We start from the raw sequence: 70193 nt of genomic DNA on the forward strand, positions 1-70193 counted from the left end.
GTTGTCGGAGTTTAACATGGATCTCGAATATATTGACAATACTTTAGACCACGGAGATCTATTATAATAGTTTTTATTCCTTTTTTCTTAAGTGCGGGACATAAATTTATCTTGCATTTGCACAACTTGGGCTGTGAATGTTTTTAGCTAAAATTTGGTTAAAGATTTACTATTGTACCTCTGATTTTTATTTATCTTAACGAGGGAAAAAATGTTTGAATAGATATCCCGCAGTGAGGTTCCATGGACAATAATCGATAATAATCGATTTTCGTGGTCAAAATTGTTGCCAATATAATCAATTGTATTTCACTTTGGGACCACACAATCGATTAAAATATATTATAATTCACTTTGTTCAATAAATTAAATCGATTATATTACATTTAAAATCGATTTGATGGATTATATTGGTTCAATGGTTTGTAGTCTTTCAATAAATGTTGAACAATTAGCAGTTTTTTCTGCATTACACACAACATTCACTTATGATGGATTAAAGTGATTTCCGTTCTGTTTGTTTTATTATTGATTAGTAATCCATTATGATCAATTATTTTAGAATTTCTTTCATGGAACTTTACTGCAGGATATTATCTAACTGCTGGTGTGTGATATGTGTCTCTCTTATCGTGTTTTTCAAATTCTTTCACAGCTGTACTTAGATTTGCTAATTTCTCAATTTGTTTTGAAACTAAAATTAAATCGTCAAATTTTTCAAAAAATCTCAACTCCAGAATTGAGTTACGAACTGATGGTTTTTAGTTATTTCTTCGTCGCAATTCCTCATTTGAAAGCTCATCAAAATCTATCTATACATTTTAATATTTTCTAAAACTTGTTTAATTTTCAAGTAAAATCTTCAAGTAAACGCTTCAAGGTTGTTTGCCATTTATTTGTTTCCAAGTTTTTTTTGAGTTTTCTTAAGGATATGTACCGATCTTCAAGATTATTGGCACGATTTTGTTAAGTTTTAAAAAACATTTTTTCAAGATTTTCAAAGATTCAGAATTTTTAAAAATTTGCAAATATTGGTCGATTTGAGCTGAATTGAAACAGAACGCTCGTGTATCGAGATTAAACTAACAGAATCAAATTTTATCTACTCTTTCAAAATTTAATCAAGGAAACAGTTTAATATTTCCCTATGGAAAAACCAAACTGATGTATTTTGGGTCTAATAATACAATAATTCAAAATTTGGCTGGGAAAGTTAGGGTAAATTGGTTTAAATTCTGTGCGAAATCAAGTCTCCGCTTTTGTGCTCATAATTGTTGTTTTTATTTTCCAAGAAACAACAAAGTGTTGGGCTAGGTTGTGTTTGACGGTGCTTTTGCAGCCTCTTATAGGTATTGATGTCTTGAGCTCAAAATAAAAAAAAATTATATGTGTGAATTTTTGCGAAGATGTAGGGGTTTGAAAATTGTCAATTTGGCCAACTTAGGATAACTAATAGATTCTATAATTCCCAAATTATGCAATTTATTCAAATTATGCAAATAAAATAGCCGATCAGAAAATTGAACAATAAATCTATTAACATGGCTGAATCATTTTAATAAGAGACCTTTCATTAGGTCATCTTGTCCCGTTTTGCAACAAAAAATGCAAATTTGGTTAAATGATCTATGTAAAATTTTTAAACATCCTCCGTTGGGTACGGTTATGCTTTAAACCACAACCCATGAACGGTGAGACAAGGTTTTATTTTCTTAGCAATTGAGTAGTAAACTTTTTTCTATTTAAAATTATTATTTTTTTGATTTTCATTACGAGGTAGTTTAGAAATAAACATTATCTGGAGAAAAAACAGAAGTCAGTTCACTGCTCAACAAGACAAACATGCTTTGAGTATACGCAACAGCCATTGCAATGCACTACAACGCAAAATAACACCCGTTAGAATAAGTTATATTGCTAAAACTATTCGAAAGTTTCAAGTCATGTGGTCTAGTAGTTAGCACAACAGTCTACACAATGGCACATCGATGGTTTGAGACCCAACAAAAGAGTTTGTTCTAGCTGTAAGAAGCCTAGATTCAGCTAATTTTTAATCAGAAACATGATGACAAATGAAAAACTTTAAGAAAATTTCTGCTTTATTTCAACATTTCATGAAGAATTTCTGACCCGAAGTTTAGATTAGATATAAAGTGTTTCAGGTCAGAAATAAAGATTTTTTTCGGTACGGGTAAGACGAGTTAGTCATGAAATTACCTAGAACACCATTTTTGATCACTTTTCTGATCCCGCTTTGATGGTAAGGTAACTAAAGCAAGTTTTTCAAGCAATTACTATTGACAATAAAATCGGATCTTTCTACAGTCACAGGACAAGGAAGTTTTAAAATGAACGAACTTTTTCTTACGCTTCGTTCGTTTTCTCTGCAAATATTTATGATACAGGTTTCAAAATTTGCCAAAAAACTGATGTAATTATTTGAAAGGGCCTAACTAGGCCAAACTTTGAAAAATCTTGTTTTGAAGGCTTAAATTAACCATCATCCCAACTAGTTTTAGAGGTGCTCTTGCTGACAAACAATAAAACAAAATGTAAATTTAAGGGCTCAAATGAGTTCTTTAGTAAGCTGACGAGCTTGAATTACTCATTATATTAGTTAAAATTGACAAATAACAAATTTAACAAAGTTACTTGGTCCTGAAACTCTGTCCTGAAACACTGGAGCTAGTTATGATATGCTGGCTAATATACGCCTTCAAAACAAGATATCTCAACTTTTGGCCCGGTTAAGCCCTTTCAAATTATTTCATATACTTTTTGTAAAAATTTGAACCCTGTATCTTAAATAGTTCCAGAGAAAACGAACAAAACGTGAAAAAAGTTCGTTCATTTTCTCGATGAAGTCAAAAAGTTGCCAGTTCTATGTCCGGTGACTGTAATTAAACATTTCAATATATCTTAGCTTTACGACTCCCAGACCTGCCTTTTTAAACATAATTTCCCATTTTAGACTTGGTTACTGTTTCAATCAATAACGTATGGCTCTTTTTGAAGTCATCAATCATTTTCATGTGACGTTTTCAGGTGTCGCTTAACTTCTGAATTTGAAGCGATTTCAAGGCTCAAGATTCAAAAGTGACTGAAAAGGCTTGAAATTTATCTCAAGGGCCATTTTGTAGTTATTAGGGGCATAATTCAATTGCATCGATTTTATCAAAATTGACAAAAAAAGGTTTCAAAATGTTGAATTGGTGCTGAAAGTATATCTTTGATATCAAAAAACCGGCTCCTTTCCACTCCCCCCCCCCAACATTTGAGTTTCCAGTTTGAAAAACTGTTTGAATGGTGTCATAAAGTAATAAAATTCAGCATGGTGAACAAACTAACTATTTTAAACCTTTTCATGCTTAAGTTTGTATCATCACGCATTTAGTCATAATGACACGTAGGACAATTAAGAAAACTAAAAATTTGAAATGTGGGAGGGAAAGTTGGAAAGAGCTTAGAAACTTTCAGCGCGATAACCATCGGGCGTTTTTATAAACAGTTCGTAAAGTCTGTAACACGGTAGCGGCAAGCTCGCAACCCGAATCAGCCCGATTGTGGGTATTGCCTACCGAATTAATCGAAAAATAAACTGATGAATTGTTTTGAAAACGGGACAAAACATGCTGGTATATCAAAATAAATTGGTCTATTATCTTACCAAATCTGTCTATTTTCAGTATGTTGCGTTGGTTTGATCACAAGCACAAGAAAGAGTTTCTAGCATGATGAAATCGATTTAACCCATTTCATGTTCGTCGTTATAATTTTAGAACCGCGTGAAATTATCGATTTTTTTCTTGAGATTCAGTATTCAGAGATGCGTATCTCGATCAGCTAATTGAAAAAATATTGAATTCAAGAGACAAATATTGTAACCACTTAAAACATAAAAGACACCGCAAAAAATAAGAATTACATTTAAAATGCACCACGGACAGATTGTCTCAATCAATCAATTTTTTAGTTCATTGAACTTCCTTAATGTCTCGACGCAAAATGATTCGGCGAATGCGAATCAATCATAACGCCAGAGTCTTCGTTTTCCTTTTTGCATGTCGTATTCTGAAGACGCAGCTCGTCATTTTTTACACTAGCCGACGTCTCCGAGTTGTCGGATCCGTCATTCTTACAGCTTCTCGGAGAAATCAAATCTCCCAGTTTGATCGAGGGTTCAGTTACAAATGAATTGTTTCGTTTCTCGGCCTCTCGTTTCCGGGTCGTACGTCGATGTCGCCGGCCACGGTGTTCGTATTTTGCTCGGTAGTAGCTGAAAACCGAGTCGTCCGAAGACATGACTTGGATCCGAGCCATCGCTCGAGTATTCATCGGTGTGTTGACTACCGCAAATGCGTCAGCTCGGCTCTCGTTGTCTCCAGCGACTCGTCCTCGACACAGTACGTTATAAATTTCGTCCGAAGTCGTGAGTCTTGATGGCGAGTAGTTAATCATGTTTTTTCGTCTTTGTCGTCGCGCTTGTTTATTATACTGATGGTGAAAATAATTATGATAACTGTACTCAACTTTGGCGTGGTTACTGCTGCTAGTTAAATAACTAGGGCTTCTTGCGTAATTTCCCACCCAGTTTTTTGGTCTTTTTACTCGTCGAGAATCTTTGTTGTCGAAATCTTTAGCCCAGTGGGGGGTATTAATCGGGCATTTTACAATACTTCCCGAACCGAGCGTCATGTCTTCGGGTAAGTATGCGACAAACTTAGTAGAACAGCCGCTATTATAACTACTACTAACTAACGTTTCTGGTTTACCCGAATATGATGAACGATTCAAAGAACTCGGTCGCAAAAATTTTGAACCTTCTTTGGTTGTTCTTGTGTCTGAAGTACAGCATTTATTTGCGTCAGCAATTTTCGTCCGACGAAATTGTCGGACGATTGAGCAAAGTTCTTTGTTGCCGCAATTTTCAGAACAGCGAGATTTAAATTGGCACTGCTGAAAACCTTGAGAAAACTTCGAGGGCGTTATTTGAACAGGTGAATTGTCACTTGCTTGGATATTTGAACCATCTTCTGGCGGAAACTGGGCATTGAAAGAGACCAAATTTTGATTTTTCTTGGTATAAATACTGCTCGAGTTATGCTTGTACCTCGAAATAAGTTTGCTGAAAGTTTGGACACAATTTTTAGGAGAATCACTTTCGCTATTCAAGTCTAAATTAGTTGTTGGATTAGTGTAGTTTGTTACAAAATTGAACGGTGAATTTTCAGTTGATCCACTTTTGCTCATACTTTGAACTGGTTTTTGAGGTGGCTTTGAAGGACTTTTTGAAGGACTTTCGCGAGGCGGGTCTGATGGTGTGAAAAATTTCTTTTCGTTTTCACTATCGTGGTTGAAAAAAAGTTGGTTGTTTTCTTTCGTAACTCCAGCATGTTGGTTCACAAACGAGAGTGGTCGATTGTTGTTGTTGTGACAAGAGCTAAACGCAAAAGAGATATTACTAGAACAATGGTCAAAAGATTAACGTCTAACCCGAACAGGAGGAAGGTAGCGGTTCGAGTCCCGCAATTACCAGCGGGAGGTGACTCAATTCTTAGTGACTCAAGTGACTCAATTTTCAGCATAGAAAATAGTAAAGAAAGTTCATATATGTTTTTAGGTCGAATAAATTAACTTTCCAGCTTTCTCAAAACACTATAAAGACCCTATTTTGCCGAATTATTCTGCGCTGCAGGCGATTTTTTGAACAAAAAAGTAGGCCAAACGTGCCGTTTTGGGGCACTTAATGAGCTGTTTTGGCCAAAAAATTGCGTTTGTTCGGCGCGCGATTCTCAAACGTGGTATGTATTGAAGCCGAATGAATTTTTAGAAATTTTAAAACGTCAACCATCAAAAATGCATGTGTTAAAATAGTAGGGGCGTTCTATGGTTCGAATCTCTGAGAGGAACATCCCCCTTCCTTACCTAGTGCATTCTTGAAAAGCATTAAAAAATTCTGTGCCATTGACATTTTAATTCAAACAATTCCTCTTAATTAAAAAAAGATTTGTGTCAAAAACACGGAAGTTTTAACAATTACGGGGCTTGAGGAATTCTTAGGGCTTTGTGAATGGTAAAAATTAGGCTTAGTGTTTACCATCAAAAAGACGACCTATTTGATTGAAAACCCCTCATTGTTGGATAAACACCGAATGTTTGAGTGATGCCATCATCCTTCAAAAAGTCAGAGGCATTGTTTATACTGGAGTCACAATTTCCATTAAAGGGAAGTCTTTTTGTTTACAAATGCCCTTTTCATTAGCTAGGGGGATAAAAAGGGCGGAAATCGATTATATGGCAGCATCAAAAAACTAATTTATTGATCAAAACATCAAAACATCGCCAACAGACACTTGGAAAAGAGTCAGTGAACGCAAGTAACCACCAAAAAAAATTTCGAATTTCCACAGAAAAAAATGGATGGCCTGAAAGTTCTTGGATTTTCTAGAACAATTTAAAATTGATGAGACTTTTAAAATAAAATTAACCCAAGTTGAAAAAAGTGGATCAATCAGTAGATATAGTTTTTATTTTGCTCGAAAATCTTATAAAAAATCCTTTTTTGAAGCTAGAAGTCGATCGCGTTTTTCTGGACTTTTACACTTTTTCTGTTCGAAAGTGGCGTTTGCCTTCCTTTTAACAAAGTAAAAGAAGCAATCTAAAAAAAATCAAAACTCAAAACGCGAAAAAGTACATTTGAATGACAAAACCAAAAAAAAAAATCATCGCAATCTATATACGAGCCTATAGATTCAACGCGTCTTAGCCAAGCTTATTAAGAAAAAAGAAAAATTCTTAGCCAAAACTGAAAATTCCAGCGTTGATTACTGAACAAAACAAAAACGGTTTCAAACAAAGATTTTAAATTTTTTTCTGGAGTTTACTGCGTATTAAAAAATCAATTTTGATCCTTGATATATTTCTAACGACAAAATTGCAATAGTAAGTTTTTATGTAAGGTTGATACTAGGCCAATTGGGTGTTCATGATAAAATAGGGTTTTCATACTTTTCATACAGTTTTGATCATACAATCTATGAAAAAATACGTATCATAAAACTTTCATACACTTTTTTATATACTTCGAACTAACTATTTTTTCATTCCATAGAGTTGTATGATATGTTTTTCGCTCAATTTCTGTATTTTTAAAGAAAATTTGAGTGTCACAGAACCGAATACTTTGATATTCTAAAGGTATTTTACCAAAGTTTAAATATTGGCTGCGGTTAATTTGTGACGTGCTTTATTTATCATATCTAGTTTTCCGGCAAAAAAATTCAAGTTATAATTTTTGGATCGTGCCATAATTTCTATTATCAATCTCGCAAAACGTTAAGCGAGCTGCGTTGGACACTATTTTGCTTCTTAAGATCACTATTTTAACAATTGTTCATAATCTGCACCAAGTTACTCGCAGTTGTTTTTAAAACTTATAAAATTGAACGGAATCTTTTGAGAAGTTGCCTATGCAGTGCTTTAGCAAATGCTATTCACTTTTTCAGTAAACAGAGTTAAAATACAAGTTAAACAAGACTGCTCGTATATCAGTGCAAAGCCCTGAATGTTCCGACTGTCTCTTAAGTCATATCGAATGATTTTTGGTAAAATAAAAAAATAAAATCTATAAATTTTGGACAAAGTTTGAAATGTTGAGTCGTACGAAGTTAAGACTACCAATCCAATTAGCTAGCCTCAATTCAGTTTAGAACGATTTTTTTGTGCGGGATAATTCGCAACGCATAAATAATTCGCGTTACAATCTCAGCATTATGCAGTTTGGCAATTTTCAAACCTTCAGAACTTTACAAAAAATAGTCGGAGATGAAAATTTTTTTTCGACATTTGAACTTAGGAAGTCGATACCTCCAATGAATAATAAAAAAGTTATGCTGAAATTTATTATTTAGATCGGTGAAAATTGACTGAATCAAAAAACCACATAGATCATAATTATTCCGTTTTTTTTTTCGAAAGTCGGAACAAAAATTTGAATAGATGCAACTCCAGAGCAATTCACTGAAAACAAATTCAGATATGTCGCGATCTTCCCAGAACCAAAACAGGAACTTTCTGAGAAAACCTCTCACTGTTTTTTGGCGCGATGACCACTAAAATTTTCATTGCGTTTTGTCAACTTTGTTGTAGGTTTTCTGCTAAAAGCATTCGGTGACAATTCGTTTTTATGGTTTTCTATGATCTTTTTGGTTGAAAGTTTTCCATCATTTTGCCAAAATTACAAAAAACTAAATTGATTTTAAAAAAGTTTATTAGCCTTTTCCATTCATCAACCATTGTAGAAAAAATTGCATTGAAGAAAATCTCGAAAAAGTGTTTAATTGGGATGGCTTTTGTTCATAATTAAAAATGCAAGGGCCTGATTGTCTGGTATGAATGAATGCAACCAAAAACAAGCAAACCCAATTTTATTTTAACCAAACGCTGAACTGATTGTTACATGAAATAATCGTTTTTCCCATTTTTGTTCTTTAATTTCGAACTTTTAAAAAATATATCTGAAATTTCATCTCAGGGAAAATTTTATCTTCGAAAACCTTCCAAAGGCACCACTACAACTGGTTTGACCAAGTTTCGATGTTCTATCAAAAAAAAAGTAGACGGAGATTTCCTAAATTCTGAAAAATTGTTATGCCGTGAGTTTAAAATTCAAAATGGTTTTCATAATCATAATAAAGTGTTTTCATATCAGAGATTATTCCACAGACATTTGTGATTTTACATAATTCTGATATGCAAGGACATCAAAAGGCCCAATATGTTTAGTCATGTGATGCCCTTACTAAGCAGTACACTTTGTGAAGAAGTACTAAGAAGTACCACGAAGTTTCTACTGTAAACAATTATCAGTTGTCCAAACCCTACAACACCTTCTTTTAGAAATAAAGATCTATCGTTTCTTTTTTAATTGTGATGTAAAAATTGCGAAATTATGAAAAAATTGTCGTATTGACTATTATTAAGATTGCTGACTGTATCAGCAAAATCTTCAAAAAAAAAATTTGGAAAAAAATTGTATAGTTTTCTTATCCTTACACCTATTATTTTTGGATTTTTACCAGTGAAATTATTCGTTGGTTTGGTTTTTCTAACACTTTTATGTTTCAATATCTCAATCTCCGAGTCCAAAATTGAGTTTTTTAGGAATTCAGATTTTAAGTCCTTCCGTAAAAGCTTAACTAAAGTTTTGAAAATCTCGTATATGTGAAATTACTTCAATGAGCATATCTTGGTTTAATTTCATTTCAAGTTTTTGCAGAGATCTTTTATTAGCTGAGCTGTAGTACACTATAAGCCCGTATTGCCGTACTGGCTGAATATGACTGAAATAGGTTTTAATTAGTTGTGCTGTCCTTAGTACGTCACGTAATCTGTAGAGCAACCCACAAAAATTATTCGTTTTTTTTTGACGAGAAAGTTAATATGAAAATTGAAATCTTATTTTGAGTCTATGTGATTGCCCAAATATATAGTATAGAGGACTTTTGAACGGTTATTTATCATCGGTTCTTACTTTTAAATTGTCTATTCCAATGATTATTTCCCTTGAGTTACCTTATGCGCAGTTTGTTCTTTCTTTTGACTTTTAAGCTGGGATTTAACGCGGATCTGATGTTTTCGTCAAACTGAACTGAGCTATTTCTTGTATCTTATTATGTATTTGTTAGTCGTTAAAATCATAATTTTGTATTGAATACAGCGTGTAAGGAATATTTTTTAAAATCACGACAAAAAATGGCAAAAAATTAAAAGTTGTTCCTTTTTTACTTTTGTTTGCAATTTTTACTATCCAAAATCATTTCGCAGAGGTCAATTTCATTGGAAAAAAGCAATGTTTCTTGCTGATACAATCAGTTTTGTTTCTTTCAAGCTGTTCTGCCACATTTTGTTTTCTTTGGTTTTTATTCAAATGAGATCTTGTGATACAAAACGTACTTTAGCTTATATGAACAATCTCCCCCCATAAATAGACCAAGTGAACAGCCTGTCCCATGAAACAAAACAAAAAATTGAAGCAGTAAGCCTGCAGGTACTATGCTCAAACCTGGTTGGCTAAAATTAAGAATTTGATTTAAGGGAGCGATTGTTCACATGCTATCGAACTTTTTCGTTAACAGTTTTCTAGAAACGGGATGCAAATCCTCCTACCGCCTGTTTCCAGGGATGTTAACGAGTTTTAAATCTACTTTTTCTTGTAGAATCGAGAGTGCAGTGCCTTGACCTTCTAAATTAAAAAAGAAACTATTTTATCTATTTCACTTGGCTAAAAAGGGGCTCAATAAAGTTATCTTTTGAAGCAAATCAAACAGCCTGTGAAGTTTATTCAGGTCACTTTTTTGATCGAAACTGGATCAATTTCTGTTTTTGCAATTTTTCTGACATTTATACAACCGGTAGTATGCAAATGGCATTCATTCAGAAGGGGAAAAATAAAAGGGCGATTTTGATAAATGGATACTAGGCTGAAGGTACTTCCAGACGCTTAAGCCATGTCAGTTGCACTTGTTAGCGCCGCTTTACTGAGACAGATAAAAAGCACTTTGATTAGGCTAGCATTTGTTGTAAACCCTACATTTAACTGCTTAAACACAGGTTAATAATCAAGCAGATTTTCAGACTGCAAGGGGAAAATTAAAACTGACAGCGGTAATCTCAGATCAACAGGGGTTTCTTCAGCCTACGAGGGAACTTAGAGGGAATTAAATCTTGGCTGAAATCGACAGAACGCTTTCCTGTCACCCCTTTGCCAGAATGGAATCACCCTCAACTTAAAACCCCTTTAAAAGGCCTTCCAGGAAAAGTTCTTCCCCTGCGACTTCAAGTTCTCTTCAAGTTCAGATAAAACCTCAGATTAGATTTTAAAAACATTCAAAATTGAAGCTCCAATTTGGAAAAACAATTGTTCCACGAACAATCAATTCAGCTTGTGATCAGTCTGAATTGGGATTTTTTGTCTTCAGTTGTAGTTGTGCATACCAGACAATCAGACAATTGCTACTTCATTATGAACAAAAGCAGTCGGCTGACTTATACATCTTTTCAAGATTTTATCACCAGTAACTTTAATTGCATGGAAACATTTCGAAATTATTTCTCCGTCGGCAAAAAAATTTGGAAAATTTTCTTCCAAATTGTTTTGGTCGTCATAGGCCGCACTCGCAAATCAAGTTTGTTTTTCTTACGAAAAATTATTATAAATAAGTTAAGTAGGAGAGCTTATGTCTTTCCAAAGACCTGAATCCTTAAATTTCTCAGTGAACTGTCAAAAAAATTTGAACTTTTGTCTAAAAATCAAGTATTTTCAGAGATAATTTGCGTCAAGATATCAAAAATATACAAAACGCATATGTTAATTGGTGGCTATTCTCAAGGTCGAGGGACCAAATGATGGACAACTCTCAACCAATCAGATCATAGAAAATCTCAAGAAATTCTTTTTTTTCCGAACGCTTCGTGCAAATCGACTTTTTAATTTTTAAAACAATTTTTGGGAGGAGAATTGGTATCCCAAAGTGGCTTCCGCATCCCAAATTAGCGGAACTTGCCATTTTACAGCACCGTAAATTTAAAAAAATTGATAGAAGGTGGAAAAACTTTTTCAATTTTGACCTCAACTCAAACACATCAAAATCTTTCAGACTGTAGTAAAAAAATATCCGGTAAGCAATTGCTTGTTGAAAAACTAAAACGGTCCGAAGAAAACAAAGCTGCGCTGAGAACAATATTTCACCACATAATTCGAAATTTGGAACAATGGCTAGAAAAACTATATATTAACAGAACCAAAGCAACTACAAAAATGTTTTTTTTTTCATAGCTTTATAATCAAGCAAGATTCAAATCAAGCAATTTACTAGATAATTTTTGAGCTATTTTGCTCTATTCACCAAATTAAACAGTATTTCGAACAAATTTTCAAACTGATAATTACGTTTTTTTTTAAATAATTTTATGCTAGTTATATCCTTAAATTATCATGTGAACGCTCGCCACTCCGCCAAACTTGAAAAAAAAACTTAAGCAGCGAAGCCAATATGCAAACTCTTAAATTCTGATTGGGTAAAAAACTTTATTTGTAACCAAGTGGGTAATCTCCTCCCTTAATTGATTTAAGGGAACATTTTACTTAGCTTCCTATGTTTTAATTGCTAAGAATTTGCATTTTTTTTATTGTTGCGCTTTGTGATTTTTGAAAATCATGGTTTCTTATTGCTAGTTTAAGATCTACACTTTGTAAGCCAACTTTTCTGAAAGACCTCTTTCATTTATTTGGAGTTTTTTTAGTTCTTTGAAAGTAGCGTGATAAGTTTTCTTATAAAATGTAAGTTTCAGATAAGTATTATAAATTTCAAATAAAATTTTAAAAATTGTAAACAAAATGACAGTTCTAATCTGGTAAAAATTATTTATTTTAAATTTTTTTTTAATTAGTGCAAAATACCAGCTTAAAAATTTGTTGGTTTTCTGATATTTTAATATGCTTTTTGAAACTTGCAATTGGTAATTAGGTCAGGGTAAAAGTAAAATGCTATGTGATCTGATTCTGTTTTTTTTTTCACTTTACATACCACGTAGACATGTTTCTTAAGGTTTCTTTTTGTATAACTTAATTAGTATCCTTTTTTGAATAATTTTATTAAATTTGGTAGACTAATAGGAGTTTCTTTAGTTTTCCCCCCTATGGTAGTTAGTTAAGAAAAACCACTGTTAAAAAAATTAGTCAATGGTTGAGCAGATGCGGATTTTGTACCTCTTTAAAAACTCCGCCACCATTTTTGCATAAACATCACTAAGAGCTGAGCAGTTTCTATGAGTCTGTGTCTTAGAAATCGTTCCAAATTGGTTGAAGGAAGCTTTTTTGCCATTATTTGTAGCTGATTATTTATAGTTGATTTGTTACTAGGAGCAAAATTTATCACTTTGTACTTCAAATGGCGTGTGGGCGGATGATTTTCAGAATTTTTTTTTTTAAATATTTCCTTTTTCCATGTTATTACTGCTCCATAGATGACCTTAAAAGGTACTCGGAACATTTAGGGCTTCGCCCTGATACAAGCAGTTTTGTTCAAATTAGTTTTCTAAAACTCGTTTTAGCTAAATTTAATCCGTTAAACTATTGCAAAAAAAACTTTTGGATAGCAAAGAAAGGTCAAATAAGTATATTTTGCCAAAGTTTAAAGCCAATTTTTTCTAAAGTTAACCGAAGTATGGTTTTTTTTTCTGGTCAAGAGACTGTGTCTTTGTATAGAAAAATTCACAAACTCTCTTGAATCAGCAAAAGGGTCAGACTTTTTATAGAAACTTAAAAAAAACGACAATGAAATGATTACTACCAATTTTTAAAAAAATTACCATGAAACAAGTAAAAAAACACATACTATTTTTTTGTTCCGACTTTTATACTTTTCTTCAGACAAATTACGACTTTTTATTTAGCTATTTTTTATGGAATTTTTTAATATCATTCGAAAGCTATCGTTTTCCTGAGCTTAAATTTGAGAAGATATTTCACCTGTGATCATTTTCTGTAAAATTATGAGGGTTTAAAGATTGCCATTTTGGCCAATTTGGGAGAGTTAACTCTCGATCTGATTCGCGCTATTAACGCGTAAGCGGAGATTTAAACCGTCTTAGAAATTGTTCCAATTTGGTTGAAGGAAGTTGTTTGCCATTATTGATTTGTTAATAGCAGCAAAATCTATCACTTTGTATTTAACATGACGTGTGGGGGATTCTTTTACAAAAATCTCAAATTTTTCTTTAAAAAAGTTTAAATTTATTTTATTACATTTAAATTTTTCATGTTATTACTGCTCCATAGACCTTAAAAAGCAGTCGGAACATTCAGGGCTTCGCTTTGAGACGAGCAGTCTTGTCTTCGATTTGCAAATGATTAATTCAAGCGAAGCTCAGCACATTTGTGTTAAGTTGCAAATCAAACCTTATTTGAAATTTTACCGTTAACTTACACATGAAAAACGATAAACTTTCTTCTAAATACGGTAATTGCGGGCTCGTGTTTCGATTTATATTTGACATTTTACTTCCTAGTAAAAGTATATTTTCTTGTTTCTTTTGAACCCAAATTGAAAATGAATCCCATTAATGCCCCGGAGTAATATAAAGCTAATTAGAACCCATCAAAGCGACTCAATAATGTTATTTAAGATTGTATCAATATCAAAATGAAAATATCTCATTTACCGAGGGCGGTCCGTCGTTTTATGATTCAAAAATTCAACACCAAAATAAGGCAAATTTCGGCGTCTTCAAATGTTACGAATTTCAAACATGCTTTAATATTTTCAAGCTTTGAATCTACAAAATAATCCTCAAATAACACAAAACTGGTATTAGGAAAAAATTAAAGACGTCTGGGATATAAAAAGGCAAGTGTAGCTCCGACGAAGTCTTATCTGAGTTAATCTTAGGAAAATCTTGACAAAATCCCAACCCACTGTTTGAGACTTTTCGGGGTTAAAAATGACAGTTTTAATTAGCGCGAAGTCTTTTTTTCCCATCATGCGAGATGTTTTTTTCCTATCGATATCCGGTCAATAATCTCAGATCTCTTTTTGCGCATATGAAAACAATTTCAAAAAAACTTATCCGGTACGTCTGATATTCCTTTTTTCTGCTAATACCGTGCTGATTTAAATTATTTGGACAAAATGAACAAAAATTGATTGGGTTAAGATTAAACAAAAAGTGAAGAGAACAAAAGTTGCTCAGAATTTTATCAGAATTCCTATGGTGTAATTTTTTCTCCAAAATTCTCAACAAAAACTTTTACCCCAAAAATGGGTCATTTTGGCTTTTTTCATTTAATCAACTACTTTGTTAATTGCTGGAACTACTTTGTTAATTGATGAGGAATATATATCACAAGAAGCCTCTTACACAGTCTAACAAAATTTTAGAAGAGTTAAGTATCCAAAAAAATGGATAGAAGAAATTATTTTTGCTTGATAGTCAAGAAAATGATTTTTACTGTTTAAAACCCAAAATCTTTGCTTGAAAACAAATTTTAAACAATTTACTCAAATTTTTAGAGAATTAGCCCTCCTAAAAATTTGTTGGGCTGTGTAAGAGGCTTTTTGTGATATATGTTCCTCATCAACTAACAAAGTAGTTTCAGCGTAATTTTTGATTAATTGAAAAAAGTCAAAATGACCCATTTTTGGGGTAAAGTTGTTGTCGAGAATTTCGGAGAAAAATTACCACATTTTAATTCTTATGAAATTCTAAGCAACTTTTGTTCTCATCACTTTTTGTCTTAGTTTAACCCAATTTGAGAACAACGAGATAAAAATTCAAGTTTCTTTAGTTTTGTCCGGATAATTTAAGCAGAACTGTACTTTTTCAATACTTTATTAAGTTCAAACTCTGCTAACTTATCAGATTTGAAAGGAGATTCCTATCAGTGAATAAGTAACAAGTTTGTCGGCGTAATGGCGTATACTTTTTTCGGATCTTTACTTTTTGTCAATTGATTTGTACTGATCTCTAAGCACAGTTTAAAATCTTGAGAATAAGTAGTTTTATAAAGATTTTAAAAAACCGCTGCTAGCATTAACAGGAAAATGCCAACTAATTTTCTTCGGTAATACTTAATGATTTTTTGCCATAGTTTTTGCTGCATTACTGGTTTTGTTTTGGTAAAAGTCTGGTACAATAACTAATTAACAATAGTCAATTAACAAATATCAAAATCAGTTGAAAATGAGAGACGCTAGGAGCAGCTAACTGCTACTATTATCAAAGAATAGCAGGTGGCACAAAAAAATTCGAACTATTAGCAAAAAGTAAATCTTGTTTTCCTAAAAAAAAATTTTGATGAAGTTAGAAAACATTCTATTGCCGAGGAAGCGCTGTGTGAAGTTTCTGAAACTAAATTTTTTGGAGTAAGATAGAAATCTCTTGAAAAGATTATTTGTCTATTATACCCGACCATTCTTTTATGTTCTTGATTTGATTTAGAGTTTTTTACATGCTATTTCAATTTGAAATGTAAACTAGAACAATAAATTTAAACTTGTTCAAAAAACGTCAGAACCAGTATTGTGTCAATCAACCCGATCTACATTAGACCCGAACGGCCAAGTTGAGGTAAAATACAGTTTTTTAAACGTAGGAAAAAAGTTTCTCAAACAAGAGTAATGGAACATGTAATTTTTTATTGTTCTTGGTATATATATTTAAAAATGAAAAATTTGTGATGGTGAGGGAACTGGCCATCTCGTCTAGTAGTCTGTCATTGACTTTTTCGTTCTCAACGCTGATTGAGTTTGCCAAGGTATTTTTCAGAATTCAAATCACGACTGAAAAAAGTTTATTTTGAGATCTCAGCTGGTTTTCAACGATTTTTGGTTCTTAAACTTTCATCCGATCTACGCTATAAAATTTATCCGCAAAACATCTAGCAGAAGCCGAAATTTGAGCCTCATATATACCCAGATTTTTCAAAAATGATTTTTTCTGTTATCCGGTCCAAAATTAGGAAAAGGTTGCTAAGAACGGTTTTTCTCGTGGTTTGATTAATTTGAACCAATCAAACTCGAACAAATTAGTCAAAATTTAAGATTATCAGAAACACCAGATTTGAGACATTTAACAGAAAAGACCCCTAAATTTCATCAATGAGAAAAACGCAAGAAAATGAAATGTTTCGAAAATAACAATGAAGTTTTTTTTTGTCAAAACAATGGCTTCGGAAATCATGCTCGACCAAAAAAAATTGCAGACAAAAACAAAACAACAGCTTGTGTTTTCATATCGATGAAAAGTATTTGCCCAAATGATAAACTTGAACCGTTTGTTATGATGTTTGATATTAACCGAAAAGTTTTTTTATGATGAATCATGACATTTCAAATACCTTTTTGAGTTTCTGTGGTCTGCTAAGTTGGTGTTACTTAGTATGCAATAGATCGGCGCCGACTGCGTAGAAACTGTAGTTGTCTGCAACTTCTTGTTCTTCGCCAATCCTTCCAGCGCTGACAATATCTGATCATCCGAAAATTTTGAGCCAAAATTTTGCTGACGTCCTTTGCAGGCTTGCAGGATATTTGTCTATATTATATGCACAGTTCAAGCAATAAGAAGATTTAAATAATGCCATGTTATTGACAAATTTTTTCATGGCTTGAATTTTATATTAAGGACATGATTCAAACTAAAATTTCACGAATCAAGTTTTCGGAACTACACTCTGTTTTTCTACAAGTTAGAAAAAAAATCGAGTTATAAAACTAAAATTTAAAAATCACAGATCTGTTTACCTGATCTGGCTGTCTGTTTTGATCTGTCATGTCGACGATTGAAGAGCAAATCAAATCTGTCAACATCTGGTGATTGTTGTGTGGGTGGTAATTGTCGTGTTGTTTGAACCCATTTAGAGTAGGCGAGCATCTTTCTAGCACCGAAATGTCGAAGCATCCAACTTCACCTAAAATTCATTTCTCGGTTGAAAGACCTTTGAGAGGGGGGGATAAAGACCCCCACCACTTAATTTTTTTGCTTCTAACTTTTCTTTCATGCATTTTTTATTCACGCGGTCTCAAAAATTACAAACACATTTTGTCCCCATATGGAACTTCGTAAAATCATTGGTTTTACTCTGTAAAATTGATGTTGTCATGCAGTTAAGAGTAGGGGTGGGGGGGGGGGCGTTTGAAGAACCACACATTGGAGTTTCACTACTAGATCTTTAGCCTTACCAATCTGGTCGATCTTGAAGTTCTTCGGGGGCCGAATGACTCCTCTAGTCCAGCAGTCTTTGAGCACCTGCAAAAATATCAGTATTTTTGCTATTTTATTCAAAAGGCAAACAAAAGCCGCCACAGACATCATGTATGGTCATGTTTTCATTAAATGTGTCATAAGATTAACAGATTTCCCATGAAAAAAGCCTACTTGTCATAAGATTTGATGCCGAAAGTTGGCTCTTCGAAAAGGCAATATAAACTCCCCGCCCCCACCCCCACCTTCCCCCAAAAAAATTAGAAAATTTCATACGTTTAATTTTCGTTAGGTTTTTTTTCAATGTTCATAAGAAATGGCGTGTGGCGCTTAACCGAATAACATTTACTCTTTATACTCATACAAAAGTTCGATAAATTCAATAATAATAACATAGAAGAGCCCAGATATTCTGGTGAGGGGAACGATAAAAGAACCCAAAAATCGACAGAAGCGCGAATAACCGAACAATGAGATCTGTAAGTGATAAATGCTACCGCGACAACTCGCAACTTTTAAGAAAAATGACAATTCGCAAAAATTGGAAAATTATTTTCAAGTCAAGAACTTCGGTTTAAGGTTGCAGCAGGTGGTAAGTGAGATTTGAGCTCATTGTTTTGAACTTTTAACTCGAACTTGACCTTGACCTTGAGAGAGTGAATGTCTCTTTTGCAGGTGATGAGTAGCACCAAAGAGAAGTGGGCGTGTATGAGGTGTCCCAGCAGTTGCATGTCTCCCAGGGCAGTCTGCAGATCCAGGCACCATCTGCACTTCCGATTCGAGGCCACAAATTCCTCAAATACTTCCTGAAACATCTTTATGCGGTTCTCTCTGTCCACTTACTTAAGCAAGGGCGGATCTCTAGGATCTTCTCGAGGGGGGGCTTAAAAAATCGAGGAATAAAAATTAGGTATTTTTTGGAAAATTTGGACCAAAAAGTAAACTTTTTGCATTCTCTCCCCCCCTCCCCTCAAAGTAAGTATATGTTGTTGCTAAAAGGCGCCTCTGAAAAGATTTATTGTCGATCAGCCGAAAATGGATGTTCTAAAATAGTATCATTTGGGTCGGCAGTGGAACGTATCCCTTAGGGGGCGGGGCGCCCTTTCTAAATCCGCCCCTTCACATAAGTATCAATTTTACCGTGTAAAGAGTGGTCTTAGAAGGTGAGAAATGCATACCAAATTAAATTGGAGAAGCCTTATTTTTCCCTAGGCCGTAATAACAGTCTAAAGAAGCCTATCTAAAGGGACACAGACGCTGAAATTTTTTGTTTTCAGCCGAGCCGATGAATAAATATTTTCACTACGTTTTTTTCCTTTTCTCTTTACCTACTACGATACAGGGTTAAAAAAGTTTGACATACGGTCGATAAAAGTATTGGAAGGGATTTAATTGAAAATCAGTTTTCCTCCGTAAAAATGAAAACAACAAAACAATTGAAAACGATACTAGGTGTGACGCCAAAAAACCAGCTGATTTGTTTTTTTTTTGAATATTACTGCGCTAGTGATCTGTGGTACCGCAACTGCTACTGCCATTGCAGTAACTATGCAGTCCTCATTTATTGGCCTTGATAGTGCTACTTACATCTGCCACTGCTATCGCAGTAATCAGATAGTCATCACATATTGACCTTGATAGTGCTATACATATTGTTATCTGTAAATTATATAATTCTATTATAAAAACCAAGGTCAAAGAATACGTGACCTTTTACAAATCCAAGAGAGTCAATCTCTCAGGCCTGTGGCTAAGAACACAGTCAGTAAGAAACTAACAACAGAAAAGAAACGGTTTCATTATGGTTAATTAAACTCTTCGAAACCACTTCAGTTTTCACTATACAACCTCAGAGGTATTGTTAGTTACCACATGGCGCAGTCAGCAGGATCGGGTTTCACTGCTCAGGATAATAGGACTGATCTAGGAATCCCAGTATTTTGGGCATCCGCAAATTCAGACCCACCTTGGAGTTTTGAAACGTGGCTTGACCAGTTCCTATTAGCTGTTACAGTTAAAGAGAATGTGGATCCAGAAATAATGTTACAAGAACCCAAACCGGTATTAGAAGAACCTTTACCAACTCCTGAAACACCAGTACAAAACGAGGATGAGATTGCGACAGCAGAAAGAGAAGCTCGGAACAGATTGGCTCGAGATAGAGTGGTTCAAGAAAATGAAGAACGGACACTAAGAGGACCTAGAGTGGGACACAATGTATTCTATCACGAAGTGGGCAAACGGCTAACATCGAGATTATTCCTCGCTTTAGGAGCAGAAGGGAAGAAAAAATTTATACAAAAGAACCCTCACACAGAAATATCCAAACTAGGGTTTCGCGATATAATTCGATTAGCAAAACTCTCATTTGAGAAAACGAAATGTATTACCTATGAGAGATACAAACTGTTCACACGATCCCACGAATCAAATGAAACGTTGGAATCTTTTCATGCCGCACTGACTGCACAAGCAGCAAAGGCTGAATTGGGAGCGTTGGAAGAAGAATTGGTACGAGATTTATTCATCTCAAGAATGAAAAATGCTGTCCTCCAAGACACATTGACTTTCGAAACATTCTCTCCAGAAGAAGTGTTAAAACGTGCACTAAAGTTTGAATATAGCAAACAAACAACTCAAGCATTCCAAAAATCTTCAAACACAAACAGCTCAGGACTGTTTACAACTCCACAGATGAAGATTAAACAAGAACCAATTATGGCAATCGGAAACAAAGGGTATAACCCTAGACGTCAAAATCAAAACAGAAGAAAACAGTACGAAAATAAACCTCCAAAAGGTAAAGGAGATCAAAAACAATGTACGAGATGCGGTAGAGCATTTGTAGAGAATCATTTAAAAAATTGTCCGGCAATGGGCAAAACATGTAAAAATTGTAACAAACCTAATCACTTCGCTAAAATGTGTAGGTCTCAACAAATTAACGAAATTGCAAATGAAGATTCGAGTTCGGGGGAAGAGTGCAATCTTATACAAACATTCGATTCATGTGATGATTTTGAAATCATGTCAGTAGAGGAAGAGTGCACTTCCATCATGGACATAGAAAATTACATCACAAAAAGGATTTCGGAAAATGCGTACAATAACGAAAGAAGTCAGAATAGAGCATTGACGGAGAAGTCGGGTAAAATTGAAAAGATCGAAATTCGCAGAAATCCCAAATCGCATCAAATTAAAGCACTTAAAGCTTTGGTTAAGATTGATAGTCATATTTTGAATATGACTATAGATACTGGCAGTCCAGTATCACTCCTGAATTGGGCAACAACGAAACAAATTCTGGAAGGACCTTCGAATTCAAAATTTATTCCGGCAGAAAAGCTGAACCTGTCCGCGCAGTTTGTGGATTATAATAAACGACCTATTCTAATATTAGGAGCGTTAAAGGCCAATCTACGTTCGGCAGGTTGGGAAGTGTTGGGAGCGATGTTACTGGTCACAGAGAGACGTATGCGGTGCATATTAGGTTTAGATCTTCAGAGTAAACTAGGAATTCAAACCACGCAAAAATCGGCTCCAATACGAAGGTCCAGGTTTGATGTGTTACTGTGCGAACAGTCAGATAGTTGGAAGATTTACTTTTATAAGAAGTTCAAAGATCTATTCGATAGACAAGGGGAATCAAAAAATCACATGGTGAGTACAAAATTTAAATATCCTCTGTGCCCTATTCAAGAGAAAGGTAGGAGAATTCCTATACACATTCAGGATAAAGTTCAAACAGAACTAGACAAGCTGCTCACAGAGGGACACATTGCGAAATTAGACAAATGCACAAGCGATTGTTTTATTGCCCCAATTGTTATCACAGTAAAAAAAGACGATTCTATTAAATTAGCCTTGGACGCCAAACCCATTAATAGACAGTTGTACAAAAATAAATACCAGATGCCTAATGTGGACGAACTGATTGATGGGGTTAGCCAGATCATCACATCAGCATCAGAAGGCTCTCTCTTTTTCACCGTGTTAGACCTGAAATATGCTTATAGCCAGATAAAACTAACTGCTGAAACAGCAAAACAATGCAATTTCAATATAATAGGGGGTAATGCAACGGGTACATACAGATTTCTGACAGGTTTCTACGGGTTGGCAGATATGCCAGCCGAATTCCAAAAAGCGATGGATAGAACACTAAACCACGCAAAGAATACCTTTTGTTTCTTGGATGATATTCTAATTGTTTCAAAGGGGGAAGCTAAAGAGCACGCGAAATTAGTACACAATGTGTTGCAAAAGTTGGACGACGAAAATCTCGCATTAAAAATTTCGAAATGCGAATTCTTGCAGCCCGCAGTGAACTGGTTAGGTCATAATTTGTCAATACAGGGTATAATTCCAAAAGTTACTAAAACGGAGGCAATTGCAAACCTTCAACCCCCCAAATCATTAAAGCAACTCAGATCGTTCATGGGTAGCATCAACCACTTAGCGAAATTTATCCCAAATGCGGCTAGTTTAACTGAAAAACTTAGACCACTACTGAAAGAAGAAAATGAAAAAAAGAAGATGAAAAATGTCCGGTTACCAGTTAAAAAATTTGAGTGGAACGATCAACACTCAGTAATCTTTGAGGACATAAAAAGGGCAGTTGCTAATATAGCCTTGTTAAACTATTACGATCCAGCAAAGCAATCTAGAGTAAAATGCGATGCAAGTCATAGTGGGCTCGGAGCTACTTTAGAACAATGGTCTCATCAGAGCGATTGGATACCGATCGCATTCGCTTCCCGGTATTTAAATGCTCAAGAAAAAAAATATTCTACCAATGAACTTGAGCTATTAGCAGTAGTTTGGGCGGTAGATTGTTTCAAACATTATCTACTAGGGAGAGAATTTGTCATAGCAACTGACCACAAGGCATTGACATCAGCTTTGGGAGAACATAGATCAAATAAAACGTATCAATCTCGTTTGACTAGGTGGGTTGACCGATTATTGCTCTTCCAATTTAAAATTACTCATATTCCCGGAAGGGATATGGGTATCGTTGACTACTTGTCAAGAGAACCTAATGGAGAACCGTGGCCAGAATCGGAACTGGATGAGAGATTCGTAGTAACGTCTATAGAAAGTTTCCATAAAGCACTCGACTGTTTAAACAGTCGGTCTAGTGAAACAAACCAAAGTAGCACTATGAACATTCCAGAACATTCTAGAACATCAAGAGAAATTAACTACTGTAAAGACAGCTCATCACGCGGTTGCTATGACAACCAGTTTGTTCAAAACCGGACAAAGCTCGACCGGAACGAAAACGGTCAAAACTCAAGTTTTCAAACAGTTGAGAAGCACAAAAACACATTGGACAGAATAGCTCGTGAGAAACAGTTGGTCGATATTTCAAAACTCAAAAATAAATTAAACTCCAAACAATTAGAACCCAAGGAAACGGCGTCATCGAACGAAATGGAAAGAAGTGAAACAGGAAAATCAAAGAAGATGAAAAATAAACAGAACGGAAATCAGAGGGAGGGTGATCAACTAACAGAACAAGTAACAGAAACCACCTTCTCTCGAACACGGATGGTAAAGAGAGGAGCTGCATGCAGTCGACAGGAGTCAGACGATTCTGATTCAGATATACCGCAAGTTGAGTGGAGACCAGTGAGAAAGACGATAAAGCCTAGAGGACTTAAAGAAATACAATCTGGAAAGGCGCCAGGAACTAGTGGAACAACCCTGATGTCATTTTGGGACCTCATAGGGGCAGAAAGACCAGACAATCCAACAAGTCTACTTGAATTAGAGGCACAGACAAGTCTACTTGAATTAGAGGCACAGACAGCCTTGGCAGATTGTAATAGAGGTGACCAGTCATCACAATTGAATACCCAAAGTGAAATCCCCCAAATTATTGAAGTGGACTTAACAGCCGAGAGCCCTTCGGAAAGCCCAGAAGTCAGCTTAATTAAAAAGGAAAAGACATGTCACGCTTCCAGGAAAGGCAAACCAGATCAAAATAACGTGCGTACAGATATCAGTCTGGACAACCTCAACAAACTATTTGATAGAAGCCTATTAGCGGAGCTGATATCAGAAGACGCCTGGATGGACAGGCTGCGGCGGGTCATTGAGAGGAACGATCGACACAGCTTCGAGCTGATGGGTCCATATACCAACCCTCTCTGGCACCAACTCTCAGTTGTGGACGACTGCATCCTGGTTGACAACAGATTAGCTGTCCCGGAACAATTGCGTTTGGCAGTCCTAAAGAGAATTCACCGCGGTCACCCAGGCCAGGAAGCGATGCTAGATGTGTCAAGGTACCTGTGGTGGCCGCACATGCACAAGGATATCGTCAACCTTGCAGAGGAATGCAGAAGTTGCACCCGCTATGGTAAGAATGCAAAATACATCATACCAAAAAATGCTACGAAGCCTCTGCCGCTGCTCACGCAGCCAGGTCAAGAAATCCAATTAGACTATGCTGGCCCGCTTGAAGATTTCAAAGGAAAAAAAATTTATCTGTTGATAGCAATAGATAGGTATTCTAAATTTCCTTCAGTAAAAATCACTAAATCAACAGGGGGCAAGTCGTCAATAAAATTTCTTCGCTCATATATTGATATACATGGAATACCTGAATCAATTAGAACGGATCAATTTTCCGGGTTCAAGGGCAAAGCAATGAAAAAATTTTGCTCCGACAATAACATCGAACAAAAATTTTGTCCAGTTGGCGACCATCGCGGATGCGGCTTAGTAGAACGCACTATACAAACCATCAAGAGAAGGTTGGGAGTAATGTTACTCGATGAAAATGTAACGTCGATAAAATTGTGCTTGAGTACGATACTTCGCGACCTTCGTTGGAGCAAACAGAAGACAATTCAAATGTCGCCATTTGAAGCGCACTTTGGGCGATTGCCAAAAACAGAATTTAAAATTCTCAGTGATAGGTTCTTACAAAACTCTGATCGTTTAGATAAGGAACATCTGGAGCGCTCCGCCTTGACGGCTTCGCAACTCAAAAAGAGAATCGACCAATCTCGTGACAACTTAAAGATTGTCCGGAAGGGACAAAACAGCCGAGATGTGAGTCCATTATTCAAAGAGCAAGTCGTCTCGGCAAAGGATCGAGAAAGAGCGCGGGCCCTAAAAGAGCTTCTGGAGGCCAATGCAAGATGGAACCAGACTCGACGTGATACTTCGGCCAACGACCTAAAGCGTACAGTGGATGAGACGAGTACCATTAATCCCGAGCTACGCAAAGAAATGCTATACTCGTGGGAGCGGGGGTTCGTTGAAGATAAGCCGGAGGCCATTTCACAGCAACGTCAGTCGTCACCAATCCTGATACGAAAAGACGAGGGGAGGAAGAGCGGTAAGGCCCTCACGAAACCTCTGAAGGGAAGGGTCGTGGCCGAAACGCCTTCCACAATTAAGACGGCTGCAGGGTCCATTTACCGGAAAAGCGATATTGCGAAGGTTAAGGTTGCGGTGCACGATAAGGAGAAAAACAACAATAGACGATCCCCATCGGGAGAAGAGCCTAAGAAAAAACAACAGAGGCAATCGAGGCGACAATCAGACGAACAAGATGAGGCTGAATTGAGTCAGTCGGATGAAGACTTATTGCTAGAACAGCCAGGTGCAGCTAAGGAAAAATTTCAGGATAGCCCAACGGTGATCACTTCAAAAGACACTCTACAAGGCGGTGGACTGAATTTGGCGGTACGAAGAGCGAAGCCAAACTTGGCTGGACCATTCTCGAAATCAACTAAGGCTAAAGTGGGCCCAATCTCGACGAAAGACGCACAACAAGTCATATTACAGAATAAAAGTGCTGCGTTAGCAGCAGAAGTAAACGAACCGCAGGCGCCAGACCACGCATGTTCGTCGAACACTATCAAGAACAAGAAAGAAATTACACGCACTACATCTCCTGAAACAATCCTCGACACTTTCAATAGTAAGGACTTATCGGCGAATGACTGGAATCGATTAGCGGATCAAGTACTTGAACGAGGAGTTCAGCGCGCGGCGGCAGAGATACTGCATTCGAGAGAGGATGCAAGAGACGACGAGGAATTGATGAATCCTCCGGGGTTTTCTGACGAATCCGAACTTGAGGAAACATCAGTGCGGAAAAGCGGGAGATCGAAAAAGGGACCATCCAGATACGGAAACCCGATTAAGCATTCGGTGAAATCAATCTCGTTCCAGAATAACTTATTAGACTTGAACCAAGCCGCGCTCGAAGCATATAGAATCAAGCTTGCAAATTTTAAACCCGGTGCTTCTAATTCGGTGGAGACAAAATTTGGTCTGCTGGAGAAACATCTATTTAGGAGAAAGTTTGGCAGCGAAGCTCTAGATATAACCCGTTCATGGAACGCCGAGTGGAGAATCCCGTTACAGTTGGAAGAGGAACATGAAGAGAGAGATGGAAAATGAGTTATCTAATACACAAAGCCAAAACTTCTTAAACTGAGTTCTAAAACTCCTATTCATTATTATTTAAAATTTTAATAACATATTATAAAAATTTTCTTGATCGAGGGGGTATGTGGTACCGCAACTGCTACTGCCATTGCAGTAACTATGCAGTCCTCATTTATTGGCCTTGATAGTGCTACTTACATCTGCCACTGCTATCGCAGTAATCAGATAGTCATCACATATTGACCTTGATAGTGCTATACATATTGTTATCTGTAAATTATATAATTCTATTATAAAAACCAAGGTCAAAGAATACGTGACCTTTTACAAATCCAAGAGAGTCAATCTCTCAGGCCTGTGGCTAAGAACACAGTCAGTAAGAAACTAACAACAGAAAAGAAACGGTTTCATTATGGTTAATTAAACTCTTCGAAACCACTTCAGTTTTCACTATACAACCTCAGAGGTATTGTTAGTTACCACATGATCAAATCCGATCAATCGCAAAGCTAGTCTGGGAAACTTGTTTAGAGTATCCTGGCCGATGCAAAAAGTTATATTTATTTAAAAAAAGCTGATTCAAAAGGTTTCCATCGATTGTGCTGGAATCTGCTGAGTCAAAAAAATGAATGAAATTGTCAAAATTAGTTTTTCTTTTTGTAGTTTTCTATAATTGTTTTGACGCTGGGCCTCGTAATTTAATTTAATTTTGTGCAACAGAAAAAAAAAACCTTTATCAGCACCAAAAAAAACTAATTTCTCCAAAAGAAGAAAACCTCTTTAACCAGTTATAATTGTCTGGCAAATGAACCCCTTCAAAACAAAAATCGTCAATTTTTAAATAAATCAAACTTTATAGTTACTTGAATTTACAATATGTCGAAACTTCAACCCTGCATCTTACGTAACAGCCGATAAAATGACAAAAACGTCAGAAAAATGTTACTGTATTTGCTTGGCTGAACACAAAAATCTATGGCTTCTTCGAACAATAACAATAGCTCAAAATCTATAAAAAGCAGGTATTCAAAAAACAACTTGCAGATCAAGAAAAGCCAGACGTTTGATAAGTAGCTTAGAGTGATTCGTCTATAGTCGAGGGGAGCGTAGAGCAAAGGAGCTGAAAATATTTCAAATGCTGTAATACATAATATTCAAGAGTTTTTCAGCAAAAAAATTTAAAAGCCACAACAATGTAAAAATAAACAAAAAGTGAGAAAAAAAAGGAAAGACTCAAACTGTTAGCATCTACTGAGTACCGATTTTTAATGGCTGATAATAATGAACTGTAAGTTTTGATTGTCAATTTGAATTAAAAAAGGTGCAAAAATTATGTCAAAAAAACTTAACTTTTAAACTTACTTTCTCTGGTTTTGCTTTAACCGCACTTTGATTCTTATATTAAATGAGAAATAGTTCAGAACAAACTTTTGAACCTAATAATAAAATGTTTTTTTTTCTTTTGTTGTAGTTAAATTCAGTCCTCGATTAAACGCAAAAATGAGAATGCTTCGGTATGCGCTTTAAGCTTTCGTTAAATGAGTAAGTTTTTAAGATGATCTTTTTCTTGATTAAAAAAGATGTGAAAAAATCAACATAAATTTCACCGTTGAATCGCTTAAACAGTTTTCAATCTGCTCCGAAACAAAACTTTGAAAAAAGTGATAAAAAGTATGTTTTTTTGCTAGATTGGTTTTGATGATCAAATTAAAGAAAAAGGTTTTTGAATGGACAAACTAATACGAGCACAAAATCGAGCAAAACTGAAACATAGCAAGCAGTTTGGCTCATGATTCATCGCTTTACTCATCATATTGTAAGAGAATAAAGCAAATTAAGTACATTGTTGATTTAAATCAATTAAACAACAAGCTAAATTTGAAGTTTCAATGGCTTTTTCTCAAATTTGGTATAGATTAGAAAAAATGAAGCCATCAAAAAACGCATTGATTTTCACAAAAATTATTATCGTGCAATTTCTTTGCCAAAATTCTCAAACAAAGTTTTCCCCCAAAAATGGGTCATTTTGTTTTTTTAGATACTCAAGAATTATGCAGAAACTACGAAGGTAATTGATGAGACATTTTTACTGAAAAAAAAGTATTACGCAGCCCTACAAAAATCTAAAAGGATAAAATCTAAGAAGTTTGCGCAATATGTTTGAAATTTGTTTTTAAATAAAAGAGTTTTGATTTTTATAGAGTAAATTGACGTCTTTTTGGCTATCAACGAAAAAAAAAATGTTCTCTTAAACAAAACGTTTGGAGAATTTACCCTTCTAGAACATTGTTGAACTGTGAGTATAACTTTTTTTGGTATAACTTTCTCTTGGGGGGGGGGGTTTAGCTGTGAATTTTGAAAAATAAATTGCATAAGAAAGCAGCTAAGCAATTTTATTTTATTAATTTAAAAAAATCGGTTTAGATTAGCGACAAATACCCTGTTGGGCAGTAAACAGTGCCGAAGTACAGCAGTGCTGAAAAAAAGTGTTTAACAGTGCCGAAAATTGATGCTTATCAGCACTGTTGAACAACACATTTAGTTTCCGCAACGTTGTACTTCGGCACTGTTAAACGCCCCTCTAAGGGCAGTAGGCCCATCTAAGTTTTCAACAATGCCAACAGTGCCAAAAAGATGTACAATAGTGCCAAAAAGAAAATTGTTATTCAACAGTGACAAAAATTGTCAACTTTCGGCACTGTTGAACACTTTTTTTTCCGGCACTATTGTTCTTCGGTGCAGGCTATCCTCTGATTCTCACAAAGTGTACTTTAGCGGAGCGTTGGAAATTGTAGCTACTTGTTTCTTTCATTAAGTTGTATATTTCTTTCGTTTCAATTAGTTTAGAAGCCAATGATGTAAGTGAATTAATTTCAAACCTTACAAGATGTAACTTTCCTTAAATTTTGTGAGTTGTCTCTTTCTACGAGTTGTTTTTCCTACGAGTTGTTTTTATTTGGATTTGTGTGTGGGTGGGGGGGGGAGGGGCTGAAAAGAATGTTTAGATAGATTTGTCAAAAAAAAAACATATAATAAGAAAACGATTCATTTAGTGTTTCGCTTTTCTTTCAGCAGTCTGAAGCTTTTTAGTTTTCAAAGGCCAAAATTCATCAGGGCAAAATGAATCACTGTTGAAAATTCGGAAAATTTTCCAATTAACCACTACAAATTAACTGCGTCCTAATTTGTGTGTTATAAGAGTTCAATGCACAGACAACTGTGGATTAAAAATGGAACTTAAAATCTATCAAAAAAGACAGCCGAAAAAAGCTCATAAATGTTTTCTTTTCACTTAAATGTTACTTCTTCGTAATATCTTATGAGTAAAACTAATTCAACTGCTATAATATGTTTTACTGTTAGTATAATGAAAATATTTTGGTCGCAATTCGGCTTCAAAAAAATATTTCAAAAACTTTTCGCTGTATCGAGAAAAAGTGCTCAGGATAGTTTTCCTATTTCTGGCTAAATTTTGTCTAGACGAAAAAACGAGACGGAAAGATAGCTAATTTTGCTATGAATTTTCAATTGCTTAGGCTAATATTAGCTAATAATGAAGTTGAACTTCAATTCTGGCTTTCTGCATAAAAACATGTAGCACCAGGGCCGATTTAAGGGGGGGGGGGGGGGGAGGGGTGGGACGCTTCCCCCCTCGGGGATTTGACCCCCTGCCGATCCAAAGGGTCACCCCGTGGTACAGTTTACAAAAACAAAAAAAACTATATCTGCTACTGTAGCTGACATAGTTTTTTTGCTTTTTATAAACTGTTTGCAATGATTATGTTGGCACAGAGGTTAACTCCTTTTTTCAAACTTTTGGTTAACTGACGAACAACTCTCAACTGACCTTTGAATTGAATTTGGCAGCAGATGCTCGTTTCTCTAGTTTTTCTGTCAGATCAATCGGTCTTTCTCCAGAAATATTCCTCGATCGTATTTCTTCAGATGTCAAAAACAACGCCAGACTTGGCGGGAAAAGTCCGGAGTTTTTCAACTTTGGGGTCCTTGGAGGATGACCCGGCAAGGATTCCTCAGTGACATTAAACTGCGCCAGACTTTCTAGAATATTCTGTGGTTTGTTGTGTGGTTGAGTAACTGAGGTGTTCTCGTGTACCATGAATTTAAATGCCTGAAATTTAAATGTCACAGTTTAATTCAACTACAAGCAGACAAGACTACCTGTTAATAAATTTCTACCCAGGGGTTTTCTTCATATTTCATACTGTCGATTGAATAGATCAAACTGCCGATTGGCCTACCGGCCGACCGCAACAAAATGAATTTAGAAATGAAGATATAGAATTATATGAAATGCAAAATTCGAACAGAGCAAATGTATTAAAAACTGATTAATTGAAAAATAGTCGTTTTTTTGCCATAACGTACATGTTTTGCCATTTTTAGTTGCTTTTTTGATTTTTTTTCTGTAAAAAACTCATTTTTAGTTTTTTTTACCTATTAGTTGTGAAGAACACATTTTTAGTTACTTTTTATCCTTTTTGTTGTAAATAACACAATCTTTCCCCAACTTTCCCCCCGAAAATAAAACTGCTAATTAGTCTATCTGATGTTTAAAAGATATCATTTTCCTCTGTTTGAAACTGTGGTTTAGGAAGGCATTCAACTTACCATTTTATTAAATTATAACTTTTCAGTCCGGATCAATCAGGCATGTTCAACAAAATTGAAACTTTGCCACTCTGAACTTGGTCTGATTCTGGGCGGTCTGTATATAACAACCTATCGCGAAGTGTTATTTTGATGAATAAGTTAGAATGCAGACGAATTTGCCTAAATTTGGATAAAAATGAGGTTTTGTTCTTTTGCCTTTTGAATAATGAAAAACATCTACCAAATATTTTTACACCAATCAGGCTAAAATATCTGAAATTGCGGTCATGCGTCGAATAGTTAGTATTCCCTCAGAAACTAGTAACAAGGTAAAATTGGAAAGGATATTTAAATGTGATTATATTAGTTTTGACACCTCGCTACATTTGGTTTGGACATTTGAAAAATCAACATTTGCTTTGGACAAGCAAAAATTTCAGTTTAAATTTGATTTAAATTAATTAAATTAATTAAGCTCTCCGTTTCAAGATTTTTTCTTTTTAAACCGATATAATAAATTCAATAGCGTTTTTCAGAACTCAAGCATTTTTCCGAGCTGAAAACTTTGTTTCACTAATGATTTTTGGTTTATAAAAAGAGAAAGCCAACTTTATATTAAAACCAGAATTTTTTCAGTGGGATTTTTTTCAGAAAAATTCAAATATTTACTATCAACAAGAAACTGACAATAAGGGTAAATGCTAATCAGTCTAAATCAACAGTCCTGTATCAAAAAATGGTAATTTGAGGAAAGTGCGAAGAGATTAGCACGGGATTGTGACTTTAGGAGGAACGATATAACGTTTCAAAGAAAATTGAAAAAGGATTGGTCCTTTAACCTTACGCAATTGGTTCATTTTACCAAATGGTGCTCAAAAAGCTTGCCTGTATTTTTGTCTCTTCGTTTATAAACACAATGGTTAAATTTTATACCGCCTTATCAATTTCAGGTGAAGACGAGAGAAAAGTGAAGCTTAGAGAGAAGTCGCTCATTAAGCAGACAGTAAAAAAGCAGATTTTGGAGACAAAAACTGGTAGACTGGAGACTTAGGGGTATGTAACAGATCTGTTGGCCTTCAAACTCCCTTTTAAAGGCCACTTTATTTGTCTGTAAATCAATTATTACCTATTTGTAAAAAGACATAGACTCAATAATTTCATTTACACATAAAATTAATGCGCTGATTTAAATTGTTAATATTAAAAAAAATGAGCCCAAATTCAAAAATTATCAGTGTTAGTTTTTCTGAACACCAAATCATATTAATGAGTAGAAAATGTTTAAGCAAAAAACGCTTCTAGGCTTGTTTTCTGTTAAACACAACCTATTTGCAACGCAGTCTGTGATAAGATGCAAGCGAGATAAAAGTCCGATATGTTGCAAGAAAAAAAAGATCGATCTTAAATTTCCTACCTCAAGGGTGTGAAGTTGAAATAAAAAGTAAATTAAAAGTATTGTACAATAACTGAATTTCAATTTATTCAATAAAGAGTCGCGAGTAATAAGCATCTACTGGGAATAAATCAGAACAGACTAGCTTTGAAATTTTAACTATTTCATCAAGAAATGTTGTAAAATATAATAAGATTTGAAATATGAAAGCGACGTGAACAGGCGAACACGATAGAATTGATTGTACTTAATTGGCTCACAAAACTATCCTATTCAATTGTTATATGATCCAAAAAAGACGGGGGAGGGCTCTTCCTGGTTGAATTCGATCACAGTTTACGACATCAATTTTTGGCCGGAACGACCTTTTAAATTATGTAAAGACGCCATTGATGCAAATATATGGTACATTTGAGAAAACGGGGATTAGAACGATACATTTTTAATCAAATCTGAAAAACTGAAACCATTTCTCAGGAACATAATTTCCCACTTTTTTGATTTTCCAATTTTGTCTTCTTCCTAGTTGCTTGCCGTTTTTTAGTGATGCAGAACAGCAGCTAAAAAAACTTTTTTTTTGTCAAAAAAGTGCCAATTAAAATTTTCAAATTATGAATCTCAGCGAAAACTAATGTTTCTCCCAAAAGCTTAAGCTTTTTATCATTAGAAATCCTGAAACAACTCCCGGCTCAAGAAAAAACTTTGTTGACTACACTACCGAAAAAAAGAAAGTAATTGTACCCAATACCTCGCCTCATATTTCTATTTTATTAAATCTTGTTAAAAGATGCCAAAATTTTTTTAAATAACAAAAAAAATGAAAATGTTCATAAGCAATTTATTCAAGCACACAACTGTGGATTTCCGTAAACGCTTAGCATCTCATAGGTCAATTTTTCCGGTGACACAAATGGCTTTATTGGTCGAGAATTGACTGGAATTATTTGTAATGACTAAAATGAAATTGATTTTTTTATCAATTAGTTAATTTAACTTTGGCACAAAAACAAAACCAAAAGTTAAATCAGAATTATCATGAAAAAAGTCAAAACAAATTATGCGATATTGAAAAAACTTCCTTACACTATAATCCACTAAACAAAAACCAGTCTGTTTAATTGTAAAAACGCTTGGGTAAGAGTGTATCTATAGATTTGCAGATGAATCTTATAGCATAAGAAAAAATTGTTTGTTTTAAGTACGAAAAGAAAATTTTACGTAATACAAATGGCGCATAATTGATTGAAAGACCCAAAAAGACGTTTAGTATTGGGTAGAACTTCCGTAATTAAGAAAAACAGAAATCTAATTTAGTGGTAAGACACTGATTTTTGCCCACGAAACACCTGTGCCAAGCCTAGAGAAGCGAAACGGAGCAAGCGGTTGCTACTTGCAGGAGCTGCGTTTGAAGTTGGCGCTCTGACTTGCTAATTGCTCAGAGTCTGCTACAAATCCGGTCTTTTAATATATCTAGCACACGTAGATGCATATATCTAGATTGGCTAATATAATCAATAAAAACAACAAACGAACTTCTTTTTATGTCAGCAATTACACAACCTGTTTATAAGTCATTGTAATCTAGGTTATGCCTACGCCTAACATCTTTGAATTGTTCTTATTAAAAATATGACAACTAAAAAAAAGAAGGTCCAGCGTGCCGAAGTGTCAATTTCCCGAAAATGCGTTAAATTTTTTAAATTGTCATACGAGGTTATATTATGTCTTCAGAACACTTAAAAGGGGTAATCAGAGAAAAAACATAATTCTAGGAGGCGATTATTATACTTCACTTTAGAAAACTTTTTCTTAATGTGGATAAAATTGAGGTTTAAGCAGCAAGAAAACCAGCATTGAAAAACAATTTAGAACTCATCACAAGCAGCAATACGATAGCGCTTAAAAAGTCACATCTAACCAAATGAAAAAATACTTTAATTTTCGTCAAACTGATTCACTTGATATTTTTGGTGATTTGGATTTTCAACATGTTGACATTCAACCAAATATTGGTACACAATTTAGGAAATACTCAAGGCATGGGAAACAACATGTACACAGAGTTTGAAAAATCAATAAATTTTAAAATCTCAGCTTTTAAACTTTTTATTACTGTGCCATTCTGCCAGATGACACAGCACAACCTTCCGGCGACATAAAAAAGAGTGACTAAAGGCCTTATGAACAAAAAAGTGTTGCGACGGAGGGTCAGAATGTTCTAGAATTTTTATTTTTAAAATTTCGATTGGAAGAAGAACATTTCTGAAAAATAGAAAAAAGACGGCCATTTTGAATAAAAAAGACGAAAATCAGAACCACGATAGAGATTGTGAAGAACAGTCGTGCAAGAAAATTACGAAGCCTCTTATCGTGGCAAAAACACACGATAAGGACCTTAGCGACAGATATTTGTGGAGACGGAGGCTTCAGTGGGGGGAAGAGAAATACCACGGAACCCTCCCGGGACACGAAATATAGGAGATAAGAGTGTTATCTCAAGAAAATCACGGGAGCGGAGGCTTGGTCCCCCAGAGACTGTTATATGTGAAGGGACTGTGAAAACTGACTATAACAGCTGCTGTAATGTCCTAGATCTTAATTAAACACCGATATTATTTGATATTTCAGGACATGAGTAGATAGAAAAAGGGAAAGGGTCAATCCATCTCCAATGGATTTAATATAAAACTGTCACACAAAAACATAATAAAATAGGTTGTTCGAGCCGTGTTTTTAATGACAATCACGTAGTCTGAGGATCCGAGACTCAGCTATGTGGTTGTGTTCGCATGCAAACGAAAGCTGATCAAAAGTCGTTTGACTGATGGCCTAAAAATGGTAACTTTTTACTTTGCCCTAAACAGACCAGAAAATCAACTGGCAAGGTCGAGACGGTGAAAAACGAGTAGGATTAAGGTAACTGACGCCTGCCAGTCGTTAATAGGTACTTTTTCTACGCTCCGTCGCTGTGTGATATTTGGGCGAATGTTACATAGACGTTTTTATGGCGCTCCTGGGTGGGCCTGTTAAAGGCATGAAACCATCATGATCAGCAAGCGTTTCAGTGACGAACCCTCCGCTCCGGGCGTATGCCCGAGTTAGAGGTCTTAATGACCGTTGTTGTACTAGGGGGAAGGTGCGTACCCTCCGTCTAGTGCAATTTAGCTTTTTAACTTAGTTAACACCGAAAATTCCGGGGGCCGGAGGGTTAGGTGGGAAGTCATGAACCCGCTTGTCCCGAGGTCCCCGGACCAAAAACAACTAAAGAGAAAGCGTAAAACCAAACAAAAATAGTGTATAACCAAGAAAAAGCCAAAAACAAATTTATTTAAAAACAAAAAAGTACAAAAAACAGTAAAAAAGTCCAAAAAAGACCAAAAACAGTAAAAAACATAAAGTGACAGTTTATATGTTATTTCCGGACGAGATGTGATCTGACCTTCCTATTTGTTGTTGTTTCAGATTGATTTATATCGTTTCTGATAGAAAGATTGTGTGTTTTGGTGAAGGGTTGGATACCCTCCCTCGAGTGTAATTTGAGTGTTTAAGCACGTTAATGGTAATTTTGCCGGTGGCCGGAGGGTAGAGTGGCAAGCTGATCAACGTGTTCCACACTCAACAGGGACATCAAGGACAACATCCGCAACGACTGTTGGGTATCGTTGAAGCAATTTTAGTATCGTTCGGGTACTATTTCATTAAAACTTAAGTGGTGGGGGGCACGATTGGCGCGGTCCGATTGTACCCTCCATCGATTACAAATTTCCGAGTTAAGGGTCTTAATTCGGATATTTTGGTGCAAAGGAGGGTATAGTACTATTCATTAACGACTATTAATAGATTATTATCCTAATTATATATTACTTATCTCCTCAATTAGATCCAAAAAACACCAAATTTTGTCGAAAATCATCGATTTTCGATCAAACTGTAGACCCCCAAATTTTTGGATATCCGAGCTTTTCCGAACAACAAAAAGCTTTTATATAGGGAGTAGCTACGTAGTTCGATCCCCCTAACTAAAGAAACCGCGTGAGAAAAGACTCAGTAGAAGTTGGAAAAAACCAAAATTTTTCGGTCAAAATTTCGATAATTTTTTGAATTTTGTCAATCTGTTTTGGGGATCGAGTTTTTGAGTTTTTAGAGTTAGAGCAATAAAATTTTTTGCGTTAGGAGCGTGCTAGCACAACGTGCTCGGTTACTAGAGAAATTTTTGGGTAACCCTCCGAGTAGCTCCGTGGATAGAGCTAACGACTTAAGGTTTGGAAAAGGAAGGAATCGGAGGGTCCAAATTTGATAGTTTTTGGCCAAATTTTTGTTTCTAAACCAATTTTGGTCCAGTTTTTTGCATTATTCCAGTGCTGTACAGGGCTGCTACGCTCATTTCAAGTATTTTTAGGCACTTTTGACCGGAATTGCGGAAAAAGTCTTTCAGAACCTATATAGGTGGTGAAAAAGGCCATTTTGACGAACGCGTTTTTGGCGATTTCTCAAAGACTAGTTATCCGATCGGGATAATTTTGGTACCATAATTTTGGTACCATAATTTTGGTACCATTGGTACCGTTTTTGGGTTGATTATTTCGGAAAAGAAAAATTTTTTAGGATTTGTTTGTTCGGAGGATCCAAATCACGGGCAACCCTCCGAGCGGCGGAAAATTTTATCAAAACATCTTTTTATTCAACTGGGAAGGTTGACCGTGTCAGCCAACCTAGTTTTAAGTCAGGTAGACCGCTTTCAGAGGCTTTACTGCGGTGATATAACCCTTTTTCTTGATTTTGGGGGAACCCTCCGAAGTGACCCTCCGGAGTCAGCTAAACCCTTTAGCAACCCTCCTTAGTGGAAAATTTCCACGAGATCACCCCAAGAAGTTAAAACAGCTCCCCTGAGAGCTCCTAGCTTGTTTTGACGCTTTTTGAAGCTAGTAGGAGAACCTTCTAAGCGAGATCAAAAAATTTGAAAATTTTGGAGGTACCCTCCGAAGTAACCCTCCGGAGCGTATTAAGCATCTTATTGACCCTCCTTAGTAAGTTTAGGGGGACCCTCCGAAGTAACTTGGGTGATCAAGGTACCCTCCGAGGTAACCCTCCGGAGCGTCTTAAACCTTCCAACGATCTTCCTTGTTAGAGACTTGAGTAAACTTTCTGTGGCTATTTGGGCAACGGAAAATATCCATTGAATTAGGATCATATTAGGATATTAGGCGTGCTTATCAGGATCATAAGAACCCATTTTGACCCGGATATTCGTGATCAACTTTGGATTCTACATTGGGTGTATTAGAAGTACCCGAACAAATTTTTTTTGATTGTGATTTTGGTTGTGTGGTTGCCTTGAGCTACTTAATAGGAAAGTTCGGGCAATCCGGGAACAAATAAAGGAAGACCTCGGTGGGTGTATTAGGCAAATACACACCCACTTGAGAAGAAAAATTGTTCCCTACTCTCGTGCACTTGGAGCAGTCCGAGTGTGGGAGAGCTTTTTCATAGACTTTAGAAATTTTCGATCAGAGGTTGCCTTGAGCTACTTAGTAGGACAGCTCGGGCAATCGCAGGACACCTAAAAGAAGACCTCGGTGGGTGTATTAGGCAGACACACACCCACTTGAGAAGACTGTGTCCTGGGCTTCGTTCTTTCGGATCGTTCCGATTGGGGGAAGTCTTTTTCTTTAAGACTAAGTTTTATTTATCTATTTCTGAATCATCACTGCTTTTTATCAAAGATTGTTTAATTTTAACAAAGCAGTGACTTGATAAATTGTGTGGCGATAAATTGATACTGACAAAAGGGTCGCTGTCACCTGTAGGATATTATTATCTGATTATCGATTGTGTTTTGTGTGTCGATTATATCTTGTGGAAACTTAGTGATACTGTTATACTATACAACCGGGTTGAGTTAGCATTATATCAATACTGGGTAGACCCTGTGTGTAACTTTAGCTGAGTCACTAATTTAGTCGTGAGAGATCTAAGAGACATTTTGATACTGACGGAATCGAATAGGCAGCGTTAAGTGATTTAACTAAATCTTGTTTGTGGTACGTTTGCATTGCCATCAAATTACGAATACTTTCATTTTGTTAAAAACTATGCAGCGCAGGGACTCGCTAGGATTGACTACTAAAATTCCCAAGCTAAGCAAGGGAAGCACGCGGAAGTTTAGAACTAGGCGTAGCCAAACCTCGTTTAGCAGCGCTTCCGACGCGTTTGCTGAAGAAGAATCGACTAAAGGTCAACCTGATCTTTCAGTGAGCGAAATGAAACTAAGGAGCGAGAAAAACCTCGATGGCAATCAAAGGCGGAGCGCCGAGGCCGAGCCTGCGAGCGAAACGCTGGTGGATCCCTTTGACGAAGGGGAGCGAACGCTCATTCGACCCGACTTTGAGCCAGACGAGGTCCTCGAACGGGAGGAAGCCGAGAGGACAGAGGAGACCTCGGAGCGTCCCGAGGTCGAACCTCGGGAGGAAGTGTTGTACAGGGGAATGTCCAAATCAGAGACTAAGAGCTATAAATGGAGAAAGGAACCTTCACATCTGACAAGTGCACACTCATCCTTGGCCAAACAGAGCAACAACGCGATGATGTCGAGTATGAGTCCGGGTGAAGAGCAGACGTTCTCGAAGGCCAAGAAGAGTTGGAAGTCCTTGTACGACGAACGCATGGCGTCACTACCAACTGTAGGTTTGACTTCCAGTGATGACTACCCGGAGATAACCCATCCGGATGTGAACTTCACACCGTGCCCAAGGAATGATATGAGCAGGAAGGCGTCATCAACCTCGCCGACCAGGCCCATGTCAGATGGGATAACGATGGGAGCGTCGTCAACCTTCGACAGATTAATGACGCCGATGAGCAAGCTAAGAGGCGGTGCGTCATCAAGCACCAGGCTGCAGCCGCCGTTGACCTCATCTTCGCTGGGACTAACCCCATCATTTGGGGCCACTGGCGACATAAGTGACATGTTCGCTGGCGTAATGAATGGTCTGGATGAACTGAGACGGGACACGACTAAAAGAATAGATCAGGTGGATGAGAGAGCTCACAAGGGTCAAGAGAATCTGAGAGATGAACTAACGCACGTGAAATCGCAGGCGAGGGTTGATCAAGCTCAGTTGATTCGCAACACCGATCAATGCCTGGCGGAGAGCCTGGCACAGGCAAACAAAGAGTCAGAGGAAAGAGAGGCTAGGATGACAAGAGAGATCGAGCGATTATTGAATGATCATGATAATACCTACGCCCAAACGATGACTGGCCTGGAGAAGAAGTTAGACGCCAAATCTGACTTGATGATGCGGAAGCTTGACGCGATCCTGAATGGGAGTAGTTGGCAGGAGCGTTCCAACTCAAGGGAACGCTCACGCAATGCGAATGTTGGAGATGGTACGGGCAACAGTTCCAGAACCCAGCAAGGCTCGAGAACGAACTACGAACATAGAAACAAGGAGCGGCCAAGGGCAGCCCCGCAGAGGCCTGGCTGGACGAATCCAGTCCCGCCGGAGGCAGATGCCACCCCGGAGACAAGATTGCCAACCGTGCCACAAGTCAGTTCAGTACCAGATCTGACTACAGTCTCGCAAGACACAACGATGTATGCCTCGATGTTTGAGCCTCTGAACAGATCTCTTGAAACATTCATCACCAAGCTCTCGAAGTCAACCGAGAGAGGAGAGAGGTCAAGAAGAACACTGAAAAAGCCGAAGTCATATAAAGACGAGTCAGACGGCTGCATTGATACTTGGATAGAAGTGATGAAGTTACACTTTGAGGAAGAAAATCTCTCCAAGAAACAAGAGTGCAGCGCGCTGACAAGCAACCTGGAGGGTACTGCATTAAATTGTGTAATGGCGAAAAGAGCCAATGAGAGAGACAGCGCTCGCAAGATATTCGACATCCTGCTGAATCGTTTCGGCTCTGGAGTACAAGGGCACCAGGCCATGGTGAAGTTCGAGAAGAGGCGTCAGAGAGATGAAGAATCAATAGATAAATTTTTGGACGACCTTGAATTGCTCAGGAGGAGAAGCAACCCGGATGAGAGAATATCCGAGCGAAACTTGGCGATTGCTTCGAAGTTTATGGATGGAGTAAGGAGTGAGGAGCTGAAGACGATGTTGGCCACTCACTTCACCCTGTCGCTTGACCAGGTACCCACGCACGACGACTTGCGTATGAAGTCACGCGAGTATTTACTCATAAAACCGAGGGCGCAAAACCGTTACAGCAATTATGGTAACTATAGCGGGACAAACACTGGTGCGAATTCCAGTTGGTACAAACCTCGCGATGACATGGACAAGAGGAGGTCGTGCGCGAATTGTGGTTCGATGGACCATCACGTTTCTGCGTGTTCTGCATACAAACAGAACATGAAGGCCATAGGCCACTTTCTTGGGGACGCCGACGCGACCGAAGAGGATCATGAGGAGTACGTCAGGGGGCTCATCATGAAATATGGTCCGAGGTGTTTCTTCTGTAATTTGGAGGGTCACTTCAAGTCGGATTGTACTCAATTTTGGGACGCAGTAGCGGACGCGAAACATCCCCGCCACGAAGAGGCGCTTTCGGGTGTCAAGGCCAGTCGAGCACGTCTGATGAACGAGGCTGAATCTCGGAGAAAGGAAACGACACCGAGCACCTTTGCGACCAAAAAGGTTAAGACATGGCCTGACGAGGTGGTAGCCTCGAACCTCGAAGCAGAGTCGTCTAGTCCACTCAAGGTGGATTACGGCCTGGCGGCAAGGACAGCGCTGCAGAATGTCAAACAGGACCTTGCCACGAAAGAAGTGGAGCAATGGGTAAGGTCGGAGCTGGAAAGCACAGATCTTCGGGAGAGTCTTAATGTCCTCGGTAAAGCGACAAAAGTAGAAGACAAAGAGGAGCCCAAGAAACAGGGACTAAAACTGAACGTTATATCTGGCAAGACTTTCGGCATGACGAAGGCGGGGACCAAAATAATGTCCATCATATCAGTCGCAGGGCACCAGGTGGTCAAGAACTTGAGTGAACCATCCGAGATTACACTAATCCACCTGGACATCTATGCCGACTACCTGAAGGAGAAGGATCCCAAACTGGACTCCAGGGCAGTGCGAGCGCTGCTCACAACGGGAGGTCCGAGGCTGATGAAAGTGGACGGACATTATATCGATGTCTATGGCCCTTACCCGATTCTGATGAATGTGGATGGCATCAATATCTACACGAAAGCTCACATAACTGATGCGAACGATCAGGTTGGCCGGATATACATTGGTCAAGAGGAGCTGAAGGTCAGACGAATCGGACACAACGCGATGCTCGAACAAGATGCGGTGCATATTGGTTGCGAGGCCGATCTGGCCGCACACGTTCTGGACGTGCAAGGCAGACAACTTTCAGTAAAGGGGCTGCTAGACACGGGAGCAGTGGTTAGTGTCATGCCAGTCAAAACTTGGACCGACATGGGTTTCGAAAGATCGGATCTCATACCGACAAACATCAGGTTGGCAGCTGCCAATCAGGGAGCGATCTATGTCGCCGGACGAACCCCGATCATCTCACTGCAGCTCGGAGGAAGACATCTTTGGATGAGCTTCCTAGTAGTAGAGAATTTGGATGAATCCGACCAGTTCATCCTAGGAAGGGATTTCGTTCGCAACTTTGACGTCACGATTGATCTCAATGACGGATTGATTAGGATCAAGGATCCTGAAAGAAAGTATGAGAAAAGACCCCTTAATAAGATCTTAATTAATCAGGCCAAGGTGCCGATTTTTCTGGATCGAAAAGTTAGATTAAAACCGAACCAAGCCGTAGTAGCGACGTTTAGGATGAGGAACTTGAATGAACTCAGCAATGACAGACAGGTGTGTCTGGTACCAAATCCAAACAGTAAAAGCTCGGCTATTTTAGGAAGAAGCTTCTCACTCACTCAGAGCGGACTGTGTGTGAGTGTGTTATTGAACACAGAAGCAACAACAGTGACAATACAGAGGGGAAAGAAACTTGGCTACGCTTTGCCTCTGAACACAGACTTTCTGAGTGTGGAGAACTTGAAGAAGTTTGATGTAACTAAATGTCCATTACATGCGAACCAAGAATGTATAATGAAAAGAGTAATTGAATTGAAATCTTCTAGGAAATTGTTTTCAATGAAGTCGGAAACAGATGATGGGCTGTCTAGTTGTTCCAACTTTCCTGAGAGGCCGACGGAAGCAGAGTTAGCAGCGAATAGGCCTGTCCTACCTGAGATAGAACATCTGAAGGGTAAAATATCTGACAAGGAACTAGATTCGCTCAGGGCGGTGCTAGATCGGAACGCAGACGTTTTTTCAAAGCATAAGGCCGATATAGGTTGTTGCAATTTTGTAGAGCACGAGATTGAGATAGAAGAGGGCTCGGTACCTCATAGGGAAGGGGCGAGAAGAATGACCCCAAACAAGTCAGAAGCGTGTAGGAAGGAAATTGAAATGTTAATGGAGTACGACATGATTGAGCCTTCGAAGTCCCCATGGGCTTGTGGCGTGGTCATGGCGAAAAAGAAAGGGGGACAACTCAGATTTTGTTGTGATTTCCGTTATCTGAACGCAGTGACTATAAAGGACGCATACCCGATTCCCCGCATCGATGAGAGCCTATCCAAGCTGGGAGACGCTAAGTTCTTCACGACGTTGGATTTGGGCTCCGCATTCTGGCAAGTGCCACTCAGAAAGCAAGATCGAGAGAAAACAGGTTTCGCGTGTGAGCTGGGACTGTTCCAGTGGAAGAGGATGTCATTCGGATTGTGCAACGCGACGGCCACATTCCAGCGACTGATGGCCCAGGCACTCACGAGCGTCACTAAGAAATACGGGAATCTCATTATGTGTTATGTCGATGATGTCGTGATTGCAACACCAACCTTAGAAGACCACATAGAAAGGTTGGAGGAGGTGTTTTCTTGCATGAAGCAGGCGGGTCTGAAATGCAAACCCTCTAAGTGTGAAATCCTCAGGGATTCCATAAAGTATCTGGGCCGCCTGGTTGACAAACATGGAGTGAGACCAGATCCCGAAGCGGTTGAAGCAGTGCTGACCTGGAAGGCACCTAAGACAGATACACAGCTGATGAGTTTTCTGGGATTCGCAAATTGTTATCGAGAGTTCATCAAGGGGTATGCTGACAAGATATACCCCATGCAGAGGCTGATGAGAAACAAGGGCAAAAAGTTCACCTGGACTGATGAGGCACAAGTTTCATTTGAAAACATCAAACGTGAACTTTGCGAGGCACCGGTCCTCGGCATGCCAACAGAGAAGGGGATGTTCGTGCTGGACACGGATGCATCAGTGGTTGCGATATCGGGCATACTTCACCAGGAGCAGGAGTGGAACGGGAGAACGGTTCTTCGTCCGATAGCCTACGGGAGTAAAGTCCTGAGTGATACTGAAATGAAGTACGGCGCACCAAAAGCGGAGATGTTTGCGGTGATCACTTTCGTGGAAAAATACAGGGCCTACTTGGGGAGTGCTCCCTTCAAGTTACGTGTGGATAATCGTGCCCTTGCCTGGCTGAAAACCTATTCGATGGACCAAAGCTATATTGGTCGTTGGATTGTGCGCCTGGATGGATACCACATGATCATAGAGCACCGTACCCGTGACAAGCACCAGAACGCAGATAGCCTCAGTAAAAAGACAGAATTTTATGAGCGCCTCGAGGAGAAGCAGGCTAACCAATCAGAGATCAAAGACGGGTTTTCCTTTCTGGACAAAGAAACCTACGATAAGCTGCCACTTACTAGGTGGTTAGACAAATCAGGACATCCTATACCTGGACACCCTGACCTTCCAGTGGAGACGGCCGCGGAGATAAAGCTTTTAGCCAGAGGCGAACCCGTTCCGTTGGACCTGCTAGTCCGATCCAGCTTGGTACAGCAAGAACTGACCAGGCTGGGTATAAACAGCATCGCTTTATTGAATAAGACGGTGAACGTGGCGCCGGACGTCATGGGAAAATTCCGTGACTTGTTGGATAGGGAAGTGAATAGGCATGATCGTGAATGGATGGAGACCATGCAGAGGTTGACTGTCACCGAGAGAACAGAGAAGAGGCCAGTGTCCATTCGCAGCCGAAGCGTTGAACGGGATTGCAGGTCGATCGTCAACCAGCTGGTGACCTCGATGCCGAAAGAAGTATTGTTGTGAACTTCGTTCACTGAATATGGAACATCGAATCAAAACCAAGCTACTGAGGAAGTCAGGATCAGGTCGAAATCTAGCTTCACGAGGAGAGTGCACTTCACGGATGCAAAAGAGGAATACGAGCCAAGCCCAGATTGTTCGTCCATGGACGAGACAATGTCCGGGGAGTCTGACACCTTCGAGCCAGTCAAGGACGTCTCCTCTGATGAGTCAGACACCTTTGAGCCCGTGCAGGACGACTTGTCCGGGGAGAGGTTGACTAGACCACCTAGGGGCAGAATTTTGTCCGGGGAGTCGGGTTCAAAGCGACCGATAGACAGAGTTTTGTCCGGGGAGTCAAGAAACATCTCAGGCAACTTGGAATATGATGTTGAGGAATCAGTCGACTCAAGTGTTGACTCGAGACCCCAGTCCTGGGACAACACGTCTGAAACAGCTTCCAACTCCGATATGTCAGAGATCGCAATCCACTCCTTATTGGTAGACTGGAAGCAGCGTGGGCTGGACCGAGAAACACATCAGGATCCAGACAGGGACAGATACACCTCAGATGAAGAGGGCACTGTGGTAGATAATGCCGCAGACGAGCTCGAACTGATAGCAGTTTCGAAACGCCCAACCAGATTGCTGCCCCATGGTACGGTCGTCCGTACCAATCTGGAACCATCTGTGCAAGAAGCGACGCCTTTGAAAAAGATATGGTGTGTCAAGTTGATGGACGATGCTCATGCTCCGGAGATAATGAGTGGGCAGATGAACGTGGTGAAGACGTATTTGAAAGCCAGGTACAGGCTGTCGGATCTCCTAAGGGCTCAACGAAATGATAGAATGACGAGCAGTCTGAAGAGATGGATTGAGAATGGAGCACCTGACAAGGGAGACTTGGAAGAAGACAGCTACAAAATCCTGAAGCAATTCTACCTGAAGCGAAACGACTTGTTGTACCTGAATAAGGACGGAATCGTTGCCTGCAAGCGAAAAGAGGAGGACAAGGTCCTCTATAAATACAATTCAATAGTGTTACCGCAGTTGTACCAGACCGAATTGGTCTTTCGCTCACATGATCAGATGGGCCATCAAGGCGTGGACAAAGTGTATAACAGGATACAAAAACGATTCGAATGGCTGGGATTGAAGAAGGCTTGTGAGAAATGGATAGCCGCATGCCTGTCTTGTCAACAGGCAAAGGATCCCAGGAAACTAAGGTTCCCCCTACAGTCAATAGAATCGGCAGGTTTCAACGAAGTGGTGCAAATTGATCATCAGAAAATCTGCATGACAGCAACGGGCTATAATCAGGTGCTGGTAATGATCGACCATTTTACGAAGTATGCGGAGGCAGCACCCTGCATGACAGCATCGGCAGAAGAAACGTGCGATCATTTGATAAACGTGTGGATAGCAAGGCATGGCTGCCCCATCACGTTCCAATCGGACAATGGCAAAGCATTCGTAGGTGATCTCACGAAAGAGTTAATGAAAAGGTCGCAGGTAGCGCAGGCCCACTCGACCACTTATCACCCGCAAACGAATGGCCTAGTCGAGAGGCAGAATCGCACACTGGTATCCATGTTGAGAGTCTACTGCTCACGCTATATGGATGACTGGGACAAGCACTTGCCGCAAGTGATGGGTGCTTACAACAGCACGGAGCATTCCACTACGGGAATAAGCCCGCATTTGATGCTGACGGGTCACGAAAAAGCACTCCCATTAACGTTCTTCTACCCTGAATATGAAGGGAAGAGGACAGCACCGCAAACGTACGTGCGGGACGTTATTAGAAGACAGCAGGACCTTAATGACTTATGCAGGAGGAATACGCAACAGGCGCAAATTAGACAAAAAAGGAGGTTTGATAAAAGAACAGCCGATGCAAAAGCCTCTCAGTTGGCGATTACGTCTGGGTGTTCCAGGAAGTGGTTCCACCAAAAGGAACCAAGAAACTATTAAAGAAATGGCGTGGTCCATTTCAGATAACAGAGGTGCATCAAGGAGGTCGTTTTTATCGGCTGAGCACAGGAAGAGCGGCTCATTACGAGAATATCAAACCACACAACGCCTCGTCCGAGGATTGGTGCATTCCAGCGGACATGCAAGAGGGAGACTATTTAATAGTGGATCCTGCTTGTGAAGTGAATGAAAGGGGTACTCGCGACAAGAACGACGGGAATGAGGTGGTGGACGATTGTGATCTACCACTGGATCTCGAGTTGACTGAGCGAGTAGAGGTGGACGATGAAACTCTACCCTATGCCGAAGAAGACTGGGATTGCCCGGAACAAACCGAAATTGACAAAGGAATACAGTCTGACTTTCCGCTCACTATGGAGACACGCCAAAGTAAGAGAGGAAAAAACCAGAAGAAATACAATCCGTATGGCGAGGACTTCGTTGTAGACCAGATAGTAGTGAGTGATGTCATAGACTCGCTGGTGGGGCTGGACGAGGTAGCGATGCTAGAAGAAATCGACCTTGTGAACGATATGGATCAAGATTGGATCGACGATCGATCAGAACCGGAAGTGGAGTTCGAACCAGAAGCGGAACAGACTCATGAGCAAGAACTAACAAACTTGCGCGTGCTCGAATGGCTCCATGATCTGCCGACAGATCCAAAAGAGACGATCCTGACGATTCAGGACGTCGATAGAGACGGCGTCAAATACTTCAGTCATGATAATACCGAGTCCAACTGGGTCGCCCCAGATGGTCCTCTACGTGTTCCACAATCCAACCTCGGTCTCCTAGACTTTGGGCGATCGACGGGGACGTCGATGGATATTTTTGTCCGGGGAGTGGGGGTAGGACTCACCCACACCGAAAATCTCATAATAAAAAAATTGAAATCGGCAAGGGAAACCGGAGAACTAGAGACAGAGGGCGAGAATGCTAAGAAACCACCTTTTGGACGAATCTTTGAATCGTATTTTGATCTCCCGAACCAATATTCGAACAATATCGTTATAACGGACAGCGATTTCATACTCACGGAACGCACGTGCGCCATAGCGATAACTGCGGACGTAAGCTTCAAAACAGCACTAGCGGCCGACTTTAAAAGAGAGTACAAGAATATCGAGTTTTTGTGGAAACAGAGGCCGGGTGTAGGAGGAATGATAGCGTTGCCCACTGTTGCATCACAGATACCAGGGAAATATTTGTGTTTTTTGGTTACGAAAGCTACTGATAGGCAACACGTGAATCTCGAGAGCTTGGTATTGGCCTTGACTCGACTTAGGGATTTCCTGGTTGAGAGAGGTGTGACCTCTCTCTCGTTGCCAGTTTATGATCCCAATAGAGGGAAGCTACACCCGAGAGAGTTGTACGCTCTTGTGCATGTGATATTTTCAGAGACTGACATAGAGGTTTACTTACATAAAAAATACTATCTGAGCATATGCTAAGAATTGCGCTCGGCGATAAGTGGTTTTTATTAAGTTGCTCGATAAGAATTAGAGTCAAGTTTTAGGTTAGGTTTTAGGTACAGTATTAGGGATTAGGTTTTTATATGATAGTATAGGTGTGTGATGTTTATGTGTTTATGTTATGTTATTGTTATGATATGTTTTATGTTTGTGTCATCAAGGTGACAGCGCTTATTCGTGCTACTCTGACAAAGATAAAGGTGGACGATCCACCTTGGTGCTAAATTTTAAATCAGAATTGTGAAGAGAATTTCAATGGAGAGTTTTAAAGAATTGATTGATGTTGCATCCAAAAATGATGGTTCTAAGTCGCGACCTGTTTTTTAGATCTTGATTGATCGAAAATTGTTTACTGAACACTGAATCAGAGGAGACAGAAAGAAATTACACGACACGACAACAAGAATCAACACGAAAAGAAATGGGTGACACGAACGAACTCATGGAATTCCTCTCAGCGTGTCTAGGAGCGACTCTAGACGAGATCTATCAGCGGCTGATCGATTGTGATTTTACACGAGAAGACCCGGGGTTGGCGATGTTTGTGGTCGCACTCCTCAATGCACTGGGAAGAGAGGGTCGAGGGAATCGCCCTACAGAAGTCATGTTGATGTTGGCCTTCGGTGAGTCCGGGACCGCCGAGAGAGGCCGAAACCGATTGATGAGATGGAGGCGCGGAGAGATGTCTGGCCACGACCTGGCTCGTGAGCCAGGACTAGGTGAGCAAAGGGACCACCGGCTAGGTGAGATGCCCTTGCCCATCCAACCTGCGCAGCCACTCATTGGAGCGAAGAGACAACGTGATGGGCCAGGCCCGTCACACTCTGTCGACTCTCCAACAGCTGCTCCTCCCCTAAAGAGAGTGAGAGTGAGCGAGATAGAGATCCAGACGTCGGAGACGATTGAGACACTGGAGAAGAAGGAGAGAGATCAGAGTGAGCTGTGTGCCAAACTTCAGGAGTACAGGGCCATAGCTCGGGAGAGAGACGAATGGAAAAAGAAATTTGAAGATCTGCAGGTGGCCTACAAGGAGGATGAGATAAAGCACCTGAAGGAGCTGTATATGGCGAAGGTGAGCCAAGCGTCACCGGAAATTCTGGCGAGCATGAGAGCCTCGGAGGGATCTAACGACACACGCCCCAGGACAACAGCGCAGGAGCTGTGCGCATCGAGAGGACCTGAGGTTCTGGATTTGCGTGCATCAAGGGGGCCCGAGGCTCCTCAGCAGACACGACCGTCTGCTTCGAGTCAGAGGTTTACGATACCAGACCCTTCTGACACCTATCTAGCTCCTCAATTTCATGAATCATTTAACCAAGTGGCCAGAGCCGCGATGGATGAGATCAACAGAGGCACTGAGCGGACACTGGTTAGGATCGTTCCTTCCCAACGTCGTGATCATTCATCAAATAGCTCGGAGCGAACAACCCGCACGATAGCGTGTTCTGCGCCTGGTGGAGTCTTTGAGAAGTCTCGCGTGGTAGACATCAGAAAGAATCTGATGGCACGTCATCAGTTCACGCAAGTGCCAGCCGAGCATCCTCGAGCCTGCCTGAATGACATGAGCTGGAACCCCGCCACGAACGACCAGGTAATTCCCCCAGGGAGTCGCCATTTGATCATTGGAGACAGTTTGGTGAGAGATCTGAATGAGATCTTCGTCTATGGTCAGACTACCATTCTGTCCTTTGGAGGAGCCTCAGTGGCTCAGGTCATCAAAATGATGGAGTTCCAGAGCGAGGATCATTTGGATACATTAATAATAATGCTGGGGACCAATGACGTCTCGAGAGCCCCCGTGACTCCGGAGAACAAGTGGGAACCTCTATTGGTGTGTCTCTTGAACGAATTGAAAGAAAAGTACAGACCCAAACTCGTGATCCTGTGCACGATACCACCAAATCCTTTGGTGGGCACCATAGCTGCAGATTTCATGAATGGCAACGTGACGCGGTGGAATGAAATGACCCGCAGTCTGGTGAGAAACAACCCTGGCGAGTTGCGACTCCTGGATCTCGAAAATATGCTGCGCATGACTGACCACATCGCGCTCACTAAAGATGAAGTGCACTTCAATACCCAACGAGGGAGGCATTGGATTAATGATGTGTTTCAGACGCAATTGAGGGAAGCGGAGCAAGAGTCGAGGGCGACCGGTTCTTTGGCTCGGACCAATTCGACCGGAGGGAGTAGAATAAGGGCAACCGTGCCCGAATCCCTCGCCAACCGTCTAGGGCCCTTGGCAACGGAGACGGTTGGAGCCGCAACCGTCGCTCCGAGCTCGAACGTGAGAGACAGGCTAGGGACTGCTCCTCCTCCCAGGCCGCAATCGATTGGAAGCCGACTCGGCAGATCGGTGGAGCAGAACAACAGGAATAACTCCCAGACCGCGTCTAGGAGGAACGATTCGCCTGCCACGACAAATCCTGCTTCGACAGCAGGACCGTCTACAAGTACCGTGCCAGCGGAGGGAATCGAATCAGGCAGCAGGCTGCTTTGAAATAGATCAGATCCTAGTCATTGGGGTCAGTATAAGACGGACATGTCGGCGAAGTTGAATATGAATACCTTGACGTGTCGGGAGGATGCGATGAGAATGACTGGCGGTGAAAGTCCCACAGTGTCGCGACTTTATCGGATACCGGGTGTGGATTGGCTGCTAGCAGAGCAGGAGAAATTCAGCTCCTCGACCTCACTCCGACATGTAGACCTGGATGGATTACCTCATGACAATACCTTTGGACCTTTAAACACCCGATCGGTCACCGACGTTCGAGATAGGACCCGGGAAAGGACACCACCTGTGCGCAAGGGCAAGTTCCAGACGGAGAACAAGCCCAATAACAAACATCACAAGATGTACAGACAATTCGCTAAACCACCCGGTCAGATGCCGGGCGAGTATTCGAGGGATTACCCCCGAACTACAACAGTGGTTGGAGACGATAAGAGATACGGGAACCTGAAGGCCCCAATAGGCGATGGCCTTTTTGCAGCTTATGACCCCTTGGACATGAAGGCTGCCAAATATCTGGTTGTGGCAGGCTCCGATTATCTCTACACGCCCCGTTCTCTATTCTGGCCCGATGTGATTTTCTTAACGGCGCCTAAACTGGACTGGGGACAGGCGATAGGCATGATGATAAGTGTACGGAGAGTGGTCAGCATGGAGCCGCAAGTAATAGTGGTTGCAGGCTCAAATGATCATCTACAAAGCAGAGGCTTATTGTCACGTCTGACGGATGGATCGATCCCGAGTAACGAAGTTATAGGGGAGGCGATAATGACACTGCTCTCGGCGATGGCCGAGGTAGAGGCAGCAGAAAGACAACGTTTCACCATGATTGTGGTGAAGGTGATCTTCGTATTGTCACCAGGCTACGCTGCGTTGCCTGAACCCCTTCAATTTGTGTACACAATGGTCACGACGATAGCAGAGGGGATATTTAACGTGATAATTCCTGCCCCAAACAGAGTGTGGACCCGGACAATTACTATCCGTCCCGATCTGAGCTTCCCGCCGTTTGGGCTGACATTTCGAATGCCATACAGGGGCTCAGAGATTGTAGCACAACTCGATTGGTGCTAGATGAAGTTCTGGGGTTGGAGCTGTCCAACTTCGCAAGATTACTGAAGCTAAGACCAGGGGTAGGTGACGATCATCTGTTAGTACAACAGGTGGCTGATGATCTCTGGTTCAGACAGATGGATCATGCAGAGAATGAGCAGGGAAGGATGATCAGAAAGAATATGACGTCAGCAGAGGAGGACCTCATGGCAATGGCTTTGCGTACGAACCCACACAACAACATATGGTTGTATCTGTCACCGAGGCTGTGCACCTTGGGTGAGGACGCGTTTGAGCATGCGCCGGCAATAATTAAAGAGATACACGCGTATCTGAAGAATCTACTTAATGCCCGGGAGTTGGCTGGAGGCAAGATGTTGAAACTGATGCAAGACGTAAACACGATGTCGCTGGACAAGTTCCAAGCTGACGTGCTGGCCACGAAGGCACAGTATGAACGATCAGATGCTATCTTGGGTGGAATGGGAGTGGGATGGACGCCATCTTTCCTATCGACGTGCTATCCGAAGGCATCTAGGAACCTGATCGCGAGCTTCGTCAAAGACATCAGGAAGTTGTCGATTGGCCTGGTGCTAGCCTTATACGTGACATTTGGTCATGAAAACTTTGTGAAAGGACCGGCAAACCTCTTTACCCAAGCGTTGGCAGATTTGAGATTGGACGGACTCTTGACTCTGATTGCCATGACCTATGGTCGACTGGGAGATTTGCTTGTGCTATTACGTTACCCTGAACAACTACAAGGACCCAGTCGTGAGTTCAATGCACAGTTGAAACCGCCTCGCTCAAGAAGATGAAAGACTGGAGGACTCTCCTGCTTCAATACCTCTTGCAACAGAACAGAAGCGTCACAGGAGAGGACAAGGTGGCGACGAACGCAGGCGAATGTAAGCAGTATTGTGGCATGCCCTTACTAACAGACTTAGCTGTCATGATGCGGATTGATCCGTTGGCTCTGGTCCACGGACTGAGGGAATTCGTCACAGTGGTGTATGGACCGGTGATGTCTTTTGCGTTCCCGGATGTGCAAGTTAAAGCGTACAGGAATTCAGTGTTGTACGTCAACCTGGTCTCAGTAGTGGATTGTTCCGTGCTGAATTGGGTAGAACAGAGTGAACTGAGGAAGCTGGCTAGCGACGATAGGCTGTTCGGAAGAATAGCAGAGCCAGGCTGGGTGTTGATGGACTTCAACAACCACTTCAAATGCAGAATGGGCCGTGAGGATCTGTCCCACATCCAGTTTAACCCAAAACTCTGGAATTTGAGACCAGTGGCGAAGGATACAGGAGAGGCTGTGGGAGTACCTCAATTGCCGGGAGCCTATGCCCATGCGAAAGAGAATCAACAAACATGGCTTCCTGGGTCCAGGCCGCTGCCGGACCAATGCCATCGATATCCACCGATAAGGAGGATGTTGTTGGGAGTCACATCTCCCATCACTGCCCCTCGTATCGGAGCAGCTCGTGACGCAGAGAAGAGAATGCTGAAGTGGAGTGGAGGGATGGAGCCGCGCTTCATCAGCTGGAACGTTGCTGCCGCGCATACGTTCGACTTCTCATTCCCCGATGCCTGGAGCAGCAAAAAAAAAAAGATCAAAGCACTACCCTCCAGGAGACCAGAGGTCTCGGCTGAAACGTGGAACGAAGTATATTCTCCCGCGGATGACTTATCGAGACTGAAGTGGTCAGTAGAAGCGAAAGTGGTGATGCTGGAGGTGGCAAGGGAGAGCAGAGGAGGCTCATATATAACGATAGAGGACCTGGCCCCACATGGCGAGGAGTTGGTAGAGTTCCTGGTCGATGATGAATTGTTTTATCATGCAGGAGACATGGCCGTACCGGCTCGGCCGGATTCGGGCACAGACGCGCGACAAGGACCCTCGGGACCTAGGCCGAAACCTGATGCGGACGACGATGAATTGATGGATCAGGACGATAACGATGACGGGACCGGAAGTAAGACGGAGGAACCGGGAGAGACCGATCTAGGAGCGTTGGAAAGGGACTTGCTAGAATACCGGTTCAGTGAAGACGACGATGGGGAAGTCGATGGGAGTTTATTGTTGATGGCACCATCGTCCTTCATGTCTCCTACAAAAGAGGCGTCGGCCGATCTATCTCCGATAGACCCAATAATGCAGGCTAGAGAGTGCCGAAGCAGGGATCCGCAGAAACTGCTTTATGAATCACCAAGGAGGAGGAAAATCGAAGAGTCAATGAAGATATCGTTCCTCAGCACATTACCAGAAGAAGAATGGGAAAGATATCAAATGGAGTTGGAAGGCAAGACAGGAGCAATCTGGAGCCGAGTAAACTTCATGGAGAAATCTTGGGACGTGATAAGGCGATATGGGACGCAGTCCATAATGAAGGTGGGATTGAACCAACCCATCATGCGTGAGGTCCTAGAAAAAATAGTGAGCTCCATGGAGTCGGATGTTCTGACAGAGTCAGTAACAGAAGACAGTGCCGATGATCAGCATGTTGCAAAGAAATTACCTGTCAGACGAGCCAGGAAAGGGCTGAAGCGACTAAAAGGGAAAACAGGAAGTCGAGCCATGAACCCGAGAGTGGTGAAGTCAAGAGCCAGGGCAGTGGTGACCTCTTTAACGAGCGCAGGTCGTTCAGGCGAGAGCGGGCAGGGAGATAGTACAACGCTGACAGGGGGAGAAAAAGAGAATCTGATACCCCCTATGCTCTTGGCAGGTCTGACCGTAACCGCCACAAGGTCAAAGAAGACGGCGCGAACCCTGGCAGACACTAAGTTAGAAATGGAAGTAATCAGTCAATGTGGATCTGGAGGACTTGAAGATTATAGGCCCTCGCGAATCAACATGGCCAAGTTGAAACTGGAAGGACAACTCGACGTGGTCGAGTACAGTCGAATAACTGTGCCGGAATCGGTCCACATGGGAGATCCGGCAGGGGGTTATGTGGAGATGTTGAAAGCGAGGAACTCCGCGAGAGGGCACCTGATGGCTTGGAGCGAGAAGAGAGCCATGCAAGAATACTTGAAGGGGCTTACGGAGAACTCTAACTTCAATCGAAGAGAGTATGGCACAGTAATGTCATCAGAAGCGAACGAAATTGGATTGGAAAAACTGCTAAAAATTTCTTGGAGGGCGGCCCTCCAGAAATACTTCGATGAGACGATGAATGCACCTGCTACTGTGGCAGCATACCTGGCTCATCCTTGCGTGAGAACTGATCTGCAAGTACGACTGGCTTGGTGCTTGATGGGCATCAAAAAGGCGGAGTATGAAGCCAGTAATGACTCGAAATCACGAGAACAGGAGCTAGAGTTAATGGAAGCTCTACGAGCATTGATTTCGAAAGACGATTCAGCGATAGCATGGGCTAAGCGTAAGGATGCCCTTTGCTTTGTCAGGTTCGTGGTGGATCGCATCCCCACTCCTGTGTTGGGAGAATGTATAAAGATCATTCGGCAAAAGGGAGTTGATTGCGAAAGGAACTTCCTTAGGGCACTCCTAGAGCTATATCAGGACATGCCATTGACCGTGCCAAGCAAGGAGTCGAATGATATGGAAAGCTATCGCAAGTTGGAAGAGGTTAGAAGATACTCCAACAAAGAATTGAGAGTGAGCAGAGACTTGATTGAAGCGGCCAGAGGACAAAAGGAGTTTGCAACACTAGGGAAACTGAAGTCGTTCCAATATGTGTCTGGCATACCGGGGATGGCGTATAATCCCTTCGTGAACGAAGAAGCCAGGGAAGCATACTTCGACTATGAGCAAGTCACAGTGCTCAACTTCTGGGTTGAACGAATTAAGGAAATCGGAATGCTGATGGTGGAACAACCCAAGCTGGGATTTATTTTGGAAGAACGAGTGGTCGAACCCTCGATTCCCGAGCTAAAAGGGCAAGTGAGTTTTGATTGTGGTTCTTGGGACGGTCCCTTGAAAACTAGTCTAGTAGTGATGTGGGAACTCATGAAGCCTTCCTGGTGTCCCCATCCTAACGCAGGCTTAATCTGGGACATGACCGCGGATATCATGTTAGAACGGGATGATGATGCGAGTTTACATGATCTGGCCATGATACATCACCTGCTGGCCATGAGATTGACGAAGAGGAAGAGCAACCCGTCCACGGAGCTGTCCGAGGAAGGTACACCGAGTAATTGGTTGAAGCAAGGCACATGCTTGGCTCAACACAGTGGGATGGAAGGACATGTTTGTAACCTGGGACACTGCCTGATTACGCTAAGCGAGCAGCATCGACAACTGGCACGATTATATGGAAGATTGAGCATGTCAGATAAGAGTGCCATGGAGTTGGTCGCGGACTGCCATGGGGTGACGGACGTAAACCTGATCACAGCCTTGGGATTTTGTAGCATGACGAGTTCGATAGAATCGCTCGAGCGCTTGGAGCGTGCCCATGAGCTAGTGACGTCCCTCAGCGTGGAAATATTCCCTGGAGCATTACAGACAGAGCAAAAGATTGGAGGCTGGTGAGAAGCCCTAGAGAATGAAATGAATCTGAAGGATAGTGAGGCCTATCACAGACCTACTGGTTCAAAATATATGGTGGGTTCAAGCTCCGCGCCATATTGTAATAGCAAGTATCCAACGCACATGGTAGTGATGGATGCGAGGACGCAACAAGTGTTGGTTGACCAACTTTTCTCTGTGCCAAAGTGCGTGAGGTTGGCCAGAATGTCAGAGAGGTCATATGATTTGTTGGCAAAGATCTTTCGGGCAGTCCCGAAGAGATCCGAAGGCGAGTTGCAAGACGTTGTGGGTGAAGAGTTCATGAGACTGAATGAAGGCAACGTGAGTGAGTTCCAGAAGCGGAAAGCGAGTGGAGCGTTACCCACTGAATTCCCCGCCATAGAAGAGAAAGACGATTTACATAGAATCCTGATGGAAGTGGAACCGTTGCTGGGAGCCTCGGGGTATCGGACCCGAAGGAACATAGTGAGAACCCATGGGGAGTATCCTTGCCACTGCTTGGCGCAGACGTTGTGGTACCCCAAACGCGGGAGTCTGATCCTAGTATGGGACGTGGAGGAATTGTACTCCACGGGGTTGCCCGATCAGAATCAACAAGTGTCAATCGTGGTGGTTAGCGCCATGCTAGCAGTGAGATGGTTGGAGGCTAACGCGGACACAAGTCAGCAGGAGACGGCCGTGCCGACTCCTGAGCAGTTGATCAACGCAAAGATGAGTCATGAATTGGATCTTTTCAGAACCACCTGCAAGGTTCTGAGGATACCTAAAGCCATTGAAAGAATATGGTCAAGGCAAAGATTGATTCCTTGGTTCCGTGCAGTGATGACATCTTGGATGTACGAACGCGCGAAGCGTCACATGTCAAGGAACACGGAAGCCTATCAATCTTTCCAGCTAGATATAGGACCAGGAGCCTATAAACGAGCATTCTTGACGCACAGAAACGCGGTCACCACAGCGGTGAAGCGGGTAGCTGGAACGCCTTGTGTTACTGAAGAGGAGAAGAAAGAGGTCTTAAGAGCTGACCTAGAACGAAACGTGAGCCTATGTCTTCACAACAGCTTTTGCAGGAACCGGGAGCAGAAGGTGAATGTGGACTTGCTACCTTGTTGCAAACCGAGGCTGCTGGAACAGGAGGGTTGGGGCACGGCCCGCAACTCTCTGGACATGTTAGAGAAAGTCCTGGAAGACAGTGACGCTGAACATCAGGATGGAGAAATGATGGAGTGAAGATGACCAAAGAAGAGAAGAGAAGGAGAGAAAAACTTGATTGTATTTGTGTGCTAAAACTTAAGCCAATCAACCAAGTTTTGATTATTGAACTTGTGAAACTTTTTGTTTTGATCTAGTTTGGTCAGACCAAACTTTTAAAATGTTGCAATTGTTAAAATTGTTGAAATTATTGATTTTAGTTACTACTATCTATGTATGTATATAAGGAACATAGGTGAGTATATTTACCTATTTATTCACGACTGAAGTTTTTAACCTGTGTAAGACACAAATTCACTGTGTGGCGACATGGTAAGTTTGAGTAAACTCGCTCGGGAAGGGTGGGTAACTCAATAACTTTCCTAGCCACAGAGTTTCCTAGTTTTAATATGGAAAGGACCGCATAAATGACTGATTATACTTGGTGAGTAGTGTTAAGTTAATTTTAACGGGTGCGTGGCCGTGCCACGTCCCACTTTTTAATCAGAGGCGAAAAGAAGTTTTATGGCGAGATGACGTAAGTAGTCAGAAAAGAAATTTTATCTAGGACACTCCTCATGGTGCAAATTTTGTGAAAATGTTGAAAGGCAGTGAGATGTAGTACGATGCCATTTGTGAACACGTAGTGAGTTGAGGTGGAGTAGATAAATTTCATTTTCTTATGCGATTTGTAAGATTGATTACAGAAAACTGGATAACTACTTGACGATAACCCGGTGTTATGCGATCAATAGGGACATTGATGGAGACTTGTCCGGGGAGTATGTGCCATTCTGCCAGATGACACAGCACAACCTTCCGGCGACATAAAAAAGAGTGACTAAAGGCCTTATGAACAAAAAAGTGTTGCGACGGAGGGTCAGAATGTTCTAGAACTTTTATTTTTAAAATTTCGATTGGAAGAAGAACATTTCTGAGAAATAGAAAAAAGACGGCCATTTTGAATAAAAAAGACGAAAATCAGAACCACGATAGAGATTGTGAAGAACAGTCGTGCAAGAAAATTACGAAGCCTCTTATCGTGGCAAAAACACACGATAAGGACCTTAGCGACAGATATTTGTGGAGACGGAGGCTTCAGTGGGGGGAAGAGAAATACCACGGAACCCTCCCGGGACACGAAATATAGGAGATAAGAGTGTTATCTCAAGAAAATCACGGGAGCGGAGGCTTGGTCCCCCAGAGACTGTTATATGTGAAGGGACTGTGAAAACTGACTATAACAGCTGCTGTAATGTCCTAGATCTTAATTAAGCACCGATATTATTTGATATTTCAGGACATGAGTAGATAGAAAAAGGGAAAGGGTCAATCCATCTCCAATGGATTTAATATAAAACTGTCACACAAAAACATAATAAAATAGGTTGTTCGAGCCGTGTTTTTAATGACAATCACGTAGTCTGAGGATCCGAGACTCAGCTATGTGGTTGTGTTCGCATGCAAACGAAAGCTGATCAAAAGTCGTTTGACTGATGGCCTAAAAATGGTAACTTTTTACTTTGCCCTAAACAGACCAGAAAATCAACTGGCAAGGTCGAGACGGTGAAAAACGAGTAGGATTAAGGTAACTGACGCCTGCCAGTCGTTAATAGGTACTTTTTCTACGCTCCGTCGCTGTGTGATATTTGGGCGAATGTTACATACAGACCCGGAAAATTCCATAGTCTAAATTAGATCATCTAGGGATGAAAAAATTAGTAAATAATACAAAAAATTCTGGTATTTGTTGATGGCTAATCTTAATTAGACGTTTCAACCGTAATAAACTTTCACAAAGTTTCATTGGTTCGAATTCGCGAATACTTCGATGACTATAATTCAAATTAAAATATTTAATGCGCGATATAGTTCGTTTTAAAAAAGCGTAAGCGTCAAATCTTTCAAAATGAGCTGAGGCAATTTGCTCTCATAATTGAGTTACCACACGCAAAATATATAACTTGGTACTTGACATAGCTTGTAGGGGGAGGGGGGGGGGGGGGTGGGGTGGAAGGAATTCAAAAAACCGAAACGAAAACCGATACGATTTGAAAAAATACGAAAACCGATACAAAAACCGACAGCAAAAATTACGAAAACCGATACGATTTGCTCGTCAGCTAGGCAGTATAATTGTTGTTATACGTAATTAGTGATTTTACCTGAATTTAAAAGCCCGGATGAACTGACCAATTTTATTTGAGCAATTCTTTGGATTGCGTTGCTCTACAGATTGAGTTTGAGCTTTGGATCAAAATAAAATTGACAAAAGTCAGGAGAAATGCAATTAATGTAGCAAAAAATGGAGTTATCGTTGTGATTAGGCGCCAAGAAAATCTTTGACTGATGGAATTATTGAACGGAATAAAACGCTAGCCATTTCACGAAAGCAGTATTGAAAATTAGTTAGCTCGACAAAGACCTTCAAAGTTGCCTTTTTTTCGAGAGTGAAAAGTAATTTACATAAAACTCCCGAGTTTTTCTGTGCCAAATAGATAAACAGAAATAGTGGCAGAAAAATCAAAGAGTACAAAAAATCAAATCAGGGCGAAGCTGTGATACCCCACCGAGTTCGGTCGATTAAGTCTGACCATCAAAAAAGCTCATTTGTGATTGAAGATGATAACATCAACATTAGGCTTACTCAACTCTTCCGATGTTCAAACGTAGAATAAGAAGCGTAAAATCCATTTATTGTACACTGATTTACACTGATTAAACATATTTGTATGTGAGTTTTTGATTCGAAAACTACAAAAGTAATGTTTGGTTCTTTGCAAAGGTTTATCCTGAAAGTATGGCTAATTTGGATGTCATTAAAACAAGCAAACTGTGTATTTTTTGGTTTTTTTTGCTCCGAACATTCTCGAAGACTAAAAGTAACTGTGGAATAAGAGATTAGGGTCCTTTTTCGAACTTTTTTTCCGCTAATTTTCACTACCTCAAGAGAAGCTCACGTTGTAAGTAGTCAAATAGGTTATCATACCAAAGCCAAAATTGGTTCTTGTTAAGAAAAAAAACTGTCTCAATGACAAGAAGAACAACTGGCATGAAAGTTTTCAATTTACAGGCAAAATTAGACAAAGTTTGCTGAGGGGCTGACCTTCAGAGCTATTTTGTCACATTTATAAACTATCTGTACCGTTATTTTTTAATCTTTTCACCCAATTTAATAGCATTTTCTAGAAAAAAAGACAGGAAATTTAGATCACAAAAAGTGCGCAAAAATAAATTTCCATGATTTTTTTATTTAGAAAGAATGCTTAAATTTTCAATTTCTTTTCCTAAAATATTTTGGTCGGACCGTCCTGTTCTACTTGCATACAAAATCGGTTATCTTTTTTGTTTTTGCAGTGATATTGAATCACTGCAACATTTACAGAATTCATCAGAAGATTTAAAAACTGAAAAGTGCCAAAACTGAAACTCACCAAAAAATGATGAGTTTCGACAGAGCTGAACACCTTTTTTTCGGCCTCATTGTGCTTTGCCACTGTTGTACTGCTACAGTGTACAATAAAGCTACTCCCAACGCGTCTTCCTCTAAGCCTTCTAACAAAGGTACAAAAAAACTCTATCACAGATTTACTCTTTCTACCTGAGAATCGCTTTTATCTGCTAGCAAACTTTCCAATTTCTGTCGTTTTCTTGCCTAAACTTCTGGGAAGAGCTGAGAAGTTTTTGTTTGGACATCCAAAGAAAATGAGGAAATATTTTTGCTCAGGGTGGTTTTTACTCCAGACAAACTTTAAAAAAACATCAGAAAGTAAATGATCACCTGAGCCCAAAATGAAAAAAAAATGCTCCTGTGAACACTTTTTGCAAAGTTATGGGTGTTAAAATAATGCCACTTTGGCCTATTTAGGACAAATAACGCGCGATTTAATTCTTGCTATTAACGCCTAAGTGGCGATTTAATCCGGCTTGGAAATCTTTCCAAATTAAATTGAGTCATGCTTTTGGATTTATTTAATGCTTTGCTAGATGCCAAGTAATTCAGTTTTTGTACTTTGAAATTTATTCAAAAAACGGTCAGAACATTTTTTGCACCAATTTTTATTGAAAATTTCATCGCGTTTTTGAAAACAAACACTGCTCCATATACCTAAATAGGCAGTTTGATCCAAAAGATATTGAACATTAATTTTATAGGCTTGAAACTTCTCAACGATCCGTGTTTTATTGTCGTTAATGGAAAAAAAAAGTTTTTTTTTGCAGAAATTTTTTAAAAAAGGACGGAACATTTGTTTTTGAGTTGGATTTTTTCAGACAAACTACACTTTTTTAACTAGCAATTTTTCAAATGCCAAGGTATTGTTGTCCTGAGCTCAAAATAAAAAATTTGTTTCAAATATGATTATTTTTTGCAAGGTTATGGGGGTTTAGAGATTGCCAGTTTGACGAATTTGGGATTACTAACGCGCAATATTTTTTGTGCTATAAAAGCATAAGCGGAGATTTCATCAATTGTAGAAAACATTCTAACATGAATTGACGCTATTTATTTACTTTTTAAAAATTTTGATAAAGGCTTATTTACTACATCACTTTGAATAACGTTTGCATCTGTTTACATAATTTGCAAAGGGCAAAACTTTTGTTTAATTGTCAATACGTGTCATCATTTTGCGAAAAAAAATTGCTGACGCTAGCAGTTTTTATTTAATTTTGAAGTTCAATTTGCAGCGTTTTTTGCATATTAGGCTTCGCAGTTTATCCTTTCAAAAATTTGCGCTATGTTCTTCAACAAAGGTTAAAATTGATTGGATGCTTCTAAGCTTAAATGTCCAAAAAGCATCTTTTTTGGGTTGTTTCAACACATTCAATTTAATTCAACCAAATACTAAATGAACGATCATTTAAAAATTTCTTTTTGCCCAAGTTTTTGTCCAATTTTTTGTCTTATCAATTAAATTGAGTTAGAGTATGTTTCGAAACTTTTTTTCGAACCTAATTCAGTAAAAAAAAACATATGTCGCATATGCTTAATATCGCAAAATCAAAACATCTTGCAACGAAGTTTACGATCTTGTGCAATGATAAGAGGGATGGATGGTTTGTTAGCAGTATCCAAAATATATAATTTTTGCTTTTTCAAGAAAAAAAGCCAATATTTTTCGGTTTGTTTGGTTTGCGCGTTTTTCGTGTTGTTTAAGTTGCTAAAATAGAAGGGCCGTTTACTCAAAAAGAGAACAACATGATGCTTTAAAACAAGATGGACAATTTAATAACATATCAATTCTTTAAATTTTTAAAAGTATATTTTTCCGTATGAAACAGCAAAAAACGGCTCAAAAACAGCAAATTTATCTGAGTTACGCTTTGGGCTTACTCCTAGCAACAAAAAATTCAGTTTTAATTCAATAGTTATGCCAAATGATTGAACAAAACTACCATATTCCAAAAATCATTGAAGCAAACTTACTTGAAGTCAGTGGCGGTTAATGTATTGTAAAGTCCTATTTCGGCCCTGCTTGTGATTACGCAAAAATCTGACTAGTTTCTTTTTTCGCAATCAAGAAGTCAGAGCAGGGTTCCTTGAAAACAATTTTTCGGTGCGATATCAATTGCTTGATAGTGTTTTATAACAGCTCTATGAGTCCCCGGAGTATATTTTTTCTTCGTGTCTTTTTCCATTTACTAATTTAAACAGTTACACGTCAAAACTTACAGTAAATCAACAACAAAACAGCTCAAAAAAGTTTAATTCATTTGAATTATGCTTGTCTTTAAATTCAAAAAAAATTACAAAGCAAAAAAATGATAGATCAAACACGGCCAGCAACTCGAAAGTCTCAAATATTATTTCAAGTTACTACACAATTGGTTTGGGAAAAATCTTACGCCCTAGTTAAAATTTATTTAACAGAAAGGATCAACCAAGACTCATAGAAAGCAAAAGATTATGTATTCAAGCAGCAAATTCTTACTACAAAACATATAAAACTTGAATTTTTTTTATAAATATGCACTTTTGGTCGAGCACGTAAATATTAACATAAGGAGAGACTTTAATTTCATTGAAAGTTTTTATTGTTTTGTTTATCTATTATTGGCAAAAGCTTGGCTGCAAATTTTTTTTTTGGCACAGCTCAAGCATGAGAATGATTTGCACTTCTTCAAAACTTTTGGAGCCAATCGGCACGTAAAAAAGGTAATTTTTTTTCGAAAACTTGAAATCAAAACACATCGTCGACTCATACGACTATCAAAATTTTGTTTTAAAAAAACTTACGGGATTGGCTACTGAGTTGTTTACAGCGCTTTTTCAAAAATATATCATTTGCCAAAATTTTCCGGTAATTATAAAAAACTGCAGAGGTCATTCCAATACACAAAGCAGATAACAAAAAGGATCGTGCTATCTTTAAAACAATTTTTTCTTTGCCAGTTTTTAGTCGGCTCACCTTCGTTAGGCTGAACGAAGTCTGTGACAAAATCAATAGATTTAGATCAAAACGCGGCGTTACCGATGCTTTTGTCTCAATGATTGAGTAAATTAGGTTTCACTGGAATGAACATTCCAACTTAGCCCAGTGCAACTTCATAGAAGTGAAAAAAATTGACAATGTTGACTATGACCATGGTGTTTTGCTGGATAGATGCGAATCATTTGGACTTATGGTGCAGAAAACATTATGTGAAGATGTTGCGAAAAAAATCAAAACTGAAGGAATAATTTTTGTTGACCCACGAGAATAACAGACTTAATCCTTCAAAAAATTTTCTAAAAATTGTTCCAAAGCTGAGCAAAAAATTTGCTTCAATTTTTGATTTTTTCTCGAGATGTTAACAATAATGTTTTTTGTTTGTAAAAGATTTCAATCAAATATAAATAGGCCCTTAAGGTCATATGATTTGCATTAGTCTCTTGTTGTCTCTCAGGGATCATTATTGGGCCCACTTCTATTCAATTTGTAACAGAAAGTTTCAGAAAAAAGCAACAAACCTCAACAAGGTAGAGACATGTTTCTCTATGCTGATGATACAGTCATAAAAAGATCCTCTTCATTAAATAGTCTAACAGCATATCAGCAAAAAAAATCAATTCAGTTTACTTCTTAGTTAGCAAGCAATAAACTAACACCTACTTAACTCACTCACAAAGAACAACAACTAATGTTCTTGGTAAAAAATTAGCAGTTAAACTGTCTACAGATACAAGTTTACAAATATGGTGTAAAAACTATAGATAAAAAACAAACATTTGAAAATCAGATGACTTTTTTAGTTAAAAAATAGGCCAAATTTATGGCCTTTTTTGAGCCTGAAAAAATTGACTGAAAAACAGCTCCTTTTGGCTCATAACTTTTTTGGTTTGTCACCAATTTAGCAAAGTTTAGCAAGAGCTGTCGCAAAACACGAAGAGAACGCTTCACTGTTCTCGATTGCTGCTAGAATTCGTCGTCTCTTCGGCAGTTTTCTTTTTTTGTTCACTAAGTTTACAGGAATGATAAAGTGCTTCAATAAACAAGAAATATATACACATAACCATCAATTTTTAGATAACAAAATTTGAGCTAATAGTGGCCTATTAAATAAGTTTTTTTTGTGTTTTAACTATAAATAATGTGATTTTACTTTTTTCATTGTTTTTTTTTACATAACTTCTTTTTCAGATTTTTTTTTGTTTTGGTAAACCCTTAATTTCTTCTTCCAGCAATTGGTTTTTCCCTTCCCGTTTTTTTGTTGATATGGGTTGTTCCAAGTATTTTTCCCCAGTATCTACAACGGTATCCAAAAATTGTTTTTGATTCTGCTCTATGAGGCCTGAAAACAAGTTTAACTTATTCTTATGCCATTCTCTCACGTGATGTTTTATTTAAAAAAATTATTAATTAGAAATTTCGCTCTTGTGCTGGCTTCGCTTGGAAACAATTTATAATTATATGCCGGCTCAAAGATTCTTGAGGTGAAACAGGTTAAAGGGCAATTATCTTGGTAGTGAATGTTTCAAAAGTTAAAGGGAATGCGGCTGCCAACGACGGTACTGCAGGTGTGTAACGCTTGAAACAATTTTAAACGCGCAAACTGAGCAACGGCGAATTTGTGTCTTAACATAAGCAATCATCGCACTTTTGTGCATTATTATCAGTGAAAACTGAATTGTTTTTTGCTTTACTTTTTTTCCTCAAAAACTATGGTAATATCCGATGCAGTTTTAAGATTTTAAAAACTATTTTGAAGTTTTTTTCTAAATTCTCCTAACACGTTGTTTAAATTAAATTTCAAACGTTTTGTTTGTTATTTTTGTTTTCAAATAAACAACTTTGTTGTAATGAAACATTCTTCACAGCCATTGGTATCAATTTGGAAACCTAGCTTCTTCGCTATTTCAAATTAAATGTTTTTTTTTCAAGCTTTTTGTGAGGAAAATTTTAAACATGAAAACTTTACGTTGAAACCGTGCGTGTTATTCAAATTTATGGCAAAATTCTGTGAAATGGAAAAAAAGGCAGAGCTCAGCAATTAGCCTTGATATTGAAAGTGTTCTTGGCAAACGCTAGCCAGGAATTGCGGCAGCTGGTTTTTTCTTTTTCTCAAAAATTTATGAACACAAATATCACTGCTAGAAGGCACAGTTTGTTGTGCCACTAACGAACAAAATGTTTTGCCACTTTCCAATTTAGATAATTGGCACAAAAACCGCAATTTTAAAGGATAATGGCTTCTCTGATTTAACGAATTTTAATTTTTCAATGATCGCGCAACCATTTTCCGATTACATCTGTTTTTGAAATGCATTGTTCCAACTTGACCACTTGTTTTGTCGTATATTTTGGATCGGATTGCAGTAATGGATTGAATCTTTCAGCTCAATTGGATTGCGCGATTATCGTTGGACCATCAATTTTAATTTAAAGAAATTCAAGATAGCGGCAATAACAATTTCACGGCAGTGCAGACAATCAGATAATTTTCTTAGCAATTAAGTTGACAAGTATGAATTCGATACAATAAAAGGATAATTTTTCAGACAAAATTTTTTCCACAACTTGAAATATGGAGCAGAACTTACCAAATGCAAAGCAGAGTTGTTCATTGGCCAGCATTTAATATAATGAGAATTAAAAAATCAAATGCAGGCCAATTACCAAAAAAGAGTAGTTTCAATCAATTGACAATTTAATGGTTCTATAATTATACCATCATGAAGCCTAATTTGTTCGAAACTTGTAAAAGATAACATCTACAAATCGTGATAAATCAGTGCATCAATTTGAATACTTTTGCGAATTAGTCTAATAAGCATGCATCAATCCGATATATGAATAAGGATAGCCGGTTATAGTGCAAAAAGTCCTAAAAAACCAAAATTTTTAATTTTTTACAATAGTTTTTTTTTCGACGTGATGTGATAAAAGGAACTGAAAGAACAAATTGAGCTGAAACATTTTTGATAGTACTAGTAAAATAAGCAAAATGGAACATTTTCTTTAGAAAAGTGACTAGAAAAACAAAAACAAGCAAAAAAAACTATTTTAAAATTTTTTCGCAGTAGTTCTAGCTTTTGATGGTTTTGATTCCACAGTTTATTTAAATTTACAGGGAACAAATTAAGCTATTGTAGGCCTTATAGGTAAAACAACAAGCTATTGAGACTAGATATCAAAATTTTAAACACGTTTTTCTCAATAGTTATATTACAATAATCGCAAGGAAAAAATATCTGCAGTTGTTTTATGACTTACTAAATTCTCAGAAAACATCTGAACAAATGCGTCTTTTAAGTACATCTATAGACATTTTAGAAACTGTCGAACAATTATCAACAGAAAGTGAAACGACAAGTACAAAATCTGAGTGGAGATCTTGCACTAAAGAGCATAAACTGTCAAAAAAAATTGTTAGATGACGTCGATGCTTAATTGAACAACAACTGTCCCATCTCAAGTTGAATTCAGACAAAATAGATGTTTTACTTAGCTGGTAAAATAGCATAGACTCAATTTTTCATAACTATACCAATAATTGAAAACTCAATCATAGACATAACTAGAATTTTTTAGTAGCAACTTCAGGCTTTTCAGTACAACTCTAGAAATCCGTTCACTATATCTTGTCAGGAACGTAGTACCTTTAAATATTCGGGTTCTTTCATTTAAATCTTTAAATAATCTCATACAACATATGGGGCAGTTTTTATTGCAAAATTTTCAATTTTCACAATTGAACAGAATCAATGATCAAATTTCGGGATTCGGGGATTCAAAGATGGGTTGGCAGGTAAAAAACCTGAAACCGCGTCAATCACTATTAAAAAGCAAAAAATGTCAGTCAATTTAATGATAACGTAAATGAGACTTCTGAAATCTTTCGATTGCCTAAGTGAATCAAAGATCAAGCATTGCTTCTGTGTACGATACCTTTAAGCTGCATAGAAACATGAGAACTCCACAAGTAAAACCTCAGAGTCAATCAAATAGCAACCAAAAAGAAAAAGTAAAGACATACTTTGTACTGAATACAAAAATTGTATTTTACAGAATACAATTAATGCAAAAACGATAACCAGTTTCAACCATTTCAAGTTCATTTTGAAAGCAGCGCTCCGGAATACAACTAACTTTATTTTTTTGATTCAAGAATTAAAAACGCCGAAAACGAAAACTCAAAAAAATGTCTGTGAAAAATGACAGTGGACGTAGTTGTCGTTCGTATCCATAGTCAAAGTTCTCGAAGTCGTTGCAGACATTTTCTAAAAACGTTACTGGATGTCTAATGGAATTTAATTTGCAGGAAAAGTACACAAAAAGGAAAGATTATATTTTTCTTAGCTAAAATAAAATTGACGTTTTCTCAAACTTGCCCAGTTTCATTTATGTGTAGTGTATGTAAAGCAAGGACCAATTTTTTTCTAAAAAATGGCGAAGTTTATAAGACAAACAACAACCAAGACATTTTACAGATGCTCATTTATCAATCAAGGCCACTCTGAAGTTCGTGCTTCGTTCTTTATTGATTCGTTTGCATTTGTGGACCCATCATACTTAAACCTCACTTTCATTTATTCATAAATTGCGCTTAATTATCTCTACACCCGACAAGGTCAGTAAAGCATTTGTTCAATCTTGCAGCCACCAAAAAGAGAATTATATAAACATAAAACTCAAATCGAATTAAAATTGAAAAAGAATAGCAACATTAATGTCTCTACCAAATTGTATAACTAAATAATTGGTCATATGTCAGAGTACTTGGAAAAAAAATTGGCATTAGTTTTTAACTTTACAATATATTTAACTGAGTTTGGGTGATAATCGACGCTGTGCACCGGTGGTAGATGTTCTGGTAGCGTCTGTTCCATATTATCTCCGAAAAGAACACAAAGTTGGAAAAGATCTGGGTTGGCGTCCCAAGTTAGTAGCGGGTTATGACTCAGAGCAACCTTCGAAAGTTCCGACACGACAAGTTGCACGACATCTTTACACGTAGCTTTCGAGTTAATCACGACTCGAACCGACGTTCCTCGTGGAAGCCCGCAGTTAAAACGTGGAAAAACTTGCAAAACTATACATTTCGAACTTTGCGGTTTTGAAGACACGTTTGTGATGTTAGATGACAGCTGATTTTGTGACATGTTTCGTAAAGCATTCGAAAGATGCGACTGGCTCCCACTATTTGAAACTCCAGGTACAAAATGTTTCTGGCTTCCGTTTGGCAGGGAGTTTTGGGACTGCGATGTTTTCAGGGCCGAGTTGTCGACGACGTTTGTCGTAGTGTCCAGGAGTGTTTTTAAGTGGATTCCAAGTTTGTTTCTGGCCATCCGGTTCTGCTGGAGGATGTCGAGGAGCCAGCGCATGGAGTGCCAGATTATTTCGGTCTTGTCGGCAACCTCACTCAAGGTCTCCAGTCGTTTTTTGGATCCTCGCATTTCTTCGTCAGTGAAGGCCTGGAAAAATGGTAATTGACATATGACAACCCACATCTAATAAAAGTGATAAGAAATCAATTATAATGGATTTTTGTGGACTTAAACACTATCAATATAATTGATTCCCATGCTGCACTCAAAATCATTATAACCAATTGTTTTCTAACCATTTAAAATTAATTACGATCCATTTAAAATCATTTAAAATGGATTTTTATCCCTTTTTTGATTCGCGTAGTGCAAAGTTTCGGAAAAAATTAAACAAATGATCAGTTTGCAGAACAAGTGAAGAGTACGGCGTACTCGGATTCTAAACCTAAGCTTACAGACAATAAAACTCAAATTTAATCAATTTTTATCCATGGAACTGCAGTCCGTCTAATGGATGTCTCACATAACTTTACTTGAAATAAAATTATCACTGAGAAACAAACGTTTTAAGTCTCCCTGCGCTGAGTATCTTGAGTCGAAACCCAAATTATGTTTTTTTGCACTTACAGAAGTTTCATTTTACAGGTATGGGATAAATTAATTAACGGAAAATTCCGGAAAAAATTAATTTAAATATCTCAAAATATGAGAAAACTTTAAAACTTTTAGAAAAAATAATTCAATGGTCTAGGTGGTCAAATCAGGTTACGCTTAAAACTGTTCAACACTTGCTTAAAACTTGTCTTATTTAATGATAAATGAACTGAAACTGACCTCTCTGATTTGGTAGTTGGCAACTAGGGTTAAGTTGTCGACCAGACAGCAGAGTCTGCAGTAAGCAGAAGTGATGTAGTGCTGATAGACCATCAGATGAGCTGGAAAAAAAGTACACGATAATCGTTCGTTTCTCGAAAGTCGTGGGAACTGCACGGAAATTGAATAATTTAAAAGATATATTCAGAATACCAGGTTATGCGCATTTGAATTTTATTGAATTTTTTTAAAGCAGTTTTTGTAGTAAAAAAAGAGCCAATTTTTAATCGTAATATTTTGTAAATAATAAAAGATAAAATACTGCTATTTATCTCGCCTTTAAAAATATTAAGTTTGGAAATAAAAAAAATTCAACAAAATCAACAGCGCGAGTAAAACAAGAGTAAAAAAAAAGAATTAAAAAAATTCAGATTTAACGATTGTTTTACTAACTGAATTCGAACAGTTGAACTGTGAGAGGCACCAGTTGGGCAGGGGTGGAAGAAGAGGAATGCCCCCCTCCCCCTCCCCCATTGGAGTGGTTTGAAGAGAGACTGTCACTGTACTTGTTCACACTCGTCACTTCAGGTGGCAACATCAAAA

The 70193-nt window shown here is 39.0% G+C and overlaps 2 protein-coding genes across 5 annotated transcripts; both read right to left on the reverse strand.

The window, feature by feature from the left end:
* Positions 1-3720: 3720 nt before the first annotated feature.
* On the reverse strand, positions 3721-59361 carry LOC134839103 (uncharacterized). Of its 4 annotated transcripts, none has more exons than XM_063854535.1 (8): positions 31474-31638; positions 30805-30915; positions 30023-30304; positions 18408-18566; positions 17739-17805; positions 17301-17467; positions 16898-17091; positions 3721-5440 (listed from the first exon to the last, which is right to left on the reverse strand). In XM_063854535.1, exons 2-8 carry the CDS (start codon positions 30805-30807, stop codon positions 3988-3990), a joined length of 2325 nt encoding a protein of 774 aa, XP_063710605.1. In that variant the 5' UTR covers positions 30808-30915; positions 31474-31638; the 3' UTR covers positions 3721-3987. The 4 variants fall into 4 exon arrangements, with proteins under 4 accessions (XP_063710605.1, XP_063710603.1, XP_063710606.1 ...); XM_063854533.1 differs by having other exon boundaries at positions 30805-30966; positions 31456-31638; XM_063854536.1 differs by lacking the exons at positions 30805-30915; positions 31474-31638 and adding an exon at positions 59194-59361.
* An 8639-nt stretch (positions 59362-68000) lies between these two features.
* Positions 68001-70188, reverse strand: LOC134840300 (uncharacterized). Its single transcript, XM_063856052.1, has 3 exons — positions 70044-70188; positions 69612-69712; positions 68001-68924 (listed from the first exon to the last, which is right to left on the reverse strand). The coding sequence occupies exons 1-3, from the start codon at positions 70186-70188 to the stop codon at positions 68214-68216; spliced, it is 957 nt and encodes a 318-aa protein (XP_063712122.1). The 3' UTR covers positions 68001-68213.
* Between the last annotated feature and the right edge of the window lie 5 nt (positions 70189-70193).

The sequence above is a fragment of the Symsagittifera roscoffensis genome, chromosome 2, assembly GCF_963678635.1.
Source record: "Symsagittifera roscoffensis chromosome 2, txSymRosc1.1, whole genome shotgun sequence".
NCBI lineage: Eukaryota > Metazoa > Xenacoelomorpha > Acoela > Convolutidae > Symsagittifera > Symsagittifera roscoffensis.

What these genes read in the sequence shown, in the direction of transcription:
- LOC134839103 (XM_063854535.1), bottom strand. An exon ending in CTTCAAGATCGACCAGATTG is followed by an intron (nt 17,468 to 17,738) that starts GTAAGGCTAAAG and finishes AATGAATTTTAG; the next exon opens with GTGAAGTTGGATGCTTCGAC. An exon ending in AAAACAGACAGCCAGATCAG is followed by an intron (nt 17,092 to 17,300) that starts GTAAACAGATCT and finishes CATATAATATAG; the next exon opens with ACAAATATCCTGCAAGCCTG.
- LOC134840300 (XM_063856052.1), bottom strand. Translation starts at nt 70,188, where the DNA reads ATGTTGCCACCTGAAGTGACGAGTGTGAACAAGTACAGTGACAGTCTC. An exon ending in AGTTCAACTGTTCGAATTCA is followed by an intron (nt 69,713 to 70,043) that starts GTTAGTAAAACA and finishes CTTTTTTTCCAG; the next exon opens with CTCATCTGATGGTCTATCAG. An exon ending in CCAACTACCAAATCAGAGAG is followed by an intron (nt 68,925 to 69,611) that starts GTCAGTTTCAGT and finishes CCATTTTTCCAG; the next exon opens with GCCTTCACTGACGAAGAAAT.